Source organism: Lactuca serriola, chromosome 5, assembly GCF_051521515.1.
Source record: "Lactuca serriola cultivar US96UC23 chromosome 5, Lser_US96UC23_V15, whole genome shotgun sequence".
In the NCBI taxonomy this organism is placed as follows: Eukaryota; Viridiplantae; Streptophyta; class Magnoliopsida; order Asterales; family Asteraceae; genus Lactuca; species Lactuca serriola.
Window position 1 is genome coordinate 350,168,323 of NC_136412.1, and position 72,089 is coordinate 350,240,411.

At 36.0% G+C, this 72,089-nt stretch overlaps 3 protein-coding genes across 5 annotated transcripts; 2 read left to right on the forward strand and 1 right to left on the reverse strand.

The window, feature by feature from the left end:
- Window positions 1–21,306: 21,306 nt before the first annotated feature.
- Window positions 21,307–23,615, forward strand: LOC145055556 (uncharacterized). Of its 3 annotated transcripts, none has more exons than XM_079003919.1 (7): window positions 21,307–21,516; window positions 21,754–22,146; window positions 22,249–22,491; window positions 22,564–22,674; window positions 22,814–22,912; window positions 23,051–23,240; window positions 23,343–23,615. In XM_079003919.1, exons 3-6 carry the CDS (start codon window positions 22,447–22,449, stop codon window positions 23,120–23,122), a joined length of 327 nt encoding a protein of 108 aa, XP_078860045.1. In that variant the 5' UTR covers window positions 21,307–21,516; window positions 21,754–22,146; window positions 22,249–22,446; the 3' UTR covers window positions 23,123–23,240; window positions 23,343–23,615. The 3 variants fall into 3 exon arrangements, 2 of the variants coding, with proteins under 2 accessions (XP_078860045.1, XP_078860046.1); XM_079003920.1 differs by having other exon boundaries at window positions 21,312–21,516; window positions 22,984–23,240; XR_013685212.1 differs by having other exon boundaries at window positions 21,313–21,516; window positions 22,249–22,386; window positions 22,984–23,240.
- A 4,197-nt stretch (window positions 23,616–27,812) lies between these two features.
- On the reverse strand, window positions 27,813–29,681 carry LOC145055557 (11S globulin seed storage protein G3-like). Its single transcript, XM_079003921.1, has 3 exons — window positions 29,266–29,681; window positions 28,902–29,176; window positions 27,813–28,804 (listed from the first exon to the last, which is right to left on the reverse strand). The coding sequence occupies exons 1-3, from the start codon at window positions 29,561–29,563 to the stop codon at window positions 27,920–27,922; spliced, it is 1,458 nt and encodes a 485-aa protein (XP_078860047.1). The 5' UTR covers window positions 29,564–29,681; the 3' UTR covers window positions 27,813–27,919.
- Window positions 29,682–32,926: 3,245 nt separating this feature from the next.
- Window positions 32,927–36,184, forward strand: LOC145051114 (uncharacterized). Its single transcript, XM_078999249.1, has 4 exons — window positions 32,927–34,374; window positions 34,449–34,516; window positions 35,454–35,557; window positions 35,705–36,184. Exons 1-4 carry the CDS (start codon window positions 32,927–32,929, stop codon window positions 36,182–36,184), a joined length of 2,100 nt encoding a protein of 699 aa, XP_078855375.1.
- Window positions 36,185–72,089: the final 35,905 nt, after the last annotated feature.

Consider the following 72,089-nt stretch of genomic DNA (forward strand, 5'->3'; position numbering starts at 1 on the left):
GCATTTGGTAACTCGGTGCTATAAAACGTGCCTTTGTGTATGATTCAACAAGTAGTAGAAAAAGCCATATGAGTCGAAGTTTATCCATTCCTTTTACCTTCAGGATAAAAGCGATATCTGTTGGCCCCTCGATGATTTGATGATGACAAATGGAAGTGCTCGGCCGGGCCAGGACTGATTTGATTTGTTCAATTAGTCAGTCGTCATAAATCGGAAATCGGGAAACAACAAATGGACAGAGAGAATGATTATAATCCATGTCTCAGTCCATATGATATCTAGAATGGAGGAATATATGATCCCTTATCTAATGGACAAGTCATTGACAAAGGTCAGAGTTCATCGACAAGGTCAGAGTTCAACAGAAGCTTTTGAGAGCTACGATTGCTAGTTGGTTCCTGAAGTCATACGCAATAATAGTTTTAGACTTATCCAAGTGGGAGACTGTTGGATTAATGTCTAAGTCCATAACTATAATTGGTAAGACTTGACCCGACCCGGCATGGTCCGTTTGGGTTGCATGACATCATGCACTTGGATAGACTATAATGAGAGAAATAAGACACTTATGGTTATTAATATATTATAAGTTCTAGTATATTAATAATAAGAATAATAAGATTATTTAATTAGTATTGATCAAGAATTAATCTAGGATTAATTAAGTGATCAAAAGAAGACTAATTAAATATATGGGTTGATTGTGTAAATCATCCATACTTGTATAGTGGGCTAATGCTCCATGGATAATCAAGTTGGGCTAAAACCCATAGGATGCTCCATGGATGCTCCATGGTGTATTTGAACCCATGGATCCAAGGAAATGGGAAGTCATGACAATTAGGGTTTACCCTAATTGTAACACTATATAAAGATCTTATTCTTGACAAAATCGGCGACTAGTATCATTCTAGAAAAGGGCTAGCCGATTTCATGAAGTGTAGATTTCTCTCAAGTTATTCCAAGTGTATTTGGTGTTGTGTGAACCATTTGAGGTGTCACACTTGGGGCACTAGGCACTCAAGCTTCATGAAGACTTTCTACATCTAAGAGGTATGTATTCTATCTTGTTACACTCATTGTTTTGTATGCTAGATTAGGATAATACCTTGGAAGTTCTTATTTGCATGTATAATAGAGAAAACATAGATCCAAGGTATTTAGGGTTGCATGTACACTTAGGAGTGTTAGAATGCTCAAAACCCAACAAATAGTTCCTCGTGAAACTTATTCCCATTAAGGTCGATTAATATGTTTTTCATACGATGGCTAACAGGTACAAACTTGCCACTAGAAACTTCGACTAATAAAGCATTATCTAGTCTATTAACAGGCAAGGCTAGTTTTCTACCAAACTCATGCGAAATAAAGGAGTAGTTGGCTCCAGAATCAAACAAAATTTGAGCAGGTAATTCGTTTACGAGAAAGGTACCTGAAGCGACATCAGCTTCATCTTTCGCAGCCTCAAGTGTCATCTGGAAGGCTCTCGCCTTCGGCTTTGGTGGAATGTTGGGCTTAGCTGCCTCCTTCTTCTTCGGACAGTCTTTCAAAATATGCCCCTCTTCATTACAACCAAAACACATCCTTTTGTTGTTCGGACACTCATTGGAAAAATGCCCAATTTTTCTGCACTTGTAGCAGGTTACATCCTCACTACATTTCCTAAAGTGCTTTTTCTTACACTTATCACACCATTTCGCTTCGCCTTCTTTTCCTCCACCAAACTTTTTCGAATCAGATTTCGAAAATTTGCTTTTCTTACCGGAACCAGATGTTCCCTCAAACTTTCTCTTCTCACCAACCTCAACCTTGTCGGTGGTTCTCCCCTTAATCATGTTCTCAACAGACTTGACATCCTAGATAGCCGCCTCTAGAGTATGTGCCTAACGTACTGGCACCTCGTACTCCCATGGAAGTCCCTACGCATACCGGTCCACCTTTGTCAGCTCATCTGGAACGATGCGCAAAACAAACTCCATCTTATTTGTAAAGTTATTAGTGTATTCATCAACTGACATGCTGCCTTTCGTCAATGCCAAAAACTTATTCTCCAACTCCAACAAATTTTGAGCCGAGCAGAACTTGCGCTTGAACTGCACCAAGAACTCTGTCCATGACAATTGCAGTGGCTCATTAGGGCTTAACGTCTTCCCTAGAGTGTTCCACCAACGAACGGCTCCACCTCGGAATTGACGCACTGCATAGATAGTTTGCAACTTGCCTCTGCAGCCACAAGTCATGAAGGCTAACCCCATTTCAGAGATCCAATCCATAACTCCAATCGGATCCTCCTTTCCATTGAAGGTTGATGGTTTGCAAGTTAGAAAGTCCTTGTACTTGCATCCCATTCCATCATTCCTTCCATCATGGTTGTTTTGCCTAACTATTGGTGGGTTGGCTTGACTAACAGACCCACTGAAGTTTCCACCTTCCGAGTGCCCTTGATTTAATTCGGGCTCTTCCACACGAATTGACAGTTCTTCATGATTCTGTTGAAGCAACCGCCTAGTCTCCTCCATCTGACAATCCAACATTGTTTGAATCATCATTTGCACACCAGCCATGGTTATTGGCTCAGGTGCTGCTACTACGACATGTATTTTCTCAATCACTGGTGGTTGATTCCTGTTTTCATCAGCATTTCCAACTCCACTTCTTGTTCTCACCATTTTTAATCTATACACCGAATAAGGTGAAATTAGATCCTCATTCACGATAGATATTCAAATCATCCTTATCACCCCGAAACGTTTACATGCTAGTTCTAATATCGTAGACGCACGCTTAGAATCTTACACACATAAAGTTTCTAGATCCGGTCGGCAACCGACCATAGATCCGAACAAATAATATCATATATGGCAATATATAACATTTAGCACATAAAGCATTATAGGCAAGTTTCCTAAAATAAACTAGTGCTCGTGTCTAAAATATCACAGACACACATCTCCAAATTTCAGTTAGCATTCTAAGTTTAAGTCTAGAAATCCTACAAATTCCTAGTTCACTTAAACTAATGCTCTGATACCAACTGTGACATCCCCAAAATCTCGGCCATAAAAGACCGATTTTTCATTTATGCTTTTAAAATAATTTCAGAGTAAATCCTTTTGATTCGAAAGAGTTGCGGAATTTGTTCCCAAAAACAAAACGTGATAAAACAATGTTTACTAAAGCATTTCATAAAAGAAATGTATTTTCATTATATAATCAAAACTCGGGATGTCATGTTCCGATACAGACCATAAAGCATAAACGATAACATTACAAGTCATTCAGAAAATATATAAATATACAGACTTGTAAAAAAAACAACTTGATGGTTCATCCATCTTATGCCCTTGCGCCACTTCCTGTAATACAAATAAAACTAAGTGGGTCAGGCTTGGGAGCCTGGTGAGCATATAGGGTTTTCAACCCACAATAAATAATAATATTTAATTCCAACAACCAACAATAACCCAATTACCCATTCCCGTTATTCTCACTTTACATCTCTAAGACAACTGACATAAGGTACCAAGTCTAAGAATATTTCATCAGGGCGACAACACATGCTTCGGGGGTTCCTCATCAATATAAGTCAAATAAGGCAACCATGAGGGGGATGGAGTACAGTGAATGAACACCCAAGTTCATTAACACCTACAGGTGGCGAACCTGCTAGTGTTCCACATGACTGTCTAGAATAGTCTGTGGTCGTCATCTAAACTCCGCTAGATGAATGAATCAAAACAACAACGAGGCCTCTCATCTGTTTATTACACACCAACTATCTACCCATGTTCTACCCAACATATTAGTAGATTAAAATATACATTTTTATACATAGTTTAAAAACATGTATAGCATGCTTTAATCAATACGTATTCCACATAACAGATGAGGCACACACACATAACACGTATTTCATAGAGAATAAATCATATCTATGAGATAGAAGAAAGTGAATACACATTCACACACATAACCACAAAATTATACACATAACACGTATTTCGTATAAAATACTTTATAATTATGCGTTAGAAGAAAGTAACTACACACTCACGCATATAAACAACAATATACTTAATACACTCAAACCATACTTGTATTATTATCATGTTTATGAAAGGTAGTATACACTCACATGATCAGAAGATGATCAGACAACACTACGGCTTGCAGAAGTAGTAATCCTCAGTAGATCTGGAAGATCTCTACAAAAATCGAACTTCTCGCGGGCAGAGCTTCGGCTCGGAATCACACTTCTCGGGATCCCGGGAGCGTGAAACTTCCTTCTTAATTTGGATATGAGATCCGGGGTGTCGGGATGGCTTCGGGAGTTTACGCACAGAGCTTCGGCACAAAAAGGAGAAGAAATGATCAAAAATACCCGGAACCCTCGCCTCCTATTTATAGGAGGCTGAGGCCTCGCAGTACGCTGGGCGTACTGCCTTACGCGGGGCGTAGGCCTCCGAATGCGTCACTACATGTGTCATCCGAAGAACTCGAGTGCGAGGTGCGTCATGCTTCGTGGTACGTTGGGCATACTTCGGATCAGATATACATCCGAATTAAAGATTAAATTTAAATACAAATTATTTAATAAACTTCGGAAATTCATATATTCTTCATACGAACTCCGTTTTCGACGTTCTTTATATCCACACGTAGGTGAGACTAAGCTCTACAACTCTCGTTTAGACTCCGTCGGCTAATTTTGATTTTATTTTTATTAATTATTTTTAATAGGCCGGGACAGAAAAATTTCGTTATAAATTCATAACTTCTTCGTTTGACATCCGTTCTCGCCTAACTTTTCATCGTTTCGATACCAACAACGAGATCTTTGATTCTCGTTTAGATCGATTCGACTAAAAACCGCTCGATCTCAAATCGAGTATTTCGGGCTGCATACCGCTAAGTCGAAACTTCATAAAATCATAACTTCCTCATACGAAGTCAGATTTGGGCGTTCTTTATATATTCGGAAACCTCATTTCAACTACTACAACATTATCCAAAGATATCAAGTTTATTTTACACTTAAATTTTGATGCTCATTTTATTCTTAATTAATCAAACCACATAATTAAGCAATGAAGCACAAAACACATAATACTCAATAATACACTTTTATTATTTGAAAATGGGTTACAAAGGTTAACCTAGACTATTACATCAATGAAAATGCGTAGTCTGGAAATGCGGGCGTTACATGAAAGGGGTGAGGGTTTATTGGATCTCATACATACCGATGTATGTGGACCCTTTAGATCTACCACAAATCATGGGAACCGCTTCTATGTGACTTTTACCGATGATTATAGTAGATATGGGTATATCTACTTAATCAAGCACAAGTCAAAAACGTTTGAAAGGTTCAAAGAATTCATACATGAAGTGGAGAATTAATTGGGCAGGAAAATCAAGATGCTTCGATCCGATCGAGGAGGTTAGTACCTAAGTCTTGAATTCCATGACTATCTCAAGGAATGCGGAATAGTTTCGCAATTTACGTCACCTAGGACACCGAAGTTGAATGGTGTGGCAGAAAGGCGTAATCGAACCTTGTTGGACATGGTTCGTTCAATGATGAGTCGCGCTTCACTACCTATCTCATTCTGGGGATATGCCTTAGAGACTGTCGCCCATATCCTTAACCGACTCCCTACAAAGAAGGTTGCCAAAACACCTCACGAGATGTGGACAGAGAAATCTTCCTCGTTGGCACATATCAAAGTTTGGGTTGTGAAGTTTTCGTAAGACGAGAGACTCACGACAAACTCGAACCTCGTAGTAAGCGATGTATTTTCATCGGCTACCTGCAGAAATCCTTTGGATATCTCTTCTATAGACCGAGTGACAATGTTGTCTTCGTTGCGAGGAGAAGGGTTTTCCAAGATCGAGAACTCATAAGTCAAGGAGACAGTGGGAGGCAAATCGATCTTGAAGAGATTCAAGAGTCGAGTGATGAAGGAACCTCCACCGCTGGCAATCAACCCGAGGAGGAAACTCCAGTTGAACCTATTGACCAATCCTTACCTCTTAGACGTTCCGAAAGAGTTAGAGTTCAACCCCAGTTGTATGGTTTTCATATTACTACCGAAGGGGACACGTATATTAGTGATAGTACACTAATAAATCTAGATGAAGCTAATTGTTATAAGGAAGCCATGGCTGTGACAACCCGAAATTTCTAGTTTACATTCTTCATTTTTATCAAAGTTAGCTTCGTTTTGCCATTTTATAATGAAGTCTCGAGTCTAAAAGAGCACTTAAGGTTTAGTATAATTGAAATACACGTCGGAGGATGGATTAGTTTGGGTGTAGCATTGGAAAAACGAGCCAAACACACCAAACCAGGTGTGTGCGGCCGCACATTAGTGTGTGCGGCCAGCCAGCCGCACACAGGCCAACCACACACACCTCCAACCGCACACACCCTCCTATATATACTATCCTTGGTCATTTTGATCATTTCTTACACTCTTACCAAGCTAGGACTCGAAAATCCTCTCAAGTATCATCCGGAAAGGTAACATCTTTCACCAAGAACACCAAGAACACCATGTTTTCTGGCAGCACACTCTTCTGGCAGCACACCTAGCCGCGCACATGGCTGTACACACGTGCTGGCAGCACACCTGGACGCACACATGGCCACACACACACATATAGTGTGTATTCAGGCCATACACTCTCTTGTATAGCCTTTTAACCCTTCGTACAATCATTTATGGTTGTAACACTTCAATATAAGTGTTTACTAGTCCCAAATGTGGTCCCAATTCAATAGTTAGTTGTTCATAACACTAATTATATTCATATATGTATCAATATGTGCTAAATAGGATTCGCGTGTGTACTCAAGTCACCACTTGATACTTAGCAACAGATCCAACATTGTCATCAGAACCACTCACTACAGGTGAGTTCATACCCCTGAATGAACCTTTTAAATGTTTTTACATGTTTTATAGGGGGGGATGCAAGTTAAACATGCCAGTTATCATATCAATCACATGTGATTGATGAACCGCATGCACAAGATTTTACCACATTGTACACTGTTTTACCGAGTAGGATTCTACAATGGTTTTCAAAAAGGTATTCAATTGTTTCAAAACTCTTACATATACTGTTTTATCTAAATTCATTTTAAACTGGTTTATAAAGGTCCAAAGATTTCTAAAGCTTTTCTAACTTATTTTACCAAAGAATACCAATTGTGATTTTCCCTGAGTATAAAGGTTTTTCCAAGGTTTTCATCAAAATTCCCTTTTCACGACGTATAATTTTACTTGTTAGTTACTGGTGCTCCGCTTTCATTTATTTTAAACTCCTACTTGATAACGCATCCACTTCGTGATACGCTTATACCTGTTATTGCCTCTATTTCGCTTATACTTGTTAGACGCTTTTACTTCACCAGTTGGGTATTTTAGGAACCATAAACAACCTTGTGTGAAGAACTAAAAGGATCCTTGTTGATATACCTACAACTATAGAGGGTATACTCCCAATGTTATATATAATAAGGATCCCATAGGCTAAGAATGTGTAGTTTCGCTCTACTTCCTTTTCCTCGTTGGGATGTGGATATAGAGTAGTATCACATATTCGAAGGCCTATCGGATCTAAGCTATATATGATTTGTATACCCTGTGTAATCGTAGCAGGACTCGATATGGATCATCCAGTGAAATGCTAATAATCTCTTAGGATTCTTTAGACATTTCCATTCTCGCACGAACCCTGTAGACAACCCTATCCACTTCAGTACTCGGTAGAAAAGTTGATTCAGACCCAGAAGAGGTTCATTGAGAAGATTTCCTGTTCAGAAGTAAATGAAATGGGTTGAGACTATTGAATTCACCAAGTGCCTATATCTTCTTAGGGACATCGGTGAGAAATTCGCCTAAACTTCTGAGATTTCCAGTCATCCATCATGAAGTGATGACACCCAGAGTTGGATTCGGAAGTAAGGCGGAGAAGAGATTCAATATTTCCATGTGAGGAGAGAACCCTAGGTAACTACCCGAAGGAGACCAACGCCGATACCGGTCAAAGATACGAGGCAGACAGAGGGAGCCAGTACATGGAACCCGAGAAGTGTCTTTTCCTCGTGTTCGTCGCGCTAATACACCCATAAAATAATACCAATTAGTGAGTTAGTGGTTACACTACTCACGCTATGTGTTAGGTAAAATTGTCGTTTCCCGTTGCCAGTTACACGATTAGAGTGGATCCCCACACCTCTATTGAGAGTATGTAGCCATAAGTCTTCATAAGCCTCTCTTTCCGCGGTGTTCGTTCCGAACTGTTCTCAAATCTTTCCAGACCGGAGAGTGAAACCTTTCCCAGTATAAAGGTAACTTAGTAGGAACGACTCCCACCTTATGGCCTTTTTCCGATACTCATACTCCTACCTTGTACACCAAGACTACATCATAGGGATGTAGGTCGACACTTAGACAACCAGTACCCGAGGCACGGGAAAAATTTATGCCTATTACAGTCAGGACAGATATGTCCAGGGTTAGCCATCGTCTCTCATAATCTTGTATTCCTTTCCATGTAGGAAAACCATGCCACCAAAGAAGCGTAACCATTCCACAAGCAAGAAACCTACTCTCTTATTCGATGAAGCTACGTTCCAAGCTGCAGTCTCAGCAGCCGTAGCAGCTGTCATGGCTCACCTAAATGCTAATAACGCCAATGTTAGCAAGGTGCCTATCGGGATTTCCGATCCTAGCAATGGACAGCAGCAACCAACACCTTCATACCCAGTCACCCAAGAACCTCAACCAAATCCACTAAAGAGAAAACTCAAGATTGAGGAGGGAAGTACCTCGGCTCAAGGACCTTCCGAAGGGCAACGAGCTAAGATAGCTAACACCCCTGTCAATCCTTCCCTCCTGACTTCAAGAAGACCATACCTAGGAAACCTCCCCCACTGCAGTAAGTGCAGCTACCATCATCATGATGTTTGTCGGGAACTCTATTGTGCTAGATGCCACATGAAGGGGCATACTACTCGTGTATGCAGAACCCCGGTGGAGCGTATTGCATCAATCACCAATGTGATGACCGACCCAGTTTGTCGTCTATGTGGTGAGATTGGACACTTCAAAAGGGATTGCCCAACTGAAGGAAACAACAAAGACACAGGACGAGCCTAACTCTACTGCTTAAGGAGAAGCATCAAGGAACCCGGTAGATTTTTGGTATGTCTCTCAATCTCAGATAACTAACGCAAAATATTAAAAGACTAATTCAAATGTAAATACTTCCCCATTAAGGCGAAAGTCGCAGCACTGTTATAAAATTTAAAATTCATTAGGTAAAACTATAATGGCTAAACGTATGTGTTATAACCATGTATAGTTAAGATGGATAGACCTAGAGTGAGTGAATGTCGCCTCATTTCCTGTTCCTCGTTTGGTTGTGGATTTAGGGCGGAGTCGCTCAGTCAACAGTCCTCCCCACCGTAATTATACATGACAAGTATATGTTAGGCGATTATAGAAATGCCTCGTTAGAATCCATTCATGAAAAGATACTCTACTCAGAAACACTTAGAACACTTTATAGTTCCGCGTCGACTCTATCGGTCCAAGCATCCGCGGCAGTGATACATAGGACGAAACCCGAAAACGCCTAGAACTTGTGTGCCTGATCGGCGCATGACTCTATCGATACTCATCTTATATCACGTCGAAGTGTGCCAACTTCAACGATTCTATCGATCATGGTTGACGTAGTGCAACCATGTGTACATCCCAAGTGCTGTGTAAAGAGAACTTTCTCCGTAGCCACGTCGGCAAATAGAGGTTCTTCCGAACCTAAGCTTAATACGAATAATCAAACCTAATACGATCCGTCAATTGTCCCTCTTACCTCAAACCTTCCGAAGTACCCAAGAGAAGGGTACCGCGCGCTGCCGACCGACCTCTCTTAGTCATATGGAAACTGAAGCGAAAGACACTGCAAGACACTTCAGAAGACAATGACCATCCGAAGCCTACTCCGTAGAATTCCCCAGAAAGACCCTTCGCACCTTGCACATCAGGTTCGTGAACCTAGAGATTAGAATTCATAAGGAATGACCACTATAACCAGGTATGTGCGTAAAGGTGGAATATAATTGAGATAAAAAAAGATTTAAGGTGTGTGTTTCCTCCCTACTCCCTGTTCCTCGTTGGGTTGTGGGTTTGGGGTGGAGTCGCACAGCTGAACAACCTGCCGACCTCAATTACATACGGCTTGCATACACCAAGTATTAGTGGTTAAGCCAAGTATGAGCTCTACCACGAGCCTCATAGTAAAGCCCTTCATCCTATTCCATACAATAGGAGCTGGAACCAAGAGAACCGCTGCGGGTTGAGCTACTATAATGATCACAAATCCGAAATTTGTTGTCATACCGGTTAAGCCCACATAGTAGCAAACACCCTCAGTTAGTAAAGAGATTAAAGATCCGAGTGATGGGAACCTATACTCACTAGATTTGACTTAGACCGGGAAAACTCAGAACCTTCGGAAGAGTAGTTGCAGTAGATGCTCGCACTACTCAGACACTTCGTCCTCCCTGTTACCAACGAGTAGTGCCTATAACCCTCCACCTTTTCGCATGGAGGAAATCGTCGTCACCCTGTAGACGATAGACTTCATTCTCCGAAGTAAACACTAGGATACCGAGAACCACATGATAACCTCCACAGCTAGGAATACTTGATCAAAGTCCGAACGTAGTTGCATTCAGCCTCATGACTCGGATCCCGAAGAGATTATAGACTTGACATAAGCCTTGGTGTTAGTCGAGGGGTTAAGCAGGAGCACACGCTTTCCGCACCAGAATAAACCAACGCCTTGGGAATTAGGGTGTGTCATACGAGATTCATTGGACTATCAAGTGTTCCACGAATACTATTTCACGCAAAAATAGTAGAACCACTTTCCAAGGTAGTCCAACACTCGTCTGGTGAAACCCTATCTCCCTGACCCCGAGGGTTCCCGTTAGAAATACCTCAAGCATCATAAGTGTAGATTCATTTTGCACGAGCTTGAGATAGACACTCTACAGCAAACAGAAAACCGTAGTCACACAACCCATCTGATGATCTAGAAAGACTCTAAAAGCCAATTGATAGGAAAACGCGAAACCAAGGACAATTTGAGCTTCCTAAGAACCAACCTGAAGGACTACACTACCAGTATGAGAGAGAACGTTAGGAACTTCGGAATGGCAATCACGCCAGTGGCGATCTTGCCATAGAAGTACACTATGTTCTAAGTACTAAAAAGCTCTACCCTTCCGAGAGCTTAGGACCATATGAGAATCCTCATGGAGATTTGGTCCAACCCTCGTCAGACCACTACTACTTTCGGATATTCCACAAGCTTCATACCAGATCGATCCACTTCTTAGACTTGATATGTGTTTACCCGACGTCACTCTTCGTATCCCACTCATGTTGATAGCAACCATTGAGAACCCTAACCTCGTAGATACACCAGTCAGAACCCACTAACTACACGAGACGGAATCCGCATCCCGTAGGTGAAGGTTTGTTGAAATGACAAACACATACTAGAGTTCACTTGGGAATGCGAGGACAAACAAAATAGGAAGTACCCTCCTGCCTCTATCATTCATACCTACCTCCTTACCTAAACCTGAATTTCGGGACGAAATTCCCTCTAACGGGGGGATGATGTGACAACCCGAAATTTGTAGTTTACATTCTTCATTTTTATCAAAGTTAGCTTCGTTTTGCCATTTTATAATGAAGTCTCGAGTCTAAAAGAGCGCTTAAGGTTTAGTATAATTAAAATACGCGTCGGAGGATGGATTAGTTTAGGTGTAGCATTGGAAAAACGAGTCAAACACACCAAACCAGGTGTGTGCAGCCGCACACTAGTGTGTGCGGCCAGCCAGCCGCACACAGGCCAACCACACACACCTCCAACCACACACACTCTCCTATATATACTATCCTTGGTCATTTTGATCATTTCTTACACTCTTACCAAGCTAGGACTCGAAAATCCTCTCAAGTATCATCCGTAAAGGTAACATCTTTCACCAAGAACACCAAGAACACCATGTTTTCTGGCAGCACACTCTTCAGGCAACACACCTGGCTGCACACATGGCCGCACACACGTGCTGGCAGCACACCTGGCCACACACACACATATAGTGTGTATTCAGGCCATACACTCTCTTGTATAGCCTTTTAACCCTTCGTACAATCATTTATGGTTGTAACACTTCAATATAAGTGTTTACTAGTCCCAAATGTGGTCCCAATTCAATAGTTAGTTGTTCATAACACTAATTATATTCATATATGTATCAATATGTGCTAAATAGGATTCGCGTGTGTACTCAAGTCACCACTTGATACTTAGCAACAGATCCAACATTGTCATCAGAACCACTCACTACAGGTGAGTTCATACCCCTGAATGAACCTTTTAAATGTTTTTACATGTTTTATAGGGGGGAATGCAAGTTAAACATGCCAGTTATCATATCAATCACATGTGATTGATGACCCGCATGCACAAGATTTTACCACACTGTACACTGTTTTACCGAGTAGGATACTATAATGGTTTTCAAAAAGGTATTCAATTGTTTCAAAACTCTTACTTATACTGTTTTATCTAAATTCATTTTAAACTGGTTTATAAAGGTCCAAAGATTTCTAAAGCTTTTCTAACTTATTTTACCAAAGAATACCAATTGTGATTTTCCCTGAGTATAAAGGTTTTTCCAAGGTTTTCATCAAAATTCCCTTTTCTCGACGTATACTTTTACTTGTTAGTTACTGGTGCTCCGCTTTCATTTATTTTAAACTCCTACTTGATAACTCATCCACTTCGTGATACGCTTATACCTGTTATTGCCTCTATTTCGCTTATACTTGTATTCGCTTATACTTGTTAGACGCTTTTACTTCACCAGTTGTCGTTTCCACTTCGTGATACACTTATACTTGGTACACTTACACTTCACAAATCGGTTGTTCCACACTTTACGATTTCTCACCACGATTCGGTTATTCCACACTGTACGATTTCATACCACAATTCCGTTATTCCACACTGTACCATTACACACCACAATGATACGTTTCCACTTGATACACACTCAGTCGTAGTTAGATGTATGTCTGCGCTTGTATAGGTACATATAAATAATGATTGAAGTACTTAGGAAGGTTCGTCCGCCCTATTTCCTTTTCTTCGTTGAGATGTGGTCTGGTGGGATCGGATGGCCGTCCGAAGGTCGTTTGGTTCATTAGTTATATATTATGTATACGAGTATAGACGTACAGGTATGCTCTAGTCAGTTCAGTTATGAGTCTCTACCTCTAGTTCAACACTTACATTAGAAACCCACTACCCACTAGAAACCCACTACCTACTGTTTGGAAGTCACTACCCACTATTTGGGATGCATCTTCGGGACATGGCCTTCTTCGTCGTCTAGTTGGTAACCAGAGTCTCCTGTAGGGAGAGCGGACATTGTGTGTATAGATCTATACGGGATTAACACCCCTGCACCCTGACTGCTAGCTACAGTCCACGGCCCATCAAGCCAAGGGGTGACAAATGTCATATTTTATAGACGCTTGTAGGGCGTCTGGTACTCTAGTGTCGGTTAGTATGGTTACGATTATCCCGGGTTACCTTATAATTCATGGCCTTAAGGTAACGGTATTTCACCAGCAATTTACACTCTATGTTGGTAACTCATTCTTAGAGTCACACTGTTTTTGACCTTGCAAGTTGTATCTTTCATTTGATATTGTCTGCGGTCTATATTCTCTGTTTTTGACCTTGCAAGTTGTATCTTTCATTTGATACTGTATGTGGTCTATATTCTCTGTTTTTGACCTTGCAAGATGTATCTTTCATTTGATACTATCTGTGGTCTGTATTCAATGTTTTAGACCTTACCAGCTGTACCTTTCATTTGGTATCTTCTGGGGTCTGTGTCTCCTTTTGGTAGACTGAGCCAGGCGTTTCGTTCATTCGATACTCTCCTGGAGTCTAGGATTCCTTTGCCTTAGTCAGCAGTCCTCACTGCTGAGGCATATGGTATTTCCCTGATTCTTTTTGCTTTCTTTAATAATCAAATTCAGTATTTTGATAATGATAGCGATTAAGGGAAAACTACTTTTACCACACTAACTCCGTCCAGTCTTCGTAGAAGACTGCTTTTATTAAAGAAAATATAGGATTTTCTGGAAAGAACTCTAGTACACTGTAAATTCTTAAACTACTACATTATAAAGTTATTCGAATAAAATGTCACTAAATACTTATGAACTCACCAGCATTTGTAAAAAATGCTGATACTCGCTTTTCAAATAACTTGTATTCTTAGGTCAGCATTAGATAGGTACATCCCCAGAGCTGTTGATGAAGATGGCTTAGTACCATGCTGTATTTATTATATTTCCTTGTATTACTTTGATACCCTGTAATGTAAACCATGAAAAATTATTACTATTAATGCAATGTTTTGTTGTACTTTGATTACTATGATACATGTGTTGTGATACTTGACATGACGTCATCCACCCCAGAACGTTTCCGCCGTTCCGGTTTTGGGGTGTGGCAATGGCAGGCCCGGAGTCTATAAAATGGAAAGAGACAATGGACAACGAGATTCAATCCATGTATGACAACCAAGTTTGGAAGTTAGTTGACAATGTGCCCGGACGTAAGACAGTTGGGTGCAAATGGATCTTCAAGAAGAAGACCGACATGGATGGGAATATGCACACGTACAAGGTGCGATTGGTTGCGAAGGGCTTTACTCAAACTCCCGGAGTTGACTATGATAAGACCTTCTCACCAGTTGCGAAGATAAAATCTATAAGGGTGATGCTAGCTATTGTCGCATTTCATGATTATGAGATATGGAAAATGGATGTCAAGACCGCCTTCCTGAATGGGAAGTTGGCTGAGGATGTTTACATGGCTCAGCCAGAGGGTTTTGTCGATCCGAAGCATGCCAATAGAGTGTGCAAGCTTAATAAGTCCATTTATGGACTTAAGCAAGCGTCTCGCAGATGGAATCTTTGCTTTGATGAGAAAGTCAAAGAGTTTGGATTTGTACGAAGCGAAGATGAATCATGTGTATATGTCAAAGCCAGTGGGAGTCTAGTTAGCTTCCTCGTTTTGTATGTCGATGACATACTGCTCATAGGAAATGACGTCCCGACTCTACAGGAGGTAAAGTCCTGGCTCGGGAAGTGCTTCGTTATAAAGGACCTCGGAGAGGCTTCCTATATTTTGGGAATAAGGATAGTCAGAGAAAGAAGTAAGAGACTAATAGGACTTAGTCAGAATACTTACTTGGATAAGGTACTAAAACGTTTTAGTATGGAAAACTCGAAGAAGGGAGAACTACCGATACAAAGTAATGCCAAGTTGAGTAAGACTCAAAGTCCGAGTACCAAAGCCGAGATAGCTGAGATGAGCCGAGTACCCTACGCTTCCGTAGTTGGCTCAATCATGTACGCTATGACTTGTACTCGCCCTGATGTGGCCTTTGCTTTGAGCATGGTCAGTAGATATCAAGGGAACCCTGACAGAGCTCATTGAATTGCAGTCAAGAATATACTTAAGTACGTTCGGAGGACCAAGGAATGGTTCTTATACCTCGGAGGGAGTGATGACTTAAAGGTGCGAGGGTATAGTGACGCCAGCTTCCAGACCGACAGGGACAACTACCGTTCGCAGTCGGGCTGGGTCTTTACCCTTAATGGAGGAGCAGTGACTTGGAAAAGTTCCAAACAAGAGACTGTAGCTAATTCAACGTGCGAATTAGAATACATTACAGCGAGCGAAGCGTCAAAGGAGGCGATGTGGTTGAAGAACTTCATTGGTGACCTTGGAGTTGTGCCTGCTATAAAAGAGCCTATGGAAATTTTCTGTGATAATGAGGGAGTGGTTGCCTTGACCAAGGAACCGAGGGATCATGGTAGATCTCGACATATCGACAGAAAATATCACTTTATTAGACATCGAGTAGAAGAAGGACATCTCGTAGTGAAGAGGGTATCGTCAGAGGATAACCCAGCAGATCCGCTTACGAAGGGACTGAGTAGGGTTAAGCATTTGTAGCACGCTAGGAGCATTAGGCTGAAAGACGATATTAGTTTAGATTAGATAGTTTTGAAACATGTAATAGATAAATGTAATTGACATTTGGTGATTAAATAAAAGAGTATTATTTATAAGTAAAGTTACTGTCTTATGTTAATTGTTTAACTATTGTTTCACTTTGCATGTTTTGACTTCCTGAATAGTTAAGTTATTAAGAATAATCAAATTATTCGAATAATCCACAATCGTTCATATGTTGGAAGTAGGTATGAATGAAGATTGTTATGAATTGGTGTGTAGATTGTCTAAAAGAGTATTATACATAGAAAAGGTTTGCTACAACGTTCATGAGTGCTTATGAATAAGTTTTGAGCATTGGAATAAACCCGCGCTTGCTAGAATCACTTCATGGAATGAGATACAAGTGATCGCAAGACGATAATATCATATAGTCTTAAAACCAATATATGGTTTATTTTTTATTAATTGGTTGTGCATTAATAATGCGAAACCACATCAGTAAATTGATGTCATAAAACGCATTGTTGTGTATGATTGATTAGTAAATAATAAATGCATATAAGTCGAAGTTTATCTGTTACTTTTATCCTAAGAGAATAAAAGCGATATCACGACCGCTCGATGATTTTGATTTGACTTATGTGTCGGGCCCGGTCAGGACTGAATTGATGTGTTCAATTAAGTTCTATGTCAAATGAGTCTGAGATCGAGAAACCAAATGATGGACAATAAGTTCCATAAGATTGTCCGCATAATATCTAAACAGAGGATTGTATGATCCCTTATCTAAAGGACAAGAGATTGTAAGATCAGAGTTGACAACGTCTTTGAGAGCTACGATTGCTAATCGGTTTGTGCTTGCATATATAGTTACTAGACTTATCCAAGTGGGAGACTGTTGGATTAGTGTCTAAGGCTGTAACTATATTTGGTAAGTACTTGACTCGGTTGTGCATGGTCCTTTTGGGTTGCCTTCACCATAGCAACTTGACAGGATGATTTGTTAAGAGAGAAAAAATATTATTGTTAATATATTATGAGAATAATATATTAAATGGATAATAATATTATTTGATTAATATAAGTCATATATTAATTAAGAATTAATTTGGTGACTTAAAGAGGTTAATTGAATAAAGGGGCATAAACTGTCAACTGTGTGATAGTTGTGTTTTGGGCTATGTATCCTTATGTGTGATGGAGTGGACGAAATTTAGGGTTAGGGAACCTTAAATTCGTCCAAGCCTAGCATCTAGGAGGATCTTGGATCGCTTAGGGCCTAAGTTATTCAATTAGGGTTAAAGGTGAAACCCTAGTATCCCATAGTATAAATAGACCCCTAGGGTGAGGGAAATTGACACTCATGCAAGGCAAGGAACCCTAGGGTCGATTTCTCACCCTCTCCCCTCTCTCTCAATATCATCCTCTTGCTAGTTGGTGTTTGTAAGCCATTAGAGGAGTGACAATTGTGACTCTAAGCTCTAAGGAGAAGAAGAATCAAGCAAGTAATATAAGGTATTGTTCTAGATCCAATTACATATGATTTGATTCAATTGTTTACATTAAATATAGTATTGTAAGTCTTGGATTCAACGCATGTTCAATTAGAGAAATCTAGATCCAAGCATTAGGGTTTACATGTGCCCATAGGAAATTCTTATGGCTCAAACTCATCAGTATCATCCAAATGTTGACCCCCAACGCGGTTTACAAGATGGTAGCTTTCGAGATGATCTGTCGAGCCAATGGTATCATCCCATACTTCTTCGTCTTCAAGTGCTTTTCCAGTTTGGGGCCACCGGCGACAAATATACATTATCTGCTCACCGTGGAGGTCACAACCATGATCCTAATAACAAGACGTCGAAAAACTAGCAGGAGAAGTGGTTGTGGGTCAACCAGGAGCTACTCGGTCAGGAGTACCACCACGGAAATACTTTTTTCGTACGTTACCTCGAAAATATTTCCTCACAATCAAGCCATTGCCAAATTCTTGAGGACTCTTCAGGTGGATGGCAATGAGTATTCGGAGGTCTTGCTTGCCGGAGTCGGGATGAGTCCGAGTTAGCATGCCTGTGGTAAAATGTCGGTTTTCTTCACCATGTCCAACGGTAATATTGATATTTCCTTACTCCTCCCGCCTTTTTTTCTTTAAAATAAACTCATGACTGGCTGCCATGCTTTCAGGTACTGAGTGCTCTGTTTCCATGGATTTTGTCCTCCGGAAGCGGTACCAGGGGAAGTTGGAGCATCGTGTGGTGGACCTGCATAAGACCCTTCCACCACCTCTCCGTCTCAGCCTTCCTTCGACTTTGGTGGCGCGGCTGCTAGGTAGTTCCTCTACGACGGAGAGTAGGCCAACTCCGAATGTCTCCTTGTATACTTCTCTAGTCTCTCGACCTTCAGAGGATCCCTTAACACTAGTACAAAGATGACCTATGGTCACACTTTTGTCAAAACCGCCCAGCCACACTTTTGACTAAAACTGTGTCTAAAGGTTATTGCTAAAATTCTGCCATTGTTGTAGTGACATTTTAATTTGTATTTCATGACCATTAGTAATATAGTTGAAACATTTAGACACGTTCAAACATAACAAATGTGACAATTATTAGTCACACCGGAAAAATAAGGCCAAATGTCACCATCCGCCACATGTTTGTCAGGTATATGGAAAAACTTTGTGATGGTTTTTATAAGAGACAATATATTATTATATGGTCACATGAAACAAATGTGTATGTGGCTGTATCATGGAGCAAATATTGACATTTGAATGCAACATAACTAAAAGGCAATATATGGTCACATTAATTATTTGTGTGTCCATACGATAACATTTATTACACACTGATTAAGAGCAACCAAACAAGTAACTATAAGTATTTTATGGTCATGTTTAGTGTATTATGTGTCTAAAAATAAACATTTTTCATGATAAAAGAAAAAAAAATGTATAACTATAAGTATGTTATAGTCACAGTGAAACATGTTATGTGTGGCTAAAAGGTAAATCATGTTCGTGAAAAAAGAAAATACTTGTAACTATAAATAATTTATTGTGACTTTTTACAATTTGGTGTATGTATAAAAGTAAAATATAGTCATCATTAACGTAAAAAATTGATTGTAAGTATTTAATTGTCACTGATTAAATTATTAGGTGTGTAAAAGCAAAAAAACAAAAAAAATCTTTTGTTAAATATAAAACATATGACTATGAGTATTTTATTGCCAATTTTTAGAACACATAGTCATGATTTAATCTCTTATGCTTGTTTAATAGTTAACAATAGTCATGATACAAGAAAAAATATATATATGACTGTTAGTATTTTGTGGACATTTATTTATTTCATATGTGTGATTACAAGTAAAAAATATTAATAATCATAAAAAAAACATGTGACTTTTAGTATTCTACAACCATGTTGAAATGGGACTCAAAGGGCTATGGAGGCTGAGAATGAGAGGATAAAGGTTCACAATGTTGTTTAAACAGGGTCAAAACCCTAAATTTTAGGGTTTGTCCCCTGCGTGCATACAACCTGCGTATGAGAAGTATGCCCAACATACTACAAGTCTTCCAAAATGGCAAAACTGCCCCTAGGGACCAAATCTACAAGGTATTTACATACCAAGGGTTAAAATGAAAAGTACATTGAATTGGGTGTTACAGTTGTGATTCAACCATAGTCTTTCATATTAAAGTCACAAAAACTGTCCAGCATAGCATGACACTAAGTGCCCTACATTTCACATAGATAGCAAGGGGTTATCCTAGTTAGATAACATACTCGTACTCTAATAATACCTCTACCTTACCATACAAAGAATATACGATGTCACCTATGGTATAGTAAGAAGACCCACCTGGATAGTAGAACCTAATAATCACATCTACACCCTCACTCCTTGTACCGATTATACCCACGAACACTTTGTCATAAAACAAAGGTCACACTTCAAAAAACAACCCAACTCCTTCAAGTATTACCAAAGGCCAACCGATCAAAAGTCAACGGTCAACGAAGTTAATAGACATCGTGGTGAACTCTTGGCCACTCCGTGGCCAAGTCAGGACAAATCAATCACGATGCAGAGCAACACCACGTTGTGGGCCTTATACCATACCGACGTTAGATTCGACCAAAATTGAAATTTAGTTTGGTTTACGACTAAACGATCAGAATTCATATTTATTATATATTAGGAATGAACATTTAGACCCACCGAACCGACCCTATACCATACCGACATCAGATTCGACCAAGATTTTAATCCATGGTTCAGTTCCCAATTCTTCATTTCTCATTCGACCGGTTCGAGACGAATGAATGTATAAATAAACAAGTTTTAAAATTAAAAAATATTACATTTTTTGAAGTATAGCTTCATGTTTGCAGCGGAGGATCGGTGTGTGAAAGTTGATCTTGAACCTTCAATTGCAATTTCTATGGACTTACTTGAAAATTTGAAGTTACTTAAGGGAGTGAATTATATATTGTACAATAATAATAATAATAACAACAATAATAAATAATCAGCCAACAGAATTTTTGGATATCCCGCCATGGAAATTGTATAGCCGCCACAAATTTTGAATGGATCATCTTTGTGGCCTAACCTACCAAGTTCAACCAATGTGTACCCAATCGGATCCTTCTTGAAACGTAAAAATTGGTATTAGGCGATTAAGTCCAAATTTTTTTTTATTATTTATCCCAATTTACATATATGATAAAAATAGTTTTTGTATTTATGATTACTAACAAACACCACTACTTAAGACCCAATTTTATTAACTTTAGAGAAATGTAACAAGTTACCCTCACAATATATAAAAAATTTATGAATCTTAAATTTTTAATTGCATTCTTAACTTGAATGATAAAAATAGTTTTTGTATTTATGATTACTAACAAACACCACTACTTAAGACCAAAGGGGGGGGGGGGGGAGAGGGTTATGGATAAACGGTTATTAACAAACATCACTACTAAAAGCAACAAAAATCGTTTGAGGAGGATATAATTAACTCTAGGGACAATTAGAAAATAATATCAATACCCTCTTTAATATATATATAGTAAAATAATAGAAAAAATTAAATGGTGTATGCTAATGTAAAGTAAATATCTACGAGGACCAAAATGTATTGTTTACTAAATTTGTAGATGCCAGTGATTCAGAATCGATTGAGCGATGATTAGATCAAATCTAGGACGATCCGAAACAATTTTAATTCTCTTTTTCGGCTCCAAAATCGCTTTAGGGTTCAGAAAAGATCGCAAACAAAATTCAAGAATGTGTTTAGTCTCCAAATCAGCTACAAGGGTTCTTCTACCAAGATTTGTTCTTTATTCAATTGTAAGTCTCAACGAATGCTAACTTTAATCTTCTGTTTTTGTATGCTTAAAAATGCTACTGACATAGTTTTATGCCATTTCGAAAATTATTTTTTCAACACCAGGTGTGCTTGTTGCACACCGGTTGTTCGATGAAAAGCCTAAATCAAAAATTTATATTAAATATCATTGTATGGTATCTTATTCCTTAATGACATACTAATATAACTTGTATGATATTTTTTCATGTTTAATTAAGCATTATGGAAGGAGAAAACACATTGATTGAAGATGTGCCTATATTGGAAATGGAGGAGGAGGACCAATATGATGGATCTGATCTAGATGATTCAGAACATGAAGACAGATCTGATTACACTTCTAGTAATTCCGATAGCAACACAGAGACTACAAATAAAACAAGGAAGAGGGGATTGACTCGATTGCCAAAGTTACGGACCGAACATACAAATTCTAGTGGAAGAAAAAAACATGTAAAGTTTGATGAATTTGGAAGGTTTGCATGGAAGTATAGATCACAACTACCTAGTTATCTAGGAGACCTAGTACGGGAAAGGGTAGGAGTTAGTGTTTTCAACTGGAAGAAGGTAACAAAAGAAGTCAAAGGAAAAAACTATGGGAAGAGATAACGGTAAAAATGTTTTTTTTATATGTAGCCCATATGTTATTGTTATTCTCCAATGCAATTTCATTCATGATTTAACGCCTAACATATTAGTTATTCGTATTTTAGCGTTTTTATGAAATTGAAGATAGTCCTAGAACCAAAGGATCTTCAAAAGAACAAATTGCGGACCTAAAGTTTGAACTACAAAATGAGAGACTTGAGCTTCAGAAAAAAGATGAAGAACTTAAAGCATTGTCAACAAAGGTGAGAGAACAAGATAAAACACTAAAGCTAGTTTTAATTCATTTTGAATCACTAGGAACTATGATACCAAATCTAACATCTCATCCGAATCAGTCACCAACACAAGTAAGTGAATTGTTATTGTTTTTGCAAAATGCATTTATTGCATAAATTGACCCGTTTCCTTCAATTTTGTAGGTCTTTTCAGTGGACAAGAATGTTGAATCTCATGTCACTCCTGTTACTAATACTATCATAGAGAAAGCACCTATCACAGATAAAACATTGACAAATGAACCAGTTACACGAGTAAGTAATTATTTGACAAATTCATTGATTTTAAAATTTTTTGTGGTACTTTGTAAGTAATTATTTGAAAATTTCATTGATTTTAATATTTTTGTAGTATTTTCTGATTTCCATATATTATTGAATTATTGTTTTCTAGATAATGACAAAAACCAACAAAATAATCGTTGAATCTAAGAGTGTGACCACAAATTTACATCCAAAAACAAAAGATACTCATTCACCAAAAATCCAACAGGTATGTATTTTAAAATGCAAATATAAATATATGTTTATTCTTTTTTATCTAAATATGTGCAATCATTGTAGACAATGAGGACGATGAAGTGCATTCTATAATATCCAAATAACAGAAGCAACGTTGCTTATGGTACAGTTTACATATCTTCAGAAAGACAAGCCATTCATGGAGTTCCACTTCAAGACGACTGCTATAAAGTATAATTGATGAAGTGGTAAAGGGAGCTGCATTTTTACCATATCAAAACGGTGATATCAAAACAGTTGAGGAGGCACATAAAACTTTTGTTGCATGGCCAAAATATCTTGTCAAATGTGATGAAAAGGTTTGTTTCTTCTATTAACTACTTTATGCATTAAACTTTTTTCCTTTGGAAATTAGTCTTTTAAATTATTAGTTATTCAATTTTGGTTCAATGTTGCTACAGATACAACTTATGAGATCCACTCAAGATGATGTATGTAAAAGCTCCAAGAAGCAAAAAAAAAAGTTTTATAACAAGAGATAGCATTGGCAAGCATACAAGGAGCACTTTCAACAAGACTAAACAAATCTAGTTTTTGGTTTATGCCTTTTTTCATTTCTTTAGCATATTTAAGTAAACTTGTTTTGATTACAAGGATTCTTACCTTTTAACTAGGGAAATTATAAATGATAATTTTCATTTGAATTATTATTAATATTGATCTTTTTTTTGTCATTTCACATTGTCCATTTATGGTTATATTTATTTAACATTGTTTTTTATTCCATGTGTCTATAATAATTTTACCATCATGTTCTATTATGTTTTTTCACTAAAATGTATATAATTGTTACTTTACAAAAAAATATGTCGTGTGACTAAAGGGTTAACAATAGTCATGATAGAAACTCAATATGCGTCTACAAGTGTTTTACACAGGGGCGGATCTATAATGGTGCACGGGGTTGCAACGGCAACTACTAGATTTTTTGGTATTAATGTGAAAAAAAAAGTTTTTTTTTATTATTATGCACCTACAAAGAAAAGAGTATATTATTATTTCAATTCATACATACTATCAAAAGTTAGGATGGTTAAGTTGGTCAAATGCGCATTTTAAAGTTCTCCTTTTGGAAATTGCTTAAGTTCGACTCCTGCGCCCAACACAAGTGTTTTTTATTTATCCTTACATTCACTTTTCCTTGCCCACGGAAAAAAAATTATTTATTTTTACATTTACTTCTGTACAATTTGTTATTAGCCCCCAAAAATATCTAGCCAACAAAAAGGGCTTGGTGAATACAGCTTGTTAAAATTTTAGCCGTTTTCAATAAAATTCAATTAAATCACTTTCCTCATCGTTTAAAATTTATATCTTAATCATTTGCTTTTTCATTAACTTGACAACCATTTAGTAAAAAATCATTTTTTTTCATTAGCATACATATGATCACACGAACTCAAAATCATTTCAACCTTCTTCCTATTTAATATATATTTTCACATAATTTAATATGTTAGAACTACATACAATTCTTTGTGACCCATAACCTTTCATAATTTTCTATTTAATTTCTTTTCAATGTAATAGCTTATACATCAAAAAAAAAAAAAAAAAAAAAAAAAAAAAGAAAAAGAAACAATAATATGATAAATTTTGTGAGAATAGTTTTATGTTTAGAAAACGTTAGATATATTCATGGATTGAAACTACGTAATTTTAATATGTAAGGTTTCATACACATTACACACATATGTGTATAGATGCATTACATATGTTTCAAACTAAACAACTGCTTCTCTTCATAATTATTAAATTTTAGGTTAACTCAATTCATGTCTCATTCTACATTTTGAATTGATTCGTTTGTTTTGTCAAGAAAAATATATCGAACTTATACAAATGCTTTTATTAGTTGACATTTGTATAATATATATTGCTCTAAACAATTGAACTTATAAAAATGCATTAATTCGGAATGAAATTTTGGTAATAAGTCTTCAAAACTTTGTACGACCACAACCAAAACGGAAACAAGCTCCACGAGACCAGGAACCTGCCCATGAAAAGAACAGTTTGCTCTTCACGAAGTTTGTCTACAGAAATTTGTTATGTTTATGGTTATGAAAATTTTGTGTGGGTAAACACTAAACAATAAGAACAATAAAAATTAGTTGTGTATCTACAATGATTTTATAGTCATGCTTCAATTTAATATACATGACTAAAAACTAAATGGTATTGTCAATGTAGATAAATGTGTGTCAAAATCTTAACATCTGTCACTTATTTCTATATTCATGTGGCTGTATGTTCTACAATCGTCATAGTTATAAAAACATTATGTAACTATACGACATTTACAACTATGGTTTAAGTATGTATATGTGACTATAATAAAAACAATAGCCATACTCTGCAATTTTTTAATGTCTAAATGATAAAACCGGTCATGCTTAAAACAAATTGTTATGTTCATAAGATGAATATTAGCCACTGTTATATATACTTTTGTGTCTATAAATCAATTACAGTCATGTGTAGTTGATTTTCTATGTCGAAAAGATATAAAATAACCACACTTACAACTTTTTATATGTTTGAATCATAGCAATGGTCATGATAAATTATACATATGTGGCTGAAAGTTATAGGATAAACATAGTTTAAAAAATAGTATGTGTCTTTAAAATACTTTTGGTCATTGAAATTATAAATTTATGTGACCATTTTGGGAACATGGTCATGATTTATTTTATTATGCATGTCTAAAAGATTGTTAATAGTCATAATTTTTTTTGTGTGACAAATTATTAGCAAAACGTCATAGTGCAAATAAATTCATGTGGCCATTTGTTGAATATGGTCATGCTTCGCTTAAGTTTGTGTCTCTAAACGATAGTCAATAGTCATAATGAACATTTTTTTGTGTGACGAATTATTATCAATACGCCACAGTGAAAATAACTTCATGTGACCATTCCATGAAAGATAGTCACTAAAATAACTACAATGTATGTCTCTAAAGGGTTTACGGTCACAATGACGGATAAAATGATAGATTACAACAACAAAATACTTCACCCTATAGCCACACTTTTATGCTATGGTCACAGTTTTTCATATGATATAGCGACTAAACTTAAAAGTGGCCGTATGGTGCCTAAAATGGCACGACCTTCGGTGACACTTTTGATGAAAAAAAAGTGTGACTATAGGCATATGGTCACAATTTTTTGGTGTGACCATAACCCATTTTTGTACTAGTGTAAATGAGATGATGGAAGACAACAAATAGAGGATCGTTTCGAGTGTCCGTCGTGCAATGGCGAAGCGAAAAGCTGTCCAGGCTATGGGTGAGACCTCTCCAGGGGGTGGGTCTAGCCAGATCGGGGGACGCTTCATGAAAAGACATGGATTTATGCACCCGATTTCTTCGATCTCTTTCAATCCTGGCGGTGTAGTGGTGATACCCGATGATGACGTGCAACAGTTTGAGAGTTATCAACGGTACCTTGTCTAGATTTCATTCCAACCCTTACTCATCTCATCGGAGGGTGGTGCAAGGGTTTCGCACCGTGATACCTATTCTGTGGAGGGCTCACATGGGCTTGTTGGTCCTGGTGCTTCTCCTTTTTATCCTAGGGTGGAATCTTTGCACTGATTCCCGGTTATTTGTGCGTGCCAATGCTCTAGAGTTTTCGTGTCATGTGTTTTCTCCAGTGGTTGTGAGTGATATGGATGCCATAGGTGGCTCTGCTCTTTCACAAAATGTGGCATATGCTGCTGCTCATGCCATGTTCTACCTAGTTGCTGGTTCTCGGTGGGTTCAACAATTTGACGATCTTGAACGAGCCCATTCTAGCCTTACGACCATCGAGGTTGATGATAAGTGTTGGGTTGCAGAACTGGAGAGAGTTGACCGTTGTTTCGATCTAGGATATAGAACTATGTCGCCACTGCCACCGCCACCGCCACCTGACCACACCGCGGTTAAAACCTAACTTTCAATCATTCAAATGACAAGGCCATGCTACAGCTAACAACCTACCACAATGGCTAAAGGTTTTTCCCCAAAGCCTTATCCTCAAAATTCTTGTTGGATTAGATATCTAAGCCCATAATTATTATTGGTATGTATTCGACCCGACCTGGCATGGTCCATTTGGATTGCATTTCACCGGAACAATTGGATAGACAAATTGAGAAAAAGGATACTAGTGATTTATATTAATGTATTATAAGTTCTAATATATTAATATGAAATCATATTATTTAATTAGTATTGATAAAGAATTAATTTAGAATTAATCTAGTAATCAAAAAGGAACTAATTAAATATGGACTCTTATATATATGTGGTGGACCAAGTTCATTTATGTTAGGCTAAACTTTCTTGGATAGTCCATGGAATGTTTGGCTCATGGATCTTATGGAAATTAAAGGTCATGTGTATTAGGGTTTACATGAATGTAACCCTAATCATCCACACTATATAAAGAGGTCCTTGGTTCATGAAATTGACACTAGTGGTTTTTGAGTGGTTTTTTGTTTTTGAAGCTCAAGAGCATGGTTTCTCTTCTTCCTCTGATTTTCTTGTTTGCTGTTAAAGAAAGAAAAGGGTTGCTTCTTACATATTCCACATTTAGTATGAAATGTTTTCGAATCCTAGTTTGAGGTGACCAGCCGTTAAAAAGAAAAGGCATACAAAATTAATACACTTTAAAAAAATATGAAAATAGATGCAATTTATAATCACCTTAAATCAAGTGTTTTGATTTACTTTGAGCAGAGCATACTATTGAATTAATTAGCAGTTTATGATTTATACTAGTAATTTGTAATCAAATAAAAAAATTGCATTTTGAAATATGAAAATAGATGCAATTTGCGAGTCGCCATTAAAATTAAGAGCATACAAAAGATAAGCAAAATTTGAAAGGTTTTAAGGTCTTATTACTCTTGCACTATTATACAACTCTTGTTACATCTCCTTTATTAATTCTTGAAACCCTAAACTCAGTGCAGAGACTTTCACTTAAGCCGAAGCCCTCCCCTGGCTCCTAGAATAAGAGCTGGGGCTAAGCAAAAGCGACTCCTGCTGGCTGAACTTCAGCTTCTGAGCGTCGTTTCTTGACAACTGATACGCATTCGCCACCACATCCACCGGCATGCTCCTGATGGCCGATACACGACCAGCAAGATTAGCTATCATAGCGTTGTCGTTAGTCTTGAAAGAAATCCACCTCGATCCTTGTTCACCGGCTCTCTTGATCACTGCAAAGTTTTGTGGGATCACCACCACCTGTCCTTCCCTGAGCTCATCGTCGAAAACTGACTCCCCTGCGTTGTTCACGATCTGTATCCTCAAGGATCCGTCGGTGATGTACACAAGACTGTGGGCGTTTAATGTCCAGTGTGGTGCCTGAATTGCATTAGGGTGGAGTTCGCCTCTCTCCGCGCTGAGTTGGAGTTGTCGGAGAACGGGGAATTTGAAGCTGTTGAGGTTTGTAATCCTGCCGGCTTGTGGGTTTGCGAAGTCGGCGTGGGTGGGGTTATCGATGTTCTCGCTTAGCTTCAAGCTGCAAATGGTTTCTTCAAAACCGTTGCTCCGTCCACCTTGACGTCCGCCCTGTTGTTCTCGTTCTTGCTGTTCTCTGGTCTGCGGTGGCCTGATGATTTGAAGATCTTGTTCGACGTTAACGATGTGACCTCTTTGGTCTTTTTGTCCTTGAAGCTTCTCAGCAGTCTCCCTGTCGACGTTGAATGCTTCTGCTAAGAACTCCACATCGAAACCGTTGAAGATATTGCCAGCATTGCGGTAGGGCTGCTCCTGCTGTGTCTGACCTTGTTGTCTGCGTGGTTGCCTCTGACCTTGTTGCTGTTCGCTTTGACCTTGAGGGTTCCCGGCGAGGAAGAATCTCTGAAACATTTAATTATATATAAGCTCGATCGAATCTTTTAGTTAGTTCTAAGTTTGGTAATTAATTAATAGTTTTGATGTAACGTAATTTATGTACCCTGTGGTTTTGATCAAGCTGGTTAGCGCTGTTCTGAGTGTCGAAGAAGACTACAGCAACAAGTTCTGTCTCGCCGTCGTTATAAATCCAGTGAGCTGTTCCGGCGGGAATGGCAACAACATCTCCCTGGTTCAAGTTCCGTACTTTCTGGTGGCGATCTTGTAACCCTTGAAACTTCTGTCCTCTGCGTTCGCTTTGACCGGAAAACTGTTGTTCCTGAGAATATTCATAGGTTTCTGGACATCCCGGCAATATAACCCCGTGAACACCCCTTCCTGTAGAGATCAGATGAACAAGTCAACAACCCATGAATTCCTATATATTCTTGAATTAATTCAAAGTCTGGGAAGGAAAAATAAAACACCTTTTTCGATGAAGGACAAGAGAGGGGCGTTGACGTAGGATGGCAAGAGAAGTCCACCAGGTTGAATCACGTGTCGGAGAAACTCAACGCCGGCACACTGGAACTGCTTCTCATCGGCGTTCCAGAACTCAGTGACACCAGCTTCGGCTTGGATCCTATCGTATGGCTCAAGAGCATCGATTCTTCCAATCTGGCACTGGTTTTGCGGCAGCTGCTGCTGCTGTTGTTGCTGGTGGTGGGCGAGGCAGGTGGAGAAGAGTAGGAGGAACGAGAGAAGCAAAGAAGCTTTGGACGCCATAGATGAAGGTGTGGCGAATGGATGGTGTGTGGCGAACTGAGAGCGAGAGGTAGGTTTTTATGGAGGAAGAAGGTGAAGGAGGGAGTGACATGTAAGAGGGAATGGCATCCAAAGAAGAACACATGGAAGTAAGAGAGTATACATGTGTACAAGAGACTGAATGGAGATCCATCGCAAGAGGTACAAGTGTGTTTGTGTATGGATCTATCATTATAACAAATCGAAGGGTGATGAACAATCACTCACAAATAAGCTAGATACATTTAAATAATATTTCTTAATTTTTTTTAGTTTAAGATAGCTTTTTAGAAAGTGATTCTTCATGCTCCGAAAATTTTAAAACTGCAACCAAGGTATTATTAAATTTTTATTTGAAATATTATTGTTTTGTGCTTAAATTCTTTAATTTAAAAAAACAATGTTTGGCTTTCGTTCAGTGGTTTGGAGACCAAGCTAATTGCTCTAAACCAAAACCATAAATGCTCAAGTTTTCGTTTTGAATTACAATTTACATTATAAATAACATTTTAATTTCATATAATATAGATTCTGTGACATTTTTCCTATTTAATTAGACACTTCAGTGATATTACCCCTACGTATAACAATTCCTTTAAGTAAGACATTGTAATATTTCACAAGACTAAAACCAAAGTTTAACTTGCATAAAAGATACTAAAACTATGTAATCTAGGATAAAATGGTATTGATGAAATTTCGTAATTTTAGTTGTGAAAACAATGCACTAGTTGAAGTATGACCATGATTTGGTTGACAGTAATAGTTAATGCATTAAAGATAAGGAGATACTATTTGTATGAAACAAGATCTTATTAGATGAAGCACACAAATAAGGTACTCGATACACCTTGGAAGTACTAAATGTACTTGGATTTGAAACTGTTTTATTGGTGATTTGGTGGCCGACAATGAAGTTACACTACAAGAAATATACTTTTTACCGGCGACATTATTACCGGCGACTAGGGGCTTTAGCGGCGACTCTAGATATTGTCGCCGCTTAAGGCCGTTGTCGCCGGTAATAGTGTTGCCGGTAAAGGGTTGGCACCCGGATCCGCGCTTTCTCCCTCTGTTACATCTGAACCGTTCGATGAGATATCTAATCCAACGGGTGGGGTGTCTTATCGTATCTAACCTAATACCGGCGACATATTTGTCGCCGCTAAAGAGTTAAAAAGTCGCCGCTAATAGTTAACGAAAAAACACGTGGTATCCTTCCCTCCAGTTTGTCGCCGCTATTGCTAAAAGCGGTAAAGCTCTACCTGTCGTCGCTAAAGGTGTCGCCGCTATTGCCTCTCCCAGATAAAAAAAAATTAAAAAAAATTAAAAAAAAACGCACGAGGAACCCTCATTTCTCCATTTGCTTTCTGTTTGTTGCGCTTCTTTCCTTCCCCATTTCCAGCTTCTTCTGATTTTCACTTCTATTTGCTTGTTCCAAGCAAATTTCTTCCCAAATTGTGTCCTATTAAGATTCTAGGTGTGGTTAAAGCTTTTGGAACCAATTTCTAACTCCATTTTTTCAACAAAGGTAAGTTGATTTTGTAATTTTCTTTTCAATTTGTATGTTAATTTTGATTTTTAACTTCATCTAGTGATTGAATGGTAATAAATTGTTCATATATTTGTTTTTGGTGGTGTTGTTTTGGATTAGAAGTAAATTTCTCCCCACATTGTTCCAAGCAAATTTCTCTAGGTGTGGTTAAAGCTTTTGGGACCAATTTCTAACTCCATTTCTTGAAGAAAGGTAAGTTCATTTGCTAATTTGACTTTTAATTTGAATATATATGAATTTGTTGTATATATGTCAATGTATGTGTATTTGATGTATATGTGGTATATGAGTATTTGGTAAAAATGATATGTATTTGTTATAAGTAGGATGTTATTGTGTGTATATGAATGTATGTATGTTTGTTGTAAATGTGGTATATGATTGTGAAACTTTTGTATTTAGTATAAATAGGATGTTATTATATATATGTGAAATTATGTGTATTTGGTTTAAGTAGGATGTTATTTTGTGTGTATGTGTATGTATTTGTATTTGGTGTATATGTGGTATATGTATGTAAAAGTATGTGAATTTCATCCTCTTATGTATTATGTAAAAGTATGTGGTTTTGGTATAAGTAGGATGCTATAATTGAAAAAAAAATATTGTTATAATTTGAAAAAAAAAAAAAAAAAAAATTATAAAATTGCTTAAAAACTTATATACAAAAACTAAAAAGTTTCTAGTTTTTACCCAAGCTAACTCCAAATTAATTAACCAATAAGTTATAGTTAACTTATAATCTTCAAATTCATTCATAAGGGTATATTTCTATAACCAATAATAATTGGTTACATTTAAAAATAGGTTAAAGGATACTATAATTGAAAAAAAAAAAAAAAAAAAATTATTGTTATAATTGGAAAAAAAAAACACAAAAAAAATTATAAAATTGTTTAAAAACTTATATATATTTTAATCTCGGCGATAAAAAAGAACAACACAACAACATAATATATATATGTAAAAGTATGTGAATTTCATGTTTTTATGTATTATGTAAAATTATGTGGTTTTCTTATAAGTAGGATGCTATAATTGAAAAGAAAATAATAATTAATTATTATTATAATTGGAAAAAAACACAAAAAAAATATATATAAAATTGTTTAAAAACTTATATACAAAAACTAGAAAGTTTCAAGTTTTTACCCAAGCTAACTCCAAATTAATTAACTAATAAGTTATATAGTTAACTTATAATCTTCAAATTAATTCATAAGGTTATATTTCTATAACCAATAATAATCGGTTACCATAAAAATAGGTTAAAGGATGCTATAATTGAAAAAAAAAATATTCTTATAATTGGAAAAAAAACTTATAAAATTGTTTAAAAACTTATATATATTTTAATCTCGACGATAAAAAAGAACAATACAACAACATAATATGTATGTACAAGTATGTGAATTTCATGTTCTTATGTATTATGTAAAATTATGTCGTTTTCTTATAAGTAGGATGCTATAACTGAAAAGAAAATAAAAATTAATTATTGTTATAATTGGAAAAAAAAAACACAAAAAAAATATATAATTGTTTAAAAACTTATATACAAAAACTAGAAAGTTTCTAGTTTTACCTAAGCTAACTCCAAATTAATTAACCAATAAGTTATATAGTTAACTTATAATCTTCAAATTAATTCATAAGGTTATATTTCTATAGCCAATAATAATCGGTTACCATAAAAATAGGTTAAAGGATGCTATAATTGAAAAAAAAAATAAAAAAAAAATTATTGTTATAATTGAAAAAAAAAACATAAAAATAAAGAGTCATCATTCATGTTGACTTTGTTGATTCCAGGCCTGAAAGCTCCAGGTAAGGATATGGATGTTTTCCGTAGACCGTTGGTGGAAGAGCTTAAACATTTGTGGAACTCAAGTGTACGTATTAAAGATGTTGCGACAAACACATTCTTCACGATGAGAGCTATGTTGTTGTGGACAATAAACGATTGGCCAGCTCGTAGTAGTCTATCAGGTTGGAGTAGGCAAGGGTATAGAGCATGTGCTACTTGCAATGAAGACACTCTTTCGTACCGTGCAACAAACAAAGTCGTATATATCGGTCATCGTCGTTTCCTAGATGCTAATGATACGTTAAGAAAGAGGTTGGACTTTAACGGGATGGAAGAGACAAGACTTGCTCCGAGACACTTTAGTAATGATGACATACAAGAGCAACTAAGTCGTCTACTTAGTCGTAAACCGGGTAAACATCCTGAGCATGGAGGCGGGGAGCCAAAGCGGCAAGATTACGAGTTGAACTGGTCGAAACGAAGCATTTTCTTCAAACTCGAGTATTGGTCTTCTCTACAGTTGAAACACAACATAGATCTCATGCATGTCCAGAAAAATGTGGACGAGAGTTTGTTAGGTACTCTCCTAATGAACGATAAAAGCAAAGACACATCAAATGCACGAGAGGACTTGAGAATTCTAAACATTCGGAGAAATGAATGGTTGCAAAAAAATGGTGACAAGTTTCATAGACCCCAGGAAAGATACTCTTTCACGAAATCTAGTCGACAACTCTTTTGTCAATTTATAAAAGTGGTTAAACTGCCGGATGGGTTTGGTTCTAACATTAGTAAGAAAGTGAACGATACCAATACTAACATTATTGGGTTGAAATCGCATGACCACCACATTCTTATGCAATGTTTGATACCGATTGGAGTAAGAGGGATGTTAGACAAAGATACTTATACACCTATTATAGACCTTTGTACGTTTTTCAAGCAACTTTGTTCCAGAACATTGAAGGTGGAGGATATGAGGAAAGCAAAAGTAGACATTATTGCAATCTTGTGCAAGTTAGAATTGATTTATCCTCCAGCGTTTTTTGACATTGTGGTTCATTTACTTTTGCATTTACCTGATGAAGCAATTGCTGGAGGCCCGGTTTGTATGCGATGGATGTTTCCCTTCGAGAGGTATATGAAAAAACTAAAAAACTATGTCAGAAACAAGGCGAAGCCAGAAGGTTCTATAGCTGAGGGTTATGTTGCTGAAGAAGCTTTATCATTTTGTTCGATGTACCTTCAAGATGTAAAGAATTGTCCGGAAAGAAATGTAGATGTTGTCATTGAAAAAACAAAGTTTTGGATGTTTGAGTCTAAATGTCGACCGACCAGCACAACTCAAATCAAAACTTTTAATTTAACAGAAATGCATAACACGGAATGGTTTGTATTGAATAGCTGTGAAGAAGTCAGACAGTATATCAAGTAATTAATCTTATCTCTAACTTTCATTCTTAATTTTTTATTTTATCTTTGTAAATCTATATCTTTTGGTCTAGGAAATTCAAATCTGAGCATCCCCAAAGTGATGAAAAGAGAGAATTTCGTTATTGGTTTTGTGAAAAAGGTAATATAAATTAATAAACAAATTTGTTTCATTGATCTTGATGGGTTTTATTCAAACAATCCTATGTGTGCATGCAACCCTAGAGTTGGATCTATGTTTTCACTATTAGTTACACAACTTTATGAACACAAAAAGAAACCTGTCATGCTAATATTATTTTCGAAATTCATATATAAAAATAGAATACATACATTTTGTTGTTATATAGAAATAACAACTAGTTCCTTGAATTTCCTTAGCTCTTGAAAGCAAGTACCACAATTATAGTCCCTCTAATGGCTCACAAGCACACTTTGGGTGAGAGGATGAATATGAGAGAGAGGAGAGAAGGGTATCTTGCCCTATATTACGTCCCTTTTAGGGTTCCCAAGGCCTAGACGAAATCTTAGTGCCTTAGGGTGCTATTTATACTTAAGGCTAACTAGGGTTTCAAGGTGTAAACCCTAATCCCTTAGCTTAGGGCCTAAGCAAGTCCATGGACTCCTTTCCTTAAGCCCTTGGACGAAAACTCCTAGATCCTTCTAGGATTTTCGTTCAATCCTTAATAAAGGTGATCCAATGGCCCAAAGCCTCAACTATTGAATAATTACAAAATAGCCCTTGCACTTTTAGTCACTTCTTTTAATCCCAAAATTAATTCTAAATTAATTCCTGATTAAATACTATTAATAATATGATTCCAAATTAATATATTATTCATATAATATATTAACAAATCATATTTATACCCTAATTTATTATTCTTAACAATAAACCAACCTCACTCCTCAACAATCATCCTGTCTAGTCACCAGTGTGAAGGCAACCCAAAAGGACCATGCACAATCGGGTCAAGTACATACCAAAATAGTTATGGACTTAGACACTAATCCAATAGATCTAACGAATACATAATACATATTAATTTATAATTTTTAGGTTCATCAAATGAAAATAGAAAAATCTCCAGAATTCCACAAAGAGTTGTCGGCTCTTGCAATGGGCCCGCATATGAATGCCTATTCTTACACCGCATGCATAGTCAATGGTGTTAGGTTTATGGTACTTAGTCGTGACACAAAACGTAGAACACAAAACTATGGGGTTTTAGCGGTGGGTTAGAAAGGCGAGAAATATTATGGCCAGTTAGAAGAGATTATAGAGTTGAGGTATACACATGATTATTCAACTGTACTATTTCGTTGCAAGTGGTTTGATACTCGAACAGGAGTTATTTCTAGTGATAGTTTCACCAGTATCGACATACAACGCGAAGCATACAAAGATGATCAACTCATACATGCTTCACAAGCCAAACAAGTGTTCTACATCAGAGAGCCAAACAATAACCATCGGTGTGTTGTCGTTCATGTTAATCATCGAAGTATTTGGGATCTACCATCGAACGATGACCTTGTTAAAAATGTTGACAATGTCTCACACGAAAATGTAGACGATGTCGATGTACTTCAAAATATCTCTTCATCCGATGCTCCACTTTTTATCGATTTCAGCATGTACTTTCAAAACATTCCTAGAGTCATTGCTAATATAGAAAGTGCATCTGAAGTTCCTCCACCAACTGGTAGAGTCAATGATATTTCTAATTGCGAGACTGATTACGATGACACCGATTCTGATTATGATACTGAAGAAGACACTGAAGGATATGAGGAAGATTCTGATTAGAATAGTTCTTATGTAATGTGTATTTGTAATATGTGTTTGTAATACGAACTTTATTTGGATTTCTAGTTTAAATAGAAATGTTTATTCCTATCTAAATGTTTATTTCTATGTAATGTGTATCTGTAATAAAAATTGTATTTGTATATCTTATAATTTTTCAGGAAATGATGAGAGTGTGGCTTTTGTTTATGTTTACCATGGCTGTTGTCATGGGTCGTGGACATGGGGGAGACGGAGTTGAGGACCCACCTTTCCCATGTGGTAGAGGTCCTGGCCAGCACGAGCAGGACGGTAAGTCTTATCATGAATTTTTATTTACTATTTTTGTTCAATTATCATAAATTAAATATCGTTTCTAATACTTTTTAATTACATTTGAAGTTGAGGAACGTGCCCGAAGGAAAGTTCGAGGAAAAGCTAAAAATATAAAGCTTGAAAAAGCAATCTTATAGAACCAGGGGAAACCAATTGCCATGCAATATGATCGGGATATCACATTTAATCCCATAGGAGAGTCGGGAGACATGTTTTCCCGAGAAGTTGGAAAAACAATGTGGCAGATGGTCCCTTTTGACAAATGGAGTTGGAAAAGAGTTTCCCCTGATATAAAGGACACTGTATTACAACATTTAGCGGTAATTATTTATTTAAATATATTTTATAGGGTTAACTATAATTGTTTTTTAATTGGTTAACTTTTTTTTTGTAGACAAAGTTTGATCTCAATCAAATGGACCAGGATGCACAAGCTAATCTATTGACAGAGGGTTTTCAAGCAGCCTTGTTAAAAGGTTATCGAGAGCGTAAAGCCGACGCAAAAGAATATTTCAAGAAGGTCGGAGGGGATGAAGATATCCCGAGAGCATTGGCCAATCCTCCGGATGGTATGCTTGTTGATAACTGGGCGAAGGCAGTTGAGTATTTTCAAACTGACGAACACATAATTGCTTCAAAAAGGAACAAAAAAATCCGTGAAAAGCAAACAAATGTGAATCGTGGGGGTTCGAGCTCGTATAGCAGTACTTGCTATAAGAAGGTACCGTACGATACATGTAATTATTTATTTAAAATAGAATCTAATTTTTAAAGTTAAACAGAACCATAAGAGAGTAGAAACATTTCGCAAAGCTCATATCGATAATAATGGTGTATTTGTTACTGCTGAATCGGAACAACAATATGTAAGTATTTAATTATAATTTTATCATATATTTAAATGTTTATTTATACTTAATTGTTACTCACTTTTGGGAGTTACAGAATCGGTTAGTTGAAGAGCTGTTAGAACAAACTCAAGGTAAAAGTGAGTTAACACTCGATCAAGAAAGAGCTACGTTCGAGAAAGTATTAGGAGAGCGACGTGGCCACATTAGAGGCATTGGCCGCAAACCTTCTGGTCTCCCGACGATTCCACAGCCTTCGCAACCATCACAACCACCATCACAACCATCACAGGTAAAATAGCAATCTACTTTAGCATTGTAAAATGCTTGTTGAATTGGTAGTTTTGGTTTTGTGGTGATTATTTGCTAAAAAGTTTGGTAACTGAGTTTTTGTCCCAAGTGCAAGAAATAGCATTGTACTTTGGTTTTTTTATCTTAGTTTAAAAATAGCAATCTTCTTTAGCATCGTAAAATGCATGTTGAATTGGTAGTTTTGGTTTTGTGGTGATTATTTGCTAAAAAGTTTGGTAATTGAGTTTTTATCCCAAGTGCAAGAAATAGCAATGTACTTTGGTTTTCTATCTTTGTTTAAAAATAGCAATCTACTTTAGCATCGTAAAATGCATGTTGATTTGGTAGTTTTGGTTTTGTGGTGATTATTTGCTAAAAAGTTTGGTAATTTGGTTTTTGTCCCAAGTGCAAGAAATAGCAATGTACTTTGGTTTTCTATCTTAGTTAAAAAAAATAGCAATGTATTTTGATAGTTTTTGTTTATGTTTGACGATCTAACTTATAAGTTTATATATTGTTATTAATTATGCAGTTGGAAAATCTTCGTTCAATGCTCGCCGACCCGGCATGTAGGGATGAACTTTATTCGTTTTTTCAATCCCAAAATAATTAATGAAACGATGGGAACGACGATGATGGTATGTAAGGATGGGTTTTATTTGCATATGTTGTCACGTTTTGCTACTTGGTAGATTGTAAAAATTTTGTTGTTTTGCTACTCGGATATTATGACTTTCGATATTTAATTGTATTTGGATGTTTGTTTATAATTTGCATTGACACTATTATGTTTGATATTTAATAGGATGCTTGTTTTGTAATTAGCGTCGATACTATTGGTTTTGATATTTAATCGAATATTGTTATTCCCGGCGACACTTTTACTTGCGACATTATCACCGGCAACCAAAATCATTAATTAAAAAAAATTAAAAATTGAAAAAAAAATTACCGGCGACAGAAGTTATGACCGGCGACTAGGTTATTAGTGGCGAAAATACAAATTAGCGGCGACAGACTCAATAGAGGCGACTTTTATCATTAGCGGCGACAAACTGATCAATAGCGACGAAGTAGTAGCGGCGACTCAATACCGGCGACTTTTGGGACTTTTACCGGCGACTTTTGTCGTCGGTAATGTCCTTTTTCCTTGTAGTGGTTAAGTAGACATTGCAAAGTATATTGATGTGTGTATGACTTGCTCATTGGTTAAAACTGTGCATGAATGACCTTATTGATAGGTTTTAGGCATAAGAACAATCCTATGTGCTCATACAAACCCTAATGCTTGGATCTAGGTTTCTCTATTGTACATGCTTCGAATCCAAGACTAATAAACTTAGATCTAACATATTATAAACTGAATTAGGGTTTAGAGAATTACCTTTGATTGTTATATAGCAATAACAATCAATTCCTTGCTTGGATTGGCCTTGGAAAGCTTAGTGCCTCAAGTGTTGCACCTCTAATGGAGTCACAAACACCTTATGCAACTTGGATGAAGAGGAGAAGAAAGGAGGCTGCCCAAAAACGACTAGAAACCCTAGAGAATCAGTTCTCCACGTTTTGGGAGCCTAAGGGGTCCTTTATATACTTGTGTGGGCTGCTAGGGTTTCAGTCAAAACCCTAATGGACAGCTTAAACTCTAAGCAGCCCATGGAACTTTCTGGATAAGGCCATGGACGAAAATATGATGGGCTTCCATCATAATTTCGTTCACCCCTTATTCCTTTAGCATTCCTTAGCCCAATAACTCAATTATCCAATAATTGTAGTCCAGTCCCTTAAATTTAATTAATCTCTTTTAGCCACAAAATTAATTCATAATTAATTATTGACTAATATTAATTAAACAATATGATTTCTCCTTTAATATATTATTCTCATAATATATTAATAAATCATATTTAAACTTCTCTCTTCTTAATTCATCCTATATATTGCTATGGTGAAGGCAACCCAAAAGGACCATGCTCATAATCGGGTCAAGTACATACCAAAATAGTTATGGACTTAGACACTAATCCAACACTTATGACGATCTAGAATCACTTAAAGTACCAAAATAGGAACAACATCACTATCGATTTTGTGGCAAAGTTTCCCAAGACAAGAAAGAGGTATGATATGATATGATATGATTTTGGTGATTGTTCAGAGATTAAATAAGAGTGTACTCGCTTGGCTTAGAGTCTTAAGTTAAAATGAAAAATTATATATTGTTTTGTGACAATTCAAAGTTAAGGGTCCATATAGGTGGGTACCCGACTAGATTTGACGGAACTGAAACGGCAGTTCATAAGATGTTGGAACCGAAACCGAAACCGCTAGTTTAGGTTTTAGGTACCTACTTAAAAAAAATTAAAGAATATATATATATATATATATATATATGTGTGTGTGTGTGTGTGTGTGTCACATCAAACTATCAAAATTTTAGTATCTTATACAATATTCTATAGAATATTAGGGAGTGTTGATATAGCTACTACTTTGGTCCAATAGAAGACCCTGTCTAAAAAGACAAATCAACATGTTTGATATAGATTTTCCTATTAAGGATTTGGTCCAAAATGGGGACTCAGTCCAACCTTTAGAGCTGATTCGCCATCTATTCCACTGTTGGGTCTGGACAACAAATGAGAAATACGTTTGCTTTCCAATTTTGCTCTATCAATTGTTGAAAGCCTACATAGAAGAAAACCATCGTCGACCTGCTGATCAACAAAAGCCATCAACGACCGTCATCTTCCTTCGACAACTCAACCGGAGACCACCATTATTCGGGGCATGTGAGTTTTTGTTCCTGTTTGCTCGATTTTTCCTGCTTTTTTGTTGAGATGTTCGATTTTTTCTGTGATATTCGAGTTTGTTGTTCCTTTTCGATTTGTGTTGATTTTTCCATTTATTGATTAAGTTTTGTCCAAATTTTTTTCGATTTTTGTTGTTGTTGTGTAACTGTATTCATATGTGCTGAGTGGGAGATAGAAGCAATAAAATGACTGCAATCTGAAACAGCTTTGAAAGAACAGTACGATATTTTACAGATGGAATCTCATGTATTGATGTGTAAATCTTCTCCAAATCATCAGCAATCATAGCTTTCAAAAGCCGTTGTCAACTCTGATCTTATCAGATAGCTTGTCCTCTAGATAAGGGATTATATATACCTCCATTCTCAAGATATCGTATAGACAAAAGACATGAATTTCAATCATTCTCTCTATACTGTTTCCTGACTTCCGATTTATGACGACTGATAACAGACTACAATTAAACACATCAACTTAGTCCCGGCTTGGCCAAGCGCTTAGGTGTCATCACTAAATCATCGAGAGTCCCACAGATATTGCTTTTATCCCACTTTGAGTAAAAGGAATGGATAAACTTTGACTCATATGCTTGCTTGCATTTACTGATCGAATCATACACAACAATAAGTTTTATAACACCAAGTTACTGGTGCGTTTACTTATTATCAATGTGCAACCGACCAACAAATAACAACTCACATGTCTCGGTTTCAAGAATATACAATATTATCGTCTCACTAATCACTCGTGATAAATCTATGAAGTGATCCAAGTGAGCGTGGGTTTAATCCAATACTCTAATCTTATCAAAGCACTCATGAACTCTACAGCAAACTTGTGCTATGTCTAAACACTTCAGACAATCTATAGACAGATTCATGACAGTCTTTATTCATACCTACTCCCAACGTATGACCGACTGTGGATGTTTGAATAACCTAGTTATTATGGAAGTCAAAACATGCAAATTGAAACATAACAATAATACTTAATCCTATATGGCCTCAAACTTGTGAGAGTAAATAAAACACTTCTATTTAACCACCATATTGATTACTCATTATTATCGTTTACTGTTTCAGAAAATCAACTTATTACTTAAATTACAACAATAGCTGTCCCATGCATAAAGCATGCACACTCTGTTTCCTATGGTCCTTACTTTGTGAAATAGATCAATTGAAAAACCTTTTCAATGATGCTCATTTCACAATTCCCAATCCTTATCATTAGTGTAAGAACACAAGGTTCTTTGCTACTATTAGAATATGCTAGATTCTAACATCATGCAACGATCCTTTCATAAAGTCATAGCACAAAAGTCACCAAGACTTGGCTAATGAAATTTTGAAGCACTCTATCGGACATTGTTACAAGACAATTCCATAGACGTGAAGTCTCACATTCAAAGTACATTCATTTGAACATCCTTCCTGCATAAAAGTTTCTAATCTAGGCATAGAATCTCAATATCCAACTCCCAATATGGAAACATTTCCACATTTTCCATATGACAACTCATTCTTAATAGAATCTTATTTATTCATAATAATGTCGATATGGTCCATCCAATACCATACTTCCAACTACTCACAAGCGACTAATCCTCAGCGAACTTTGGATCATCCTTTGATAGTTGTTTAATTATTTTAGTCAAAACCAATTCTAGTCCTTTTTCCCTCTTAATGCGCTAGACATTTAGAAAATTTTAGAATGGTAAAATATTATAACATTTGCAATCGATCCTATACCCGAAGCGTATGGGACACGATGCATAATGTCTTACATAAAGATATGATACTTTACCAATCTTTTGCCATAATATTTTATGTGTCATGTTCTTAAAATTCGAACTATGAAGAGGGATGCCGTAATCATAATCGAATTTTAAGAACACACAATGTATCCTTTGACTGAAAATATTAAAATTTCTCAATCTAAGATTTAGATTTTGAAACAAAGTATAATATTCTCTCCCTTAATTATATTAAAACAACTTTTCAACCCATGCAACTTTGCAAATTGAATCTTTGTTTTTCTATAATTAATATTGCTAACTTGCAATACTCGCCATAATAATCATACAAGCATAACACTTATGCTCCCACTATCATGATGATTATTATCATATAAGCATAACACTTATGCTCCCACTAGCTTTGACATGTATTCAGAAAACAAATGAACTTTCAGAAAACAATGCCTATTGAATTTCTGAAATTCATATTTCTAATACCAGATGCTTCGATAAGCCTTTATCTAGGCTTCTTAACCTTATACACATTTGTCTTAGATAGCTCATATGTGTGTTTAAACAATTCAGAACTTATGTTACTAAGTTCCAAATGTTGAAACTAATTGCCAAATCTCATAATTCGAACTATGGAAAGGGATGTTGTAACCATAATCGAATTTTGAGAATCCAATTTTCACAATCGCTATCTTCTTAAAATCTATTTTAGTGAAAGCATTTCCTCACAGTCATTTTCATGAAGGAGGGAATCTTATGACACTTAGATTTTATGGTGTATGAGTTCCTATCCATGTGAATTTGCCAAAACCAAGGTTTGCGACAAATCCAAACTCATATGGACTGAACTTTCAAGTAGTTTAGTAACTTGTCCTTACATATCAATGTACTTTTCATCGACTAAGGCTCTAGTATGCATTCAAATGAGAACTCATAGAACTCACATACGCAATTAACTCAATTGGAATGGCACAAAAACAAAATAATGTCAGCACGATAGGTTGCAAACCTCAAGTCGTGTGCTAGTGATGATCGATAAGGTATATTCTTGATTTGTTCTTGAAACCTTTCAAGACCATTAAGACTCCCACTGACTCCTTGACATATAAGATTCTCTTGTCAAGAAACATTTCTTGACAAAGCAAATATTCAAGAGTTAGTGTAGTTCTTATCAAGACAAAACACTTCACAAATTGGTCCTAGTTGGTCTTTGTCTTATCCAAGACATCACAACTTACCAATTTCTAATGTGCAAGAATAAGAAAACTTTTCCAAATTCCACATTCGATGAGTGTTATAAACCTACTTAAGACTTGTCACTCAATGTCACAATCTTGGAGTATGACTCTAAGACTTGATATTGGAACAAAGTATGATTGAATCTTTGATTTAACCATTTCTACAATTCTCGATTCCTCTTCTTAGACATGCAAATGCACTAAGACTCACTTAGAGGATCAATTGAGATATGGTTCTTAATCATTAAGACTTCGTCATAAAACACAATAAAAGGTACTCTCCCTTCTTCTTAGAATGGAGAAACTTTTATCTTTCTGCCTTCTTGATTCTTCTTATTCGTTCTGCTATTGATTGAAACTATTTCAGTTAACTCAGAATTATACTCAATCTTATAAGTATAACCATATTTACTAAACTTTAGTAAATCATGACGAATATCTTTGTCACTCTTGTGGTAGACTTGATCAACGTACGACCTAGTGTCCTTCAATTGACACTTTGTCAAAGAATTAGTCTAAATTTCCCAAATGTGAAAGTTTTTCATTCATCATACAATACACGTTGCATGATTCCAAGTTTCTGTCCAATTGAAACTTGGGTGATGAGAAACTCTCCCTATTTGGTAAACTTTTGATATGTCCACAAATAACATAATTAAGAATCAAATCCATTGTTGCTAATAATAGAAACATTCAAACATCAATTTTTTCATACATGCCATCGCAAGGATAAATAAATAAGATAAAATCAAAATTCATTTTATTGAAAAATTTGTCCTTACAATGCAATTCAATTGAAAAACTATGTTATTACATATTTCTTAACAATATATTCTAACTCCAAGTAGTAGCTCAAGAATCCATTCTTCAAGTAATGTGATCGAAATCCATTTCTTCATGATTAGATCCAGCTCACTTCTTCCCTCAAGTTTCCTCTCTTTTCTTCGATCCTACAAAACATCAAAATGTAATCTTATCACATCATGTATTAAGAATCTAGAATAGGAACTCAAAAGAGTTAGATAATGGATTTTACCTGAAGCAGAGCCATACGTCTTGACTCTCCCATCTCTTAGATCTCTCAGGTAGTTAGGGCAGCTTCGTCTCCAATGCCCCTTCTCTTGGCAATAAAAGCAAATGGACTCCTTTGGCACAGCACATTGGACAATCACAGACTTAGTTCTTTCTGCACTTCCAATGTTGCCAGTGTCCATTGAAGTTTGGGAGTTTGATTCACCAGACAAGTTTGCTTGACCAGCACGCCAAATCATTGCTGATTCAGCAGCTATAAGCAAATAGGTGAGATTAATGAGGGTCACGTCGTGATCCATCATATAGTACTCTCTAACGAACTCACTATATGATTTAGGAAGTGACTGAAGAACCCAGTCAGCAGCCAACTCACTTGAAATCTCGACACCCAACATGCTTAACCTATCAATGTGTGACTTCATCTCTAAGACGTGTGCACACACAGGTTTCCCATTTTCGTGTTTACTTGCCAAAAGGGCTTGAGTGAGCTTGAACTTTTCAAGCCATTGAACTTGTGGGTCAGGGAGAACGATTGGAGAAGGTGGAGGAAGTGAAGCATGACTCTCATTTCCTTGATCGTATCTCGGAACGTCATCTTCATTTGGAAAGCTTGTTCCAAAGGATTTAGGAAGACCATTGTAAGATTCAGACATCTACAAAACGGGAGAAAATTCAAGTTATGTTGATTAGAATTCTTGATGTAACACCCAAATGAAACATCAAGATAGGATCCAACACAATATTCTACAACCTAGAAAAGGGATGTCGTAATCTAGTTGCAAAATATTTGAAGGTAGGTAAATGACGATTTACCAATTTCCACCATGAAAAACGAAAAGGAATATTAAGTTTTAAATGAATTGAAACTCCTAGATCTTTTGAGATTCATTGAACTTTTCAATGGCATGTTTAATCTCGACTATGCCCTACTATTTGTGACTGGGATGCCGAGGATCACAAACAAGGTGTGAATAACCATACGAATCACGTGGTGCACCCAATGCTACAATCACCTAATCAATGTGCCGGTTAGCCACACACGCTCCATTGATCTATGACAAACATCGAGTCACCCTTCGCTACCACTGTCATCCCCAAATTAGTGTGTCGGTTAACCACACACGCTCCACTAACGTTTGACAGGGGTACGAAGTGTAATTCTATGGATTAGCATATAATTTCACATTTTTCCTAAAGTAACTATGATTTGGGAATTTGAAAAGGCATTTAGTTACTTTGTACTTCATTATACTTATAATGGAAGGTTTCTGTCCTATCCTACCTGTTCGGCTAATGACCCTCCACTAGTCAAGAGTGCGGTGGGTAAGAGTGGATACCCATTCAATCGCCATTTTATAGGCAATTTCTTTAAACACCCTTATAGACCAGCTTCGTGAATGAGGCCTACTAACGGTAAGACTGACTGATTACTCATACATATATAATATTAGACTTTTAATGTTATATATAGTATAGGGTGTATTTTACACTTTTAAAATACTAGGTGGTTTAATTTAGTGAATTATACTTTTAATTTAATTAAATGTAAACCAAAACTTTATGGATTTATTAAATCACTTTTAATTTTACATGTTAATTAATTAATAAAACCATAAGGGTGAGATTTAAACTTTTTCAAATTACTAGGGTTTTAGAATTTAACATTTCAAAATTAAACTTTTAATCAACTTTTAAATCCCAAAATTTGAGGGCAAGTTTTGAGACTTTTTAAAACATAAGGGATCAAATAACAAATAACATAAATTAAACAATTTATTTCATAATTATCTATATTTGACCTAATCTTATTTTAGTCATTAGATAATTACCAAATAACTTTAAATAATCCATATTTATCACATAAACAACCAATATTTAAAAAAATTGAAATTATCTATTGTTTTGGCAAGGATAAACATTTAATTAAGATAAAATTTGGATTTTAACTTCATAAAACAAATTAAGCATCAAGTCCAAGTCAAAACAGCAGCCAAAACCCGAAAATCCCTCTGTCTGACCCCTGGACTCGCCGAGTCAGGGACTGGACTCGCCGAGTCAGACAGACTCGCCGAGTTCATCCATTGACTCGCCGAGTCAGGTCGGGTAGAGGCCAAAAAAAACGTTTTTCAGCAAATAATTCAACATAGCATCACATACAACTGAAACCAATCAAGGCTCTGATACCACTAATGGGTTTGAGGCATAAGAACAATCCTATGTGCTCATACAAACCCTAATGCTTGGATCTAGGTTTCTCTATTGTACATGCTTCGAATCCAAGACTAATAAACTTAGATCTAACATATTATAAACTGAATTAGGGTTTAGAGAATTACCTTTGATTGTTATATAGCAATAACAATCAATTCCTTGCTTGGATTGGCCTTGGAAAGCTTAGTGCCTCAAGTGTTGCACCTCTAATGGAGTCACAAACACCTTATGCAACTTGGATGAAGAGGAGAAGAAAGGAGGCTGCCCAAAAACGACTAGAAACCCTAGAGAATCAGTTCTCCACGTTTTGGGAGCCTAAGGGGTCCTTTATATACTTGTGTGGGCTGCTAGGGTTTCAGTCAAAACCCTAATGGACAGCTTAAACTCTAAGCAGCCCATGGAACTTTCTGGATAAGGCCATGGACGAAAATATGATGGGCTTCCATCATAATTTCGTTCACCCCTTATTCCTTTAGCATTCCTTAGCCCAATAACTCAATTATCCAATAATTGTAGTCCAGTCCCCTAAATTTAATTAATCTCTTTTAGCCACAAAATTAATTCATAATTAATTATTGACTAATATTAATTAAACAATATGATTTCTCCTTTAATATATTATTCTCATAATATATTAATAAATCATATTTAAACTTCTCTCTTCTTAATTCATCCTACATATTGCTATGGTGAAGGCAACCCAAAAGGACCATGCTCATAATCGGGTCAAGTACATACCAAAATAGTTATGGACTTAGACACTAATCCAACACTTATGACGATCTAGAATCACTTAAAGTACCAAAATAGGAACAACATCACTATCGATTTTGTGGCAAAGTTTCCCAAGACAAGAAAGAGGTATGATATGATATGATATGATTTTGGTGATTGTTCAGAGATTAAATAAGAGTGTACTCGCTTGGCTTAGAGTCTTAAGTTAAAATGAAAAATTATATATTGTTTTGTGACAATTCAAAGTTAAGGGTCCATATAGGTGGGTACCCGACTAGATTTGACGGAACTGAAACGGCAGTTCATAAGATGTTGGAACCGAAACCGAAACCGCTAGTTTAGGTTTTAGGTACCTACTTAAAAAAAATTAAAGAATATATATATATATATATATATATATATATATATATATATATATATATATATATATATGTGTGTGTGTGTGTGTGTGTGTGTCACATCAAACTATCAAAATTTTAGTATCTTATACAATATTCTATAGAATATTAGGGAGTGTTGATATAGCTACTACTTTGGTCCAATAGAAGACCCTGTCTAAAAAGACAAATCAACATGTTTGATATAGATTTTCCTATTAAGGATTTGGTCCAAAATGGGGACTCAGTCCAACCTTTAGAGCTGATTCGCCATCTATTCCACTGTTGGGTCTGGACAACAAATGAGAAATACGTTTGCTTTCCAATTTTGCTCTATCAATTGTTGAAAGCCTACATAGAAGAAAACCATCGTCGACCTGCTGATCAACAAAAGCCATCAACGACCGTCATCTTCCTTCGACAACTCAACCGGAGACCACCATTATTCTGGGCATGTGAGTTTTTGTTCCTGTTTGCTCGATTTTTCCTGCTTTTTTGTTGAGATGTTCGATTTTTTCTGTGATATTCGAGTTTGTTGTTCCTTTTCGATTTGTGTTGATTTTTCCATTTATTGATTAAGTTTTGTCCAAATTTTTTTCGATTTTTGTTGTTGTTGTGTAACTGTATTCATATGTGCTGAGTGGGAGATAGAAGCAAGAAAATGACTGCAATCTGAAACAGCTTTGAAAGAACAGTACGATATTTTACAGATGGAATCTCATGTATTGATGTGTAAATCTTCTCCAAATCATCAAAGTAAAAGTCGAAAATTGTTGTGATGAAATAAATAGTTGTATAATTGGTGAGTTTTTGTTATAACTACAAGTAAAAGTCGAAAATTGTTGTGATGGAATTGTCGAAAACACAGAGGAAGACCACCTGGTTCACACGGAAGAAGCAATTGGATGCTTTATGTAAAAAAAATTGATTTTTCTTGAGGAATTCCATGTAATTCAAAGTAATTCTAGTGGGGTAGGGATGAACCGGTGAAGCTTGGGAAGGGCGAGTATTTTTATATTTTATATTTTTTTGTTCATAGGAATTATCATATATTTTGGTTTTTATGTTGACCAAGGGTATTTTGGGTATTAAAAATCATGTATATTTAGTCATTTTGGTTGGGTATTTGTCATCTATTTTGGTTTTTATGTTGAACACAGGTATTTTAGGCATAAAAAATGTATGTTCGATCATTTTGTTGATGTGTTGTTGATTTGTTTTCTTATTTGCAGCATTTTCATGAGCAGGGGTATTTTGGGTACAAAAATAATCAAATCTTATACAAAATGTTGTTTGAGGTTAATATAATCGTTTTGCATAAGTAATCAGATGAAAAATAAAACAATAATTTCAATCAGAAGTTAATTCAATCAGAATTTCTAACTCAGTCAGTTTCTAACCCAGTTAACAACCATCAAACGACTCGTTAGTCATATCTTGCATTTTAAAAGAGATAAGTTACAAAAATTTGTGTACAAATTAATTTTGCATAGATATCATTAATACTTTGCCAAAAGTTTGAAAGCTTGAATTAAAGAATGTTATTAAGAAATTTAATTTGGAACAAAATGATAATTTTAAAATATTAAATTTATTTATATAAATTAATTTAAATTTCTTAAATTAGACACTGATATTACCTAATTTACATTAATGTACAAACATTTAATATAAGTATCAGGTCTAAACACAAATATTTTATTTAAAAGTTGAAATTTTTTTTACAACTAATAATAAAATCTAATTTTTATTTCTCCGTACGGAAATTATTCGTCAAAAGAGTTACTAGTCGATGTCGTCAGACGCACATCTAGTGTGTGTGTATGTGTCTATATATATATATATATATATATATATATATATATATATATATATATAGGGTTAAGTTCAAATGAGAACATTAGTTAATGTGAGAACGTGAGAACACTACTTTATGTTATTGTTCTACTATGAATTTTGTATATACAACGATATGGTATTATTCATCAACAAATATACGAACAATCACACATTAATATTCACATTAGAATTTTATATGTACAACTTGATGACATTATTCATCACTGAATATATGAACAATCACATATTTAACATTCATATTAGAATTTACTAAATTACTACATGTATATATAAATTTTATAGTAGAATATCAATACAAAATTGAATATATTCATATTATAATTACTACAATACTATACATATTAAATTCATAATAAAATAGTAACATAAAATAGTGTTCTCACGTTCTCACATTAAATAGTGTTCTCATTTGAACTTAACCCTATATATATATATATATATATATATATATATATATTGCTATTGTTAAATTTGATATAATAATTCATATATACTAAATTGATATAATATATTGATAATTTTGAATTATATGATAATATATACATCTATTATAACTGCATAATCCCTATCGTTTGAATGACTATTATCCGCGAGTTACATATGAATAAAATTAAATATAATATATGGTTTAATGTTATTTATAGTTGTTGTCATTGTTAATTAACTGTTTAAAGTTTATTTTATTTATCTTTTAATTTCTATCAGTATAATTATTTAAAACATCAAACATTGTTTTTTGATTTTAAATGTAACAATATAATCATTTATATAGAGTTATTTTTAACTATTGTTATTATAATTTTTTTAATCTACTTATTTGAAAACTTTTAACGCTTATAAAAATATTTTTACGAAATATTTTAGTTAAATTCAGATTACAATTTAGTTTTTGCATTTATCACTACAATTTATCACTTTTAACTATTTACAAAATATTCTTTGGTTTTTTAAGTGCAACTAAAATTTATATTTAAGTTGACATTATAATGTTATATTAAAATTAAAATTTTAAGTATTTTGTCCAAACTGCTCAAAAGTTGTAGCTTTAAACTGATAATCGTTTACATACAACAACATATTAAATATAATATGTTCAAATTTAAAGACATAACTTTATAAGTAGAAGTAAATATATTATTTTAAAATTGAATGATTACATTTTAGGCTTGATACTTATTTAACCTTATTAACAAACTTATAATCATTGTTATAAAGACAATACAATTAATCACTTTTAACTATTTACAAAATATCATTTCGGTTGTTTAAGTTAAACTAAAATTTATATTTAAGTTGACCTTGTAATTTTATATTCAAATTAATAATTTAAATATTTTTTACAAATTGTTCCAAAATTGTGTCCTTAAAATGAAAATGATTTACATCCAACAATATATTAAAACTAATAAATTAAGTATAATATGTTAAAAGTTAAAAAAACATAACTTTATAAGTAGAAGTAAAGATATTCTTTTAATATTGAAATTTAGTTTATATATGATTACACTTTAAGTGTGATATTTATTTAACCTTATTAACCAACTTATAATTATTATTAGAAAGAAATTGAAAAGTCATGGAAGTTTCAAATGAATGTGGTGAAAGAAAAAATGCATGAGAGTTTCAAATGAATGTGGTGAAAGGAAAAATGTTTCTTTTATAATATAGTATGATATGATATGATATGATATGATATGAAACTAATAAATTAAGTATAATATGTTAAGGTTAACAAAACATAACTTTATAAGTAGAAGTAAAGATATTCTTTTAATATTGAAATTTTGTTTATATATGATTACATTTTAGGTGTGATATTAATTTAACCTTATTAACCAACTTGTAATTATTATTAGAAAGAAATTGAAAACTCACGTGAGTTTCGAATGAATGTGGTGAAAGGAAAAATGCTTCCTTTCTAATATAGAATGATATATATATATATATATATATATATATATATATATATATATATATATATATATATAGGGAAAAAGTGAATATACCCTTAAGGGTATATAAGCGTAGATACCCAAACCCACCATAATACATCGTTTTGTTTAATATATTCATTATAATGCTCTTAAACTTTAACCCCTGACATGATTTACTTTTAAGATTTTCGAAATTTCACTATTATATTCCTCTTACATCACATCTTTTTGCCAAACAACTACTAAGCTATCTATATTATAGTTGAAAATGAAAATTATGTAAGAGGAAGATAAATGTGAAATTTATAAAAATCTTGAAAGAAAATCAAGTTAGAAATTGAATTATAAAAACATTGGACAATTACAATGTATATATACATCATACAAAACGATGCAGTATGGTGAGTTTGGGTACCTAAGCTTAGTATAACTTTAAGGGTATATTCACTTTTCTTTATATATATATATATATATATATATATATATATATATATATATATATATATATATATATATATATATATATATAAGACTTGAAACATCTACGTTACATTAAGAACCTCACTAATTCCGCCATGTTGCATCAACATGATAAACATACATACACACATTTATTAAACCAGGTCCCTTTTAAAAACAAAAACAGCCTCCTGGAGGTTAAAAAGTAAAACAACAAGGAAATTGATTTGTGCACAACAAAAAAATTTCATACACAACAATTTTTGCATTAAAATGTTGTATTGTACATCTCTATAAAGCATAATTTGTTGTGGATGGAGAAAAATTGTTGTGTGCAAATCACTTCCCAAACAACAAACAATAGAAATTCCAGATAGGTGTTTTGATAAATATATATATATATATATATATATATATATATATATATATATATATATATATATATATATATATACACACACGAAAGGATTAAAAACATAAGGAGAGTTTTGTATATTAGTATAATAATGTAGAAAATCTACAAACTTTATAAACCATTTAGATCGAGGAAAATTTGCTATGACATGGCGTCCATGTGGCCTTTTTTGTTTGTTACGTATTTTCAATATTATTATTATTATTATTATTATTATTATTATTAACATAAAAGTTATAGTTATGAAGAATATTTAACAAGTTCTTATTCAAATGAAGCACATTTAACAAAACCACCTAACACCGCCCTTGACTCCCACCATGCACCACCATCAACCACCAACACTATCCATCTCCCACCTATCAACAACCACCATGAACAACCAAGATTTGAAAAACACAATCAAAAATATTTTTTTATAAATCTAACAACTTTTTCATATTATATTGTAGGCATCTTCATGTTCATTGAAGCACACTCAATTATCACCACCATCCTTTAACATCAACCACAAATCACCGACAACCACCACTATAAATCACCAAGAAAAAAAATCCAAATTTTTTACTATCAAATATGTGTTCCTTATAAAGATGAAAGTCAAACAAAAATTCAACCAAAATCTGGAATGCAAACATAGATCTGGAAAATCAAATTGGGAATGCAAACACTCAAAAACACATTTGGAGCATCCAAATCGAACCCTAACTACTAAAAAAATAAATTGAACTTGAACCCCAAATTCGCGAATACAAATATGGGAAAAATGAAATTGAAAACAAATCTGGAAAATCGAAATGGTAAAAAATCTGGAAAATCAAAATAATGCTCGTGTGTTTCGTCATCTTAGAAACCCAGGAAAAAAAACCCCACAGACATGAAGATCTAGTTTATTATCATTTCCAGATCTAGAGGGGGAGAGAATAATGATGAAAGATGAAGATACCACACATTATCATTTCCAAATCTGGAAGACATCAAAGAACATTTAGATATTAAAAACATTTGAACATTAAGAACATGAACTCAAGAACTTTTGAAGAACACTTCAAATCGATTTATGGTTTGATCCCACAACCTTTTACTCGATTTCAAGAACATCTGAACATTAAGAACATTTACCCAGAAAAAAACATTCAATATTATTCTATTCAAATTGATTCTAGTTTTGGTCCAGAAGCTTTAAATCCACCATTTTCGTTTTCAAATTAGCCACCAGCTACTAAATGTGCAGAACCATATTATTTGATCCCAAAAGCTTCCAATCGCTTTCCATGATCTAACCTCCATCAAGAAATGAATAACACTCTTGCCTTAGGAAGCTTCAATAGGCATAACCCTAATTTTTGCTTTTAGAATTGGACCTATTTGCTGATGAGAGCTGGAAACCATCAGGTAATTTATCTAATAAAATATAAAATATAATTTTTTTTTTGCTGTAGGAAAAAGAATCAAAAAGCAAATAAAAAAGCCATGTGTAATACGTTAATCCACATCATCAATGGTTTATTTATGAAACTGGAAGAATATGCATCCATTACCTTTTTTAACACGTCAATAACAGTTTATGCCTCTAGACTACCAAAACATAACATGAAGGACCTTTTAAACCTAAAACGAAAAGTTGGTTGGACTACTATGACATGAACCCTATTCTAATATATTTATTATTTATTATTATATAAAAGTTACAGTAGTCTACCAATACGTCATTACGGCATTTGAACACCACCATAAAGATCATCGGACCACCATAGAAACCTCCAGACCACCGCACTGCCGACGTTGGAACCCTCGCCCTGTCGCCGCCAGAACCACCGCACCACCGCCTCTTACCACATCATCTACTCCCCTGACCATTGGAAACAACCTCTCTCCATCTCTCATCTCCCTGGACTATAGACCACTATCGTGGAGAGGAAGGTGTCGCCGGAAGGGAGGATCATTCACTTGAATCATGTTTGCGAATTGATTAATGAAATTGAAGGCGTATCCATGAGAGAAGCTTCAAGGAGATGTGTGGAGGCAAGAATTTGATCGTTCACCTGAATCATGGAAAGGAATTGGACCACATATCTTCTTGTTGTGAAGATCACTGACTTCACCACTAGCCGTTCATAGCCGCCAGCGACAGTAACACTCAATCAACCACAACTTCTCAAGTTCTCCTCCATCCAGTTATGTGGCTGTTGTTGGCTTCCTGTAAATTTAAAGGTTGTGGATTCACTGCCAGGGGCGGATTTAGGGTGGGTCACCGGTGGCACCGGCAACCCCTAATTTTTCCAGACGCAGTGGAAAAATTTTCGAAAATTTTTAAAATTTTTATTTTTTCTACTATCGTGCAACCCCTGACTTTCCCGTGCACCCCCTACTGTGAAATCATGCGTCCGCCCCTGTTCACTGCATTTAATTATAAATAGTACAACTTTAGATTTAAAGGAAACTAGAAAGAAGATCGATGGTTGTATTAAAGGAGCGTCGCCGGCTAGGAACGTTGGCCACCGTTGTCAAGCCCTACTCCAAGAACGTCGTCCATCACCTAAAAGTCGGACCTATATCGTGCGATTAGGGTTCACAAACTCTTCAGGTGAGATTGGGTCCTAAGCGCCAAACCTTGTAAGCTTTCATCAATGGATGTCGGATCTTAATAAATCGCTTTGCACGCCTACTTCCAGACTCGATTAGTGATCTGAGGCTTAATCGTTATTCTTTTGGATTTTTCTAGGTAACCTACCGATTACCTAATGCCAGCAAAGCCTTTTAGTTTTCAAAAATGTTTAGATTTACCTTTAAGTTTTCAAAAATGTTTAGAATTACCCTTACCTTTATTGTTATTTTGATTATTATTATTATTATTGTTATTGTTATTGTTATAATAAAATTTTAATACATTTTTAAATGTATAAAAATATGTGGCATGTCATAACTGATACAAGAAACATAATAATAAACGTAATGATTAATGGCCATACAATATCTAATATCCTACATTTTCTTTAATCTCTCATCATATCCAAATATCAAATAATACCGTATCAACACCTGTGATACTAAGAAACTGAGTGGTTCAAGTTGGGAAACCTGGTGAGTACATAGGGTTTTCAACCCACAATATTAATTTGATATATAATTTGCATCAAACAGTTATCCTGATTACGCATTCCCGTTATTCTGACTTCCTGATCCTAACTGTTAATCTCGAAGGACCTATCCTAGAGGATCTCTAAGTGAATAATACTTCTTCGAGGATTCCTTAGCAATATTTTCTAATAAGGAAATCGTGGGGTGGATAGAGTAACTTCATAAATAATTCATTCGTACCTATAGTTTGTAGTCTTGTCTGTATGAAGTTCCTTAACATCTACAGGTCGGGGACTTGCCCATGTATAATTCAGTAACACCTACAGGTCGTAGACCTATCCACATACAATTCATCAATGCCTACATGTCGTAGACCTACCTACATTTGACAAACCTTCCAGTGTATGGCTTATAAACATCTACAGGTTGCAAACATGTCCATGTTTGACCCGACTTGTCTAGAATAGTTTATGGTCATCACCAATACCATATTATGTAACTACATTACTAGTCCGGTAGTACAATAAAAGTCTCGACCTCTCATCATTATTTTCATTTCTCTTTACCATCCACTACCCTATATATTATAAGAATGATAATACATATATGGTTAAATAAACATAAGCTCATATAGTTTCATCTAACACAAAAGGTCTGAATCATAGATAATATGCACATATAGCACTTTAATTATCTAAAACACTTCATATCTATGTGTAAGATGAAAGCAACTATGTTCTCACTTGATAACGGTGGATGCCTCAAAATTTGGGAAGAAATTCGCCTTAGTACTTTAGCTTTTCCTCTTACATGACCTAGGTGTGAATATCACTAAGTCTTAGGTGTTTTTCTTTGCGGGGGGGGGGGGGGGGGGGGCAAAATGTATGCAACCTGCAGACCAGAGATATAGACATCTAAAGTTGAAGAGGTCGACCAAACGTTTGCAGCCTAAAAAATGAAGATTGTTTTTTTAACATCTGCAAACTACTAAAATAAATTAAAATATAAATAAACTTATTTTTTTAAACTTCAAAGTGATTTTTTAATATTTTTATGACTTTGTTATAAATAATTTACAAATCTAGATCAAGTTTTATGTGTTGTTGTATAAAAAGTGAAAATAAAATGGTACGAATTAACGCATATATTTGATAAAAACCAACAATTTTGGTCGCAAAGTTATACCTAAACATTGTAGTTAGAAATCAAAGAATTTGACACATAAATACATGAAAATAAAATTGGATTTTTTTTAATTAAATCAATTAAAAACGTACTATAAATATTTTCACAAGAAATTGACGATACTGTATTAAATAATGTTTTATAAAATTTGACACACAAAATATAAGAATATATTGTGATTTTTTTCATATTTATATAAACAATTTCAACGACCATTATTGTAACAAATCTTTATTTATAAATTTGTCAAAAATATTTTGTTTGTGTCGTTGAACCTTTTTTTAAAGTATTGTAATTTTTTTTGATTTTTTATCTTTAATAAAGTTGGAATAATATAAATTAAAAAAAACTAAAAAAAAAATAAAGATATATGTGTTTTCTTTAGGCTAGAATACATCTGAAGATGTTAGAATACTTTGGTCCAAAATTGCGCCAAGAAGAGGACGCATACATTTTTAAGTCTGCAGTCTTCAAAAAAATAAACAGTCCGTGAAAGCTAATGTTTGGGCGTGGTCTGCACGACGCAGACAAAAGAGGCTAAGAAGATCTGCAGACAAAAAACAAACAACACCTTAGTCTTATACTCATTGTGACTAATGATAGTCTAGATCCCTCACTAATACCAATGCCCACATCAAGATTTATCAAGTAAGGAACAACCAGGTAGGATCATGTCGGAGGTAGGGTGTGTTTGGTATATAGAATATATTGTATGGAAATCCCACTTTAAACACCTTACTAAATCCAGCTTAGACATTATCCCCGTAAGTATATCAATTAGTATAATAACTTGGAATCATTGATAAATCTTATTTAGGTTCATAATAACGACTATGGATATAAATATTAGTTACACTGAAAGTAATATGGGTGTAAGTTAACTTATACATATTTTCCTGACAAAAGTCTAGAAATTGCACGGGCAGAACTCCGTCCTGATAACTACTCGTTTTTAGGCACTTAGGGACCTCAAAACTAGCCAAAATACTGTAAACACTAAGAACTTTCGAGATTATAACTCAGAGAATCAGAATGAGAGTTTGTTGGAGGTGTGGGGGAAGAATGAAAACATAGAAGCTATTTATAGGCGATTTTGGGCATAGGCACACCGCATAGAGATATGGTGTGTTCCATACATAGTCTTGATCGGCATGCTCAGCCTACAGAAAATGGACACTTGGCAATCAGATAGTGGGGAACATGGAAAAGTGGGTAGGTAGTGCTGCATTTTTAAAAGTTCACATCTCGTCCATACGAACTCCGTTTTGATGTACTTTATATCCACATGTAGGTATTTATGAGTACTACATCTTTTATTTAGAGTCCGACAGCTAATTCTCGTCCGATCTTAAATTTAACAATCTATAAAGATTACACTAAAAAAGACTATGTAAAGTTGATAACTTCTTCAAACGAACTACAGTTTTTACTGTTTTTATATCGACGGACTCCCTATCATGAGATCTCCATTTCTCTTTTAGATAGTTTTGGCAAAAAAATCAACCGATCCAAAATTCGATTTATGTGCTAACACAGTTGGGCTGAAACTTCGAAAAATCATAACTTCCTCATATGAACTAAGATATGGGCGTTCTCTATATGCACGCTCTCGGTTTTATGATCACTAAAACTTTCATATTGTTTCTTAGGATAATAATCAACCTATCTAAAATTCACTTTTTATGATGCGTACAGTCATGCCGTTTTTATCACAAAACGTCGAAGAAGCATAATTTCTTCTTACAAATTTGAATTTCAGCATTCTTTATATATGCAGAATCCTTGCCACATACACTATAACTTAGGTTAAGATTATTTATCCTAAATAATCTTTTATCAAAAGGTCATTTATCACTTTTTATATTTTGTTTGTCTAACCTGAATATGTGGTCGTTACACTTGTTATATGATAAATAGTTGTTACCATGTAACGATTTGATAGGTAGAAAAGGATCGAAATCGGCAATGGAATAAGTTTATTGGCTAACGAGGTGAGTAACACTACTCTAACATCTATTGATGTGTTATCTGTGATCTACATTACATGATTTATATGAGTAATTATTATCAACTACTCGATTAATATTAGAAAGATTGATTTTTCTAAGTGATTTATATATGATCAAAAGACTGATCTTAATTGAGAGATCGATTATGAAGATAATTTATATATAGATTCTTGATGAGATAGATTCTAATTTAAACAGATTATAACCAAGAGATAGATCACATTAATAGCTAGATCATTTCTGAGAAATTGTTGATATATATATATATATATATATATATATATATATATATATATATATATATATATATATATATATATATATGATATGTGAATTTTATAGAGATTTAAATAATTGATTTGCTGTCGAGAAACTAATCATTACTGTGAATCATATCATTATCGAAAAATAGATTTTAACTAATAGATTAATTACGATAGATAGATAGATCATGATTGAGAGATTGATTATGATATATATATATATATATATATATATATATATATATATATATATATATATATATATATGGAAGAGTTATATGGAAAAGAAACAATTAGGGCAACACATGTTGGAACCAATGAAAGAATGAAACCACATCACTTTGGAATAACTACATAAATAACTTCCATAGTAGATTGCTTATGAATAAGGAAATGGACACATGTCACTTGATCAGTGATTCCAGCATATGTTGCCCTAATTGTTCATTTTCCATTGAACCTACTTCTATATATATGTATATATATATATATATATATATATATATATATATACAGAGAGAGAGAGAGAGAGAGAGATCAGTGTTGAGAAATTGATTATTATTATTATTAGAGTTGATAAGAGGATATGAGAATACCAGTAATTGTTATAGTTTATTTGTTACTTATTGGTGATAAATACTTGATTGTGATTTATATAATATGTGTGATTATGTTATTGTAGCTATTATTCACTAAGCCGTGAGACGTATGTTATTATGATGATTTATTTTGTAGGTTTATTATTGTAACATCCGGCTCGATCCTTAGTGATAACTTCTTATATTCCAGAGTACCACTATGCACCAAGATTAATTGTAAAACTTTTAAATGAGAAATCAAATTTCGGGGTGTACTTGGTATGAAATCTTAGGCATTACATTTAAACTTTCAAAACAACATATTCTATTGCAAGTATAGTATTTTAACCACGAATGTTACTATTAGTTTACAATTCTCCAAATGATAATATTACAGCCACCAAGGCTATTATCATAATATATTACTAACATACAAGCATTTATACATTCGCATAACCCTATGGTATTATAGTCACCAAGACCGTCATCAGTTCAAATGCCAATACAATGGTGTAATAATCACCAAGACCACCATGAACATCTGATCCTAATATTGTAGTGTTACTATCACCAAGACCACCACTAATAACACATTCTCAATATCGTAGTGTTATAGTCACCAAGACCACCACAAATAACCGATCCTAATATCGTTGTATTACATTCACCAAGACCACAACTATATTAGTCCATGTTATTATAGTCACGAAGACTATCATGACTAACAATATTCCATTATAATGGTATTTACAACACCAAACATACCACTACAATCGATACTTGCATCCAAGACAATACAATGGTATTTACAGCACCAAGCATACCACTAAAATCAATACTTGCATCCAAGACAATACAATGTCATTCTTGACATAATTCCATCAAAACAACCTTATCACATTACCTTACGGGAAACAAAAGTAGTTTAGTATAGCCTATATATGTATACTAACAATACACCAACATCCTACTACACAGTAAGCATGTTATTTGGGTTTACTGATAGCGATCGGAATCAAGTCTACCGGGAAGGATACCCTGAAGATCTCCAGAACGCAGCCTCGATAGACTGAAGAAGAAGAAACCCCATGTACTCTCATTATCTCCATCGCCGATAACAATCGGAAAAAAGTCTATCAGGAAAGATATGCCGAAGATCTCCAGAATGCAGCCCCGATAGACTGAAGAAGCAAAAATCATGTGTTCGTTGGCGATGGAGACTCGCAACGGACACTCTAGCTCTCCTACCGACAAACCGAACTCCCTCATGAATGATCGAGAGAAAAACGACCGACTCGCCCCCGAGTCAAATAATACTAGAGCAGGTAAGGAGTTCACTAAAAATGTACCTAATCATAGGTACAAACATATATGCATAAAAAAAATATAATCAACAAGATAAGGGATAGAAACATACCAACAACCACATATGGTGTTGTCCTAGCCTGTTCGGCTGTAAGCTGAAAGGCACGTTCTCGAGCCTTCGGAGGCTCTACTCTACCCTGACTCCTATCAATAATCCTCAGTGTAGCCGACGTTGGAGCCTGCGCTGGCCTGGCAGCTAGTAGGGGACATTGGGCCATCATATGGACCACCTACTCACAATGGTAACAAATTCTGACCCCAAAACCTTGAGTCTGCTGCCTACAATCCCTAGCGATGCGGCCCTGCTTGCCACATTTGTGGCGCCCACTACCAGATCGGAAAAATCCAGAATGGGCCTTCCCGCACTTCCTACAAGTGCGGCCGGGCTGACCTCCAAACATAGAATCAGCGGTATTGGACTGATTTGGCGTCAATTGTGATTGCGTCGGGGCCTACCTCTACTCTCTCAACTACAGCTCAATCTCAATCTCACGCCGCATAGCGGCCTCCTATAACTCCAGTAATGTGTCACATCGCAGGGTAGCTACAAACTGTCTGATGTCAGTCTTGAGCAGGCTCATATAACGAGTCATCTGAGCCTGCTCGGATGCAAACTCCAGGAAAAACATCGCCCTGTCAGTGAACATGCGGGTGGTCTCCATCACCGTTTCCGTACCCTGTCTCAGATCCAAGAACTCCTGTGACAGCCGCTCTCGCTCAACCCATGGAATGTTGCGAGCCCATAACATCTCCCTAAACTGATCCCAAGTAACTGCCGCTCGCTGCTCATTGGAATATCACCCCATCATCAATCTCCACCAGTCCTTTGCTCCGGACCTTAGCAGGTTTAGACCACACCCGACCTTCTGGTCAGCAGGACATGAGAATGTGAAGAAACATCCCTCCACGTCAGACAACTACCTCATGGATATGATTGGGTCCTAAGTCCCATCAAAATTCGGGGGCTTCGTGTTATCAAACTCCTGGTACTGAAAAGTATGACTTGTCCACGCACCTGCAGCCGTCATGGCTACGGAGGCTGCAGCAGCCACGGCTGCGGAGGCAACAGCAGCCGCAGTCTCAGCAATGGCTACGTATCAGTCATCAAAATACTCCATCATTGCGGTCTTGATAGACCCAAACATCTCCGGAATCTGACCCCAAATAATCTCGACCACCTCCTCCCAGATGATCTCCCTGACTCGATCCTCTGTCAACACTGGCCTATCCTGGCTGCCAGTTCCTGATCCTTACCCGGATCCAATCTCAACTCACCTCGTAACCACTATACTGAAAATAGACCAGGAAGATATCAAATAGTTCACATAAATTACGGGGAACCAACTCCCAACTAAACCCTAGGGGTTGTGACTTCCTTGCTATGTGTATAGTAGTATGGGCGCATACTACATTCCACACCTACCCATATTTGTCTCAAGTATCGTCACAATGCCCTAACAATATACATATGCATGGCGAGCACTCAATACTCACTCCTAGAGGATGGCTAAATATCTCATAATCGGCTGACTGACCCCGCACAACTCACCCATGAAACTTCCACCAACCCTGCAACACTCGTGTGTGCTACTCATAGATAACGCTGGACCCTATAGACATTCGAATATTTGATCCTACCCTAAGCCCTTTATCAAACAAGAACAGGAAATAAGGCCAAACCAAACATTCTTAGGCTATAAGATCCTAATTATGTACAACTATGATGTATACACTAAGCAAATACAGTAATGATGTCGGTTTCATATAAGGAAAACCCTAGGCTATCAGGCATCTTATAACCAGGCAATTCTATCATGCAATTCCTGAAGATCCCTAGCCTATAACTAGCATGTTGTTCTAACATATCATAGTATCAAATAACCACATGGTATTTTGGGGTCTACTTACTGGCTCCGACTGATCATACACTCTGCATCCTCCTTTAGTATTTTGAAAACCATTTGAAAATCATTTTGAAAACCTTTTCCTTAGTTTGAGACTGGATTCATACGAGTGTTCCTTCAATTCACTCAAACTGAGGCTCTGATACCAACTTGTAACATCCATAAATTTCATATAAGTTTTGGACTTTTTCAAAATCCAAAAATCATTATTTATTAAAAATGTTTTCAAAATAGTTTCATATAGAGTATCCCAGAAATCAAAATCATAAAATGTGAGGAGGTGCACGATCATGCCTTCACCTTCTCGCGATCATCCGAAGTACCTGAAACAAAATCCAAAACTGTAAGCCCAAAGCTTAGTGATTTCCCACAAAATACCCGTACAACAAATAACACACATATAATAACAACATATTATGGGCCCAATCAACCATCGGGTTAGAATACCCCAGGCCATCAACCAATCGAGTGGAAATGCAAACATACTATGTATAACAAACCGTTATTTCAAACTTATGTAATAGTGTAGGTCAAATTGTACTTCTTTTTAATTAAATAAAGAGAAATTTTGGCATACTATGTATATTTACATAATTGACCCTCAAAAATAAATTTAACAATCTATAAAGATTACACTAAAAAAGACTATGTAAAGTTCATAACTTCTTCAAACGAACTACAGTTTTTACTGCTTTTATATCGATGGACTCCCTATCATGAGATCTCCATTTCTCTTTTAGATAGTTTTGGCAAAAAATCAACCGACCCAAAATTCGATTTATGTGCTAACACAGTTGGGCTAAAACTTCGAAAAATCATAACTTCCTCATATGAACTAAGATATGGGCGTTCTCTATATGCACGCTCTCGGTTTTATGATCACTAAAACTTTCATATTGTTTCTTAGGATAATAATCAACCTATATAAAATTCACTTTTTATGATGCATACAGTCATGCCGTTTTTATCACAAAACGTCGAAGAAGCATAATTTCTTCTTACAAATTTGAATTTCAGTGTTCTTTATATATGCAGAATCCTTGCCACATACACTATAACTTAGGTTAAGATTATTTATCCTAAATAATCTTTTATAAAAAATTCAAGTATCACTTTTTATATTTTATTTGTCTAACCTGAATATGTGGTCATTACACTTGTTATATGATAAATAGTTGTTACCATGTGACGATTTGATAGGTAGAAAAGGATCGAAATCGGAAATGGAATAAGTTTATTGGCTAACGAGGTGAGTAACACTACTCTAACATCTATTGATGTGTTATCTGTGATATACATTACATGATGTATATGAGTAATTATTATCAACTACTCGATTAATATTAGAAAGATTGATTTTTCTAAGTGATTTATATATGATCAAAAGATTGATCTTAATGGAGAGATCGATTATGAAGATAATTTATATATAGATTCTTGATGAGATACATTCTAATTTAAACAGATTATAACCAAGAGATAGATCACATTAATAGCTAGATCATTTCTGAGAAATTGTTGATATATATATATATATATATATATATATATATATATATATATATATATATATGTGAATTTTATAGAGATTTAAATAATTGATTTGCTGTCGAGAAACTAATCATTACTGTGAATCATATCATTATCGAGAAATAGATTTTAATTAATAGATTAATTACGATAGATAGATAGATCATGATTGAGAGATTGATTATGATATATATATGTAACACTCATGTTTCTAGCCTAGGCATTTATATTGAGTTGATAGTCTAGGTTAACCTTTGTAACTCATTTTGAAGAAATGAAAAGGAATTATGTGAATATTATGTGAATTATGTGTTTTATGCTTAATTATTAGGGCTTAATTAATTAAGAATAAAAATAAGCGTCAAAATTAAAGTGTGAGATAAGCCCGATATCTTTACATAAAGTTGTAGTGGTCGAAACAAGGATTTCGGGGATATAAAGAATACCAAAATCCGAGTTATAACGAAGAAGTTATGACCTGTCGAAGTTTCGCGACAAAACCGGCACGGTGCTGAATGTCGTAAAAAGTGAGTTTTTGATAAACTACTTTTTAGCCTTAGTAATCTAAACAAAAGTTGTAGTATTCGTTAAACCGAGAAGTTCGATAAAAAGAACGCCCAAATCTGACTTCGTATGAGGAAGTTATGATTTTTCGAAGTTTCAGCGTAGCAGTAGACAGCTAAAAACTCAAATTTTAGATCGAGCGATTGTTAGCCGACACAACCTAAACGAGAATTGAAGGTCTCGTTATTAGGAGCACAACGCTAAAAAGTATGACGAAAACGGACGTCGGATGAAGAAGTTATGAATTTTCAACGGATTTCCTGTCCTGGTCTGTTAAAATAATAATATAAAATTTAAAGTCGAAATTAGCCGACGAAGTCTAAATGGAAGTTGTAGATCGTAATTTTAGCTACGCGTGCATATAAAGAACGTCAAAAACGGAGCTCGTATGCGAAAGTTATGGATTTTAGAAGTTTTGGCGCGAAAACCGAGAAATTTCGCATAGTCACACTTTGCCACGTCACCCTCGCCTCGCATGTGACACCTGTCCTGCTGAGTCACCGAAGCTGCTGAGTCACCGAAGCTGCTGAGTCACCAGGCTGCTGAGTCACGAAGCCACCTGGCGAGGCGTGTCATGTCCTTCCGAGTCCGAGCTGCGGTCCAATCCGCTGACTACACGTAGAAGCCTCGGTGGCGAGCCTCGCATCCGACGCGTGTGTAGTGACTCATGAGTCCGAACCCTCGCAGGCGCCACGAACCCCCTACTTCGGACCCTAGACCTCGGTCCAATCACAAGCCGCCAGAGAGCCCTTCGCACGCGCAGCCCTCATGCGAGCCTCCCCCTCTGCGAGCCTTCTCAGCCGTCGGACCAGAAGCCTCCTGGCCGTCCGATCAGAAGCTTCCCCCTATAAATAGGAGGGTGCGAGACCTCCCGGGTATTTTTGGAATTTTGCCATATTTAGCCCCTAAACCCATATTTTCTTCATATTAACATCCCGCAAAGCCCCAGTATCGATTGTAAAGCCCGGAATACCCCACGAAGTGCCCGAGAAGCCCGAAAAAATTATCTTTTCGGTTTCGAAGCCCGACTTTTACAAAGCCTGGTTTCTCAATAAAACTCCCGGTTTTATTAGAAACGATCGTTTTTGGAAACGAATTGCTGCCCGATTATCATCAAATCATGTGAGTGTATAGTCACTTTCATTTTACACATAGATATGAAGTATTTACCTTATAATACGTGCTATGTGTAAATATATTAATTATTTATTTGAGGTGATTGTTGTGTTGATGTTTTAAACTGTATAAGTATTTTTATCTACAAATATGTTGGGTAGAACATGGGTAGATTGTGATGTGTGATAAAATAAAATTGATGAGAGGCCTCGATGTGTTTTGAGATCCAGTCATCTAGCGGAGTTTGGATGACGACCACGGACTTTCTAGACAGTCCAGTGGGAAACATTAGCAGGTCCGCAACCTGTAGGTGTTAATGAACTAAGAGTGTTCATTCGCTGTACTCCATCCCCCTCATGGTTGCCTTTAGGACATGTATGGCCGAGGAAACCCCTTAGCAGTAGTGTCCATCCCGATGATATTCTTTAGGCTAGGTCCCTTGTGACAAGTGTTTAGGGACATAAAGTGAGGATAACGGGAACGGGTAATCAGGGTTATTGTTGATTGATGAACTTAGTAAGTTTAATATTATTGTGGGTTGAAAACCCTATATGCTCACCAGGCTCCCAAGCCTGACCCACTCAGCTTTTTATGTTACAGGTAGTGGACCCCGAGCATAGTCGGAGGACAACGAGAGATTTTTGGATTATAGGCCAGTAGTTGTAAATAACTGTTGAAAGACTTATAATGTCTTGTTTATGCTTTTGATCTGTATCGGAACATGACATCCCGAGGTTTTGATATATATATATATATATATATATATATATATATATATATATATATATATATATATATATATATATATATGGAAAACATATACCTTCTTAATGAAGGGTTTTGATAAACTTTTATCATAGTTTGTTTGGGGACCAATTCCGCAACATCTTTTAAAAAGATTTCTCTGATTTTATTTTAAAAAGCATAAATTAAATCGGTCTTTTCTGGCCGAGAAATTAGGGGATGTCACAGTTGGTATCAGAGCATTAGTTTAAGCGAACTAAGAAATTGTAGAATTTCTAAGACTTGAACTTAGAATGCTAAGTGATGATTGTGAGATGAGTGTCTACCATATTTTAGACACGAGCACTAGTTTATTTTAGGGAAGATGCCTAAAATGCCCTTATGTGCTAAATGCTATGTGTTTGCCATGTGTGCCATTATTTGTTCGGATCTATGGTCTGTTGCCGGCCGGATCTGGAAACCTTATGTGTGTAGGATTCTAAGCGTATGATTACGAGATTAGAACTAACACGTAAACGTTTCGGAGTGATAAGGGAATTGACATGTCTAACAAGGATAAAGACCTAAATTCGCCTTATTCGTTATATAGATTGTAATGGCCATAACTCGTAGTGGAGCTGCAAATGCAAACGGAAACAGGGATCAACAGCCTCAACCTCAAGTAGTTGAGCAAGTACCTGTTATAGGAGCTGCACCTGAGCCAATGACGATGGCTGGGGTACAAGCAATGATGCAAATGATGTTAGATCGCTAAATGGAGGAGACAAGGTGATTACTACAACAACATAGGGAAGAGACTACGATGCCTGTTGAACAGCCCGTATTGAATGAAGGGCAATCAGTAGGAGGGAACTACAGTGGGACTCTTGGTCAAGCCAACCCACCGATAGTTAGACAAAACAACCAGGATGGAGGAGTTGATGGACGCGGATGCAAATACAAAGATTTCATGGCATCCAAACCGCCGTGTCTATCTGGGAGTCCGACACCAGTGGAAGTCATGAATTGGATCTCCGAAATGGAGACGATGTTTGAAAGTTGCGAGTGCAGCAACAAACAAAAGACCGCACTTGCAATTCCTCTGTTAAAGTCTGGTGTGTTGAGCTGGTGGAAGTTACTAGCTGATTCGATGCCCAAGGGTGAAGCTAGTAAGATGTCTTGGGAAGAATTTGTGGTCCAACTGAAATTGCAGTACTGCTCTGAGCAGGATCTTCTGGAAATCAACAATGAGTTTCAGAATTTAAGGAAAGGAAAGATGAGCGTTACTGAATATGCTGCTAGTTTTATGGAAAAGATGAAGCTAGTTCCTCATCTAGTTCCAACTGAACTCTCTAAGGTCAACAAGTTTGCCCTCGGATTACCAGCGGACTTTGGTCCGATGGTTAAGCAAGCAACCACTTTAAAAGCCGCCATATGGGCTGCTAAGAATGTCGAGGTTCAGATCAAGGAGAAGGGTCTGGAGAGGGCAGAAGTTGGTGAAAAGAGAAAATTTGAAGGAACTTCGGGTTCCAACAAGAAAAGCAAATTTTCTAAGTCCAAGAAGTTTGGAGGAGGAGGAGGTGAAGTGAAATGGTGTGAGAAGTGCAAGAGAAAGCACTCTGGGAGATGTAGTGAGGAGGTGACTTGCTTCAAATGTGGAAAGACTGGGCATTATGCCAACGTGTGTCCGTCCGACAAGAGGATATGTTTTGAGTGCCATGAAGTAGGGCATGTTCTTAAAGACTGTCCAAAGAGGAAGGATGCCGCAAAGCCCAATCTACCACCAAAGCCAAAGGCGAGAGCCTTTCAGATGACCCTCGAAGCTGCAAAAGAAGAAGTCGATGTCGCTTCAGGTACCTTCTCGTAAACGAATTGCCTGCCCAAATTTTGTTTGATTCTGGAGCCAATTACTCCTTTATATCGCATGAATTTGGTAGAAAGCTAGCTTTTCCTGTAGATAGGCTAGTTAATGCCTTATTAGTCGAGATTGCTAGTGGCAAGTTTGTACCTGTTAGCCATCGTATGAAAAACATCCTCATTGACTTGGATGGGAATAAGTTCCAAGAGGAATTATTGCCTATCGAGTTAAATGGATTCGACATAGTTTTAGGAATGGATTGGCTTAGCGCCAATGATGCAGAAATACTATGTAGAAAGAAGATAGTAAAAGTAAACCCGCCAGGGAAAGAGTCGTTTATGGTGTACGGAGACAAACGCAGAGTAAACTCTGGAATCATTTCCCTAATGAAAGCCAGAAAGTGTTTGGCCAAGGGATGTACATCATATCTAGCGTTCGTGATCGATGCCAAGATGGAAAAGAAGGAGGTGCAGAATATTCTGGTGGTGTGCGATTATCCGGAAGTCTTTCCCGAAGATCTTCCCGGATTGCCCCCTGATCGACAAGTAGAATTTCGTATCGACTTGTTACCAGGAACGACGCCGATAGCGAAAGCACCTTATCGATTAGCGCCAACCGAAATGAAAGAACTTATGACACAACTTCAGGAGTTATTGGACAAAGGTTTCATTCGACCTAGTTCATCACCCTGGGGAGCCCCTGTGTTATTTGTAAAGAAGAAAGACGGAAGCATGAGAATGTGCATCGATTACAGAGAGCTGAACAAAGTGACGATAAAGAACAAGTACCCGTTGCCAAGGATCGATGACTTGTTCGACCAGTTGCAGGGTTCGAGCTATTTCTCGAAGATCGATCTTAGGTCGGGATACCATCAACTAAAGGTGAGAGAGCAAGATATCGAAAAGACTGCTTTTAGAACGAGATATGGACACTATGAATTTTTGGTTATGTCGTTCGGACTAACCAATGCCCCAGCAGCTTTCATGGATTTGATGAATAGGGTTTGTAAACCATTCTTAGATAAATCCGTGATAGTATTCATAGATGATATCTTGATTTATTCGAAAAGCAAGCAGGAGCATGAAAAGCATCTGCATGAAGTGCTAGAAGTCCTGAAAAAGAAGAAGCTGTATGCAAAGTTCTCCAAGTGTGAATTTTGGATTCAAGAAGTCCAATTTTTAGGTCATGTGGTTAACCAAGAAGGAATAATGGTTGACCCAGCAAAGATTGAAGCTGTAATGAAGTGGGAACAACCAAAAAGTCCTACGGAGATTCGAAGCTTTTTAGGATTAGCTGGATATTACCGAAGGTTTATCCAAGGCTTTTCTTCGATTGCTACTCCATTAACAGCTTTGACCCACAAAGGAGCCACTTATGCTTGGAATGAGAAGCATAAGGAAGCCTTTGAGAAGTTGAAGAAGAGATTATGTGAAGCACCGATTCTTTCATTGCCTGAAGGAGTTGATGACTTAGCAGTTTATAGCGATGCATCCGGAGTTGGGTTAGGTTGTGTTCTAACCCAAAGGGATAAAGTGATCGCGTATGCATCGAGGCAATTGAAGGAACATGAAAAGAACTACCCCACTCATGATCTGGAGTTGGCAGCGGTAGTATTCGCCCTAAAGATATGGAGGCATTATCTTTATGGCACAAAGTGTAAACTTTTCACTGATCATAAGAGTCTCCAATATCTCTTTAATCAGAAGGAATTGAACATGAGGCAACGACGCTGGCTAGAGTTACTCAAGGACTACGACTGTGAGATACTTTACCACCCTGGTAAAGCAAATGTTGTTGCCGATGCTCTCAGTCGGAAGGTAAACCTTGAAAAGAAAAGGCCAAGAGCATTGAGAATTGAAATTGTCTCGACAATTGTGGAAAGTATAAAGAAAGCTCAAGAGGAAGCTTTAGAGAAAAATGACCGAAAGGAAGAACGTTTGGGCAAAACGTTAGTGTTCGGTACAAACAACCAAGGGTTGAAGGTATTTCAAGATAGAATTTGGGTACCTAAGACGGGCGGAATAAGAGATCTTCTGATGGAAGAAGCTCACAAGACCATGTACTCGATTCATCCCGGCAGTACGAAAATGTATAGGGATCTAAAACCCTATTATTGGTGGCCGACGATGAAGCTCGATGTTGCTAAGTATGTGGCCGAGTGTGTAACTTGTGCTAGGGTTAAGGCACAACATCAGAAACCGTATGGGAGTTTAGAACCTTTACCCGTACCCATGGGTAAATGGGAAGACATCACCATGGATTTTGTGACTAAACTGCCTAGAACAAGGAACGGTCACGACATGATTTGGGTGGTCGTTGATCGCTTCACTAAGAGTGCGCATTTCATAGCAACCAAGGAGAAGTGGTCTATGGATAAACTTGCGAATTCTTATGTGAAGGAAATTGTGAGGCTTCACGGTGTTCCATTAACGATTGTGTCCGATCGTGATAGCCATTTTACCTCAAGGTTTTGGAGGAGTCTACAAGAGGAATTGGGTACCAAGTTGTGTTTGAGTACAGCTTACCATCCGCAAACCGATGGTCAGAGCGAGCGAACGATTCAAACATTGGAGGATATGCTGAGAGCATGTACCCTAGAATTCCAAGGTAACTGGGATGAACACTTACCTTTAGTAGAATTCTCCTATAATAATAGTTTCCACTCAAGCATTAAGATGGCACCTTATCATGCTTTGTATGGGGAGAAGTGTCGAACGCCATCATGTTGGCTGGAAGCTGGGGAAAAGCAGTTTATGGGACCTGAAATAGTCCATGAGACTGCTGAAAAGTTGAAAGTGATAAGGGAAAGGATGTTAGCTGCTCAAGATCGACAAAAGAGTTATGATGACAAGAAAAGACAACCGATATCCTTCGATGTTGGAGATTCGGTTTTACTTAAAGTCTCGCCGTGGAAGGGACTTATAAGATTTGGTAAGAGAGGGAAGTTGAGTCCAAGGTTTATTGGACCATTTAAAGTTCTTCAGAGAATCGGGAATCAAGCTTACAAGCTAGAGTTACCGGAAGAACTAGAGGGTATTCATAACACCTTTCATGTGTGTTATTTGAGAAAGTTCACAGGAGATGTGCCCGACATAATTCCGATTTCTGAGTTAAGGTTGGATGAAAACAAGAGGTTGATCGAAGAACCTGAGGCAATCGTTGACCGTAAGACTATGAAGTTACGACGCAAGATGGTCGATTTAGTGCTTGTGCGCTGGAAACATACGAATGGACCAAATCTCACTTGGGAAACGGAGAGTGACATGATGAGTCGCTACCCGCATTTGTTTGGTGATATATGATTCCGAGGACGGAATCATCCATAGGGGGAGAGAATTGTAACACTCGTGTTTCTAGCCTAGGCATTTATATTGAGTTGATAGTCTAGGTTAACCTTTGTAACTCATTTTGAAGAAATGAAAAGGAATTATGTGAATATTATGTGAATTAT

What these genes read in the sequence shown, in the direction of transcription:
- LOC145055556 (XM_079003919.1), top strand. Translation starts at nt 22,447, where the DNA reads ATGATACCAAATCTAACATCTCATCCGAATCAGTCACCAACACAA. An exon ending in CAAATGAACCAGTTACACGA is followed by an intron (nt 22,675 to 22,813) that starts GTAAGTAATTAT and finishes ATTGTTTTCTAG; the next exon opens with ATAATGACAAAAACCAACAA. An exon ending in ATTCACCAAAAATCCAACAG is followed by an intron (nt 22,913 to 23,050) that starts GTATGTATTTTA and finishes CTTATGGTACAG; the next exon opens with TTTACATATCTTCAGAAAGA.
- LOC145055557 (XM_079003921.1), bottom strand. Translation starts at nt 29,563, where the DNA reads ATGGCGTCCAAAGCTTCTTTGCTTCTCTCGTTCCTCCTACTCTTCTCC. An exon ending in CTTGTCCTTCATCGAAAAAG is followed by an intron (nt 29,177 to 29,265) that starts GTGTTTTATTTT and finishes TGATCTCTACAG; the next exon opens with GAAGGGGTGTTCACGGGGTT. An exon ending in AGCTTGATCAAAACCACAGG is followed by an intron (nt 28,805 to 28,901) that starts GTACATAAATTA and finishes TAAATGTTTCAG; the next exon opens with AGATTCTTCCTCGCCGGGAA.
- LOC145051114 (XM_078999249.1), top strand. Translation starts at nt 32,927, where the DNA reads ATGTTGACTTTGTTGATTCCAGGCCTGAAAGCTCCAGGTAAGGATATG. An exon ending in GAAGTCAGACAGTATATCAA is followed by an intron (nt 34,375 to 34,448) that starts GTAATTAATCTT and finishes CTTTTGGTCTAG; the next exon opens with GAAATTCAAATCTGAGCATC. An exon ending in TCAATGGTGTTAGGTTTATG is followed by an intron (nt 35,558 to 35,704) that starts GTACTTAGTCGT and finishes TTTCGTTGCAAG; the next exon opens with TGGTTTGATACTCGAACAGG.